Here is a 72,089-nt window from a genome sequence, read left to right as displayed (position 1 = left end):
AAATAAAACTGAATACTAAACGTGCTCACTAACTGATAGGAAAATAATGAAACTACTACTGTAGGCTCAGAATTAAAGAGACTAACTTCTATTGATTCTAAGCATAATACTTGTTTCATTTTCTTATATATTTATACCAGAAATTAATCTTTTAATTTCTCTTTTACTTTCTTCTTCTTTTCTTCTTTCTTTTCTTCTTCTTTGGGCCCAGACTTAGTACCATCTTTGTTTTGCGCGCTCTCTAATAGTGACTGAGGTAGCGAGCCTCTAGTCCTATGAGGTAAAGACCTTGGTCTTACGAGGGCCAAGACCTTGGAATTAGTCACCTGGATTTATTTAACGACAACCTTGGAAGTCGGGTACTAGCCTCTTACTTTAATTTACTAGTTATTTCTTTTTAACTAAACTCTAGTCTTTTCTTTACTCATACTTCTCATACTCCTTGATTAGAGCTTATTAGAATCCTGTAGATATATCTAACAAGTGTAGGATTACAACTAACCAAACATGCTATATAAAAATAACATAAGGGAAGCAGATCTGAACTCTCTAAGCATGTTATAAAACAAAGCAAAGGAAAGCAAATATAAACTTACTAATCATGCTATAAAATAGAGCAAAAGAAAGCAACTTTGAGCTTACTAATCATGCTATAGAATAGAGCAAAAAAAGCAACTTTGAACTTACTAATCATGCTATAAAATAGAGCAAAAGAAAGCAACTTTGAGTTTACTAATCATGCTATAAAATAGAGCAAAAGAAAGTAACTTTGAACTTACTAATCATGCTATAAAATAGAGCAAAAGAAAGCAACTTTGAGCTTACTAATCATGCTATAAAATAGAGCAAAAGAAAGAAACTTTGAACTTACTAATCATGCTATAAAATAGAGCAAAAGAAAGCAACTTTGAGCTTACTAATCATGCTATAAAATAGAGCAAAAGAAAGCAACTTTGAGCTTGCTAATCATGCTATAAAACAGAGCAAAAGAAAACAACTTTGAGCTTGCTAATCATGCTATAAAATAGAGCAAAAGAAAGCAACTTTGCTGGAATTTATGGGCAGCAAGTAGACCTACACGGATACAACATTTAAGAGCTAAACTCCTTCTACACAATTAAACTCGAACCATAACCTAGCATGCTCAATAGTTATGCTACAGAAGGTGAGGAATAAAAGGGAAAAACCCTAACTTATATTCCTGTTCAACAGCAAACCCAAGCAAGAACTCTCGGCACAGCACTTTGCATGGTAAACTTCGGCACAACAGCTTCTACAAGGAAACTCACATAGAATTTTCCACACAACAACCCTAATTGATTGAAAAGGAAGGCCTAGCATAAAAAAAATCTGAAACTCTATTGCCCTAACATGGCAAATTCGGTACAGCAACCTTTAACACAGCAAATTAGCTCAGCAACGCAACCCTAACATGCTCTTCTACTTGGCACAGCAAGATCCAGAAGCAAGGAACGAAATCCAAAGTTCGGAGCAACTCCTACCACAGGTGAGTAGTACTTACCTAGCTTTTAAAACTTACAACCGGAGAAGAAAAGAGGCTTCTAGGGTTCGGGTAGCTCAATCCTCCCGCGACTCCTTGCGTCCCCGTGCTCTCCTCGACGAAGAACTCGTGAGGATGGACAGAACTCCTCGGGTTGGACCTTGGCTGGTCACCGGAAAACAATCCCGAGCTCCCTTTTGCCTTCCGCCCGAGCCCGCCGTCGCACACGCAGAAGAGGAAGAAGAAACGGGATTTTTAGGTCACGGGATAGAACTTAGGTTCTCTTCTTATAACTAGGGTTTCCTATTACTAACTATACCTTAAATATCTATCTCTACTTATTTGGTTAACAAAAACTGCGTAGCTCAGCTGGTTGGCTGCGCCCGGTTAGGTCGGGTTCGACCCGAGGTCATGGGTTCGAGTCTTACTTTCAACGGTTTTTTTGTCAAAACTTCTTTCTTTTTGTAAACATACTAAACGACCTCCAAAAATTACGTAAAAATACTCTAAAAATTTCTAAAAATCTCTAGAATATTTTAAAAGTATTTCCAAATATTTTTATGGACTTTTAGAACTTGAAATAGGAAAAATTGGGTCGTTACAATCCCCCATACCTTATAAAAAGTTCATCCTCGAACTTAGAATAGCTCTGGATACTTCTGTCTCATACTGTCCTCCCGCTCCCAAGTGACTTCTTCGTGCTTCTGGTTCTGTCAGATGACCTTCACTAGTGGTACTGCTTTATTTCTCAGTCTCTTGACTGCTCTGTCCACTATCTGTGTAGGTCTGCTCTCATAACTAAGATCCTCTTGGATCTGCACTGACTGAGGCTGAATCACTTGGCTCGGGTCGTGGAGACACTTCTTTAGCATGGAGACATGAAATACATTGTGTATTGCTGACATGTCTTATGGTAAATCCAGCTTGTAAGCTACTTTCCCAATCCTCTCTATGATCAGGTAAGGTCCTACATAGCGAGGACTTAATTTGCCCTTCTTGCCAAATCTCATCACTCCCTTCATTGGAGCGACCTTGAGGAAGACTGAATCTCCTACTTGGAATTCCAATGGCCTACGACGTGTATCAGCATAACTCTTCTGTCTGCTTTGGGCAGTCTCAATTCTCTGTCTGATTTTCTGGATCGCCTGAGTAGTCTCATCTATCAGCTCTGTCTGAATGCCCAACTCCACTTCCATTACTTTTCTCTCACCTGCTTCTTGCCAGCAAATGGGTGATCTGCATTTCCTGCCATACAGTGCCTCATAAGGTGTCATTTTGATGGTGGCCTGATAGCTATTGTTGTAGGCAAACTCCGCTAAACATAGATACTTGCACCAACTTCCCTTGAAATCCAGCGCACAAGCTCTGAGCATATCTTCTAAAATCTGATTTACTCGCTCTGTCTGTCCATCAGTCTGAGGATGGAAAGCTGTGCTGAACTTGAGTTTGGTGCCTAGTGCATTCTGAACACACTCCCAAAAGTGTGAGGTGAAGTGCCCATTTCTATCAAAAACGATAGATTTAGGGACTCCGTGAAGTCTGACTACCTCTTTAACATATAGCTAGGCCAATTGCTCTATAGAGTGGGACACCTTGATGGCTAGGAAATGCGCAGACTTGGTTAATAAGTCTACTATTACCCATATCGCATCATTTCCATTGGTGGTTCTTGGGAGGCCTGTTATGAAGTCCATGGATATGTCTTCCCATTTCCATTCTAGTATTGGAAGAGACTGAAGAACTCCTCCTGGTCTCTGGTGTTCTGCTTTGACTCTCTGGCATGTCAGACAGGTATTGACATATTTAGCAACGTCTCTTTTGAGTCCTGACCACCAGAACCTCTGTTTCACATCTTGGTACATCTTGGTAGAACCAGGATGCATGAAGTATGGGGTGCTATGAGCTTCTTCTAAAATCTTCTTTCTCAGTTCTTCATCATTGGGCACACAAATGCGACTTCCCTGATAAAGAATCCCGCTATCTGTTACTCGAAACTCTGATTTATCTTCTTTCTATATCCATTGCTTGATCTTCTGAATGTCTGGATCTTCACTTTGCTTTCTCTGTATGTCCTCAAGCAAGGTAGACTCTAAGGTCAATGCGGAGAGCTATCCATAAATAATTTCAAGTCCAAAATCTGATAACTCCTTCTGCAGTGGCAGGGCTAATGATGACAAAGACATCAGGGACGCACTGGATTTTCTGCTGAGTGCATCTGCCACTTTGTTAGCTTTGCCTGGGTGGTAGAGGATTTCACAGTCATAATCTTTGACCAACTCTAGCCATCTACGCTGTCTCATGTTTAAGTCCTTCTGAGTGAAGAAGTACTTAAGACCTGATGGTCTGTGAAAATTCTGTATTGAACACCATACAAATAATGTCGCCAGAGTTTTAGTGCAAACACCACAGCTGCCAACTCAAGATCATGAGTGGGGTAGTTCTTTTCATAATCTTTAAGTTGTCTGGAAGCATAGGCTATGACTTTTCCTTCTTGCATGAGTACAACTCCTAAGCCCATCTTGGAAGTATCACTGTAGATGTCAAAACTCTTGTCACTCTCTGGAACTGTCAGAATGGGAGCACTGGTCAGTCTCTTCTTTAGCTCTTGGAAACTCTGCTCACATTTATCTGACCATTCAAATCTCTTGTTCTTTCTGGTGAGGGCTGTAAGTGGAGAGGCTATCTTGGAAAAATCCTCCACGAACTTCCTGTAGTATCCAGCTAAACCAAGGAAGCTTCTGATCTCCCTGGCATTCTTGGGTCTACTCCAGTTGTTGACTGCTTCTATTTTGGCTGGATCCACTTGGATGCCTTCTTTAGAAATTATGTGACCTAGAAATGCCACCTGATCTAACCAGAACTCGCACTTTGAGAATTTAGCGTAAAACTACTTTTGCTGAAGAGTCTGCAGTACTATCCTCAAGTGTGTGCCATGCTCCTCTGGAGTCCTTGAATAGACCAGAATGTCGTCGATGAATACGATGATAAATTTGTCAAGGTATTCTCTGAACACTCTGTTCATTAAGTCCATGAAGACCGTTGGTACATTAGTCACACCAAAAGGCATGACTACAAACTCGTAGTGTCCGTATCTGGTTCTGAAAGTTGTTCTGGGTATGTCTCTTTCTTTCACCTTCAGCTGATGGTACCCAGAGCATAGGTCTATCTTCGAGAATACTGTTGCCCCTCTTAACTGATCAAATAAGTCGTCGATCCTGGGAAGGGGATACTTGTTCTTGATCGTCACTTGATTCAGAGCTCTGTAATCTATGCACATTCGCATAGATCCGTCCTTCTTCTTGACAAACAACACGGGAGCTCCCCAAGGTGAGTGACTAGGGCGGATGAAGCCTTTGTCAAGCAGCTCCTGAAGTTGCTCTTGTAACTCTTTCAGCTCTGCTGGAGACATGCGATACGGAGATTTTGAAATTGGACCGGTACCAGGAGCCAATTCAATCTCAAACTCCACTTCTCTGTTGGGAGGTAGCCCAGGTAGCTCTTCTGGAAATACTTCTGGGTACTCGCATACTACCCGGACGTCCTCCTGCTTGAGTCCTTTCTATTCTTCTGCATTCACTATGTATGCAAGAAAACCTACACACCCTCTAGCTAACATCTGGTGAGCTGCTAGAGAAGAGAGAAGTTTCTAGGTTTTCTTCCTTGGCACTCCTGTGAACTCAAAAGTTGGTTCACCTTCTGGACTAAAAATCACTTTCCTTCTGCGACAGTCCACTGAGGCACTGTACTTACTGAGGAAATCCATACCAAAAATGATATCGAAATCCTGCATGGCGAGAACTATCAGATTTACATATAGCTCTCGGTCTACAATCCTCACCAATACAGCTCAGAGCCACTGATTGGATTCCATGACTTCCCCAGAAGGTAGGGTCGTCAAGAACTTGGAGTTCATACTCTCTGTAGGCACCTGTAATCTACTGCCAAAAGGTATCGATACAAAAGAATGGGTCGCCCCAGTGTCAAATAGTACAGTAGCTATGTGCTGTAAAACAACTACTTGACCTGTTACAACCGTGGAGGCACTAGCAGCTTCTTCTTTGGTGAGGGAGAACACTCTGGCACTGTCAAAGGCTGGAACTGGTGGAGCTTCCAACCTTCCCTGACTGATATGGGGTCCCTCTAATGTTGCTCCCATGTAGTGCAACTGTGCAGGCTGACCTCCATATTGCACTGGCTGCGGCTGAGGTGCTTTGAGCTTGTTAGGACATTCTTTAGCCATGTGTCCTTCCTGACCGCAGGAATAACACCCAGTCTTGCCCAAAAGATAGGCTCCTGGATGTATTCTCCCACATTTGGTACAGGGAGGAAACTTGGTCTGCTTGTTTGCTGGTCCTCCCTTCTGATTACCTCCTGAGTTCCACTGCTTTCTTTTATTACCCTTGCCTTTCCAGTTCTGTTTACTTGACTGGGATTTCTGGTTCCCCGCTGACTTGTCCTCTATCTTCACTGGCTTATGCTGTGCTCGTTGTGCTTTGATGTTGTTCAGGTAGTGCTCAGCAATTAATGCCCTGCTGATCAACTCTTCACCAGTCTGGGGCCGGTGAGCTCCACTGCTCACATTCAGTGCTATCTGTGGTTTCAACATTCTGAGCATCAGTCTGACTCGCTCCTTCTCTGTACTTACTAGCTTTGGGCAGAGACGAGCTAGTCGATTGAACTTCTTGGCTGCTTCTTCCACTGACAAGTCACCTTGTGTGAACTCTATAAACTCCTCGTAGTGCTTGTTGGTGATCTGCAGGTGGAAAAATTCTTCATAAAACTCCGACTGGAAATCAGCCCAGCTCATCTGATCGGTTGTTCTCTTGGTCTTTATCCTCTCCCACCATATACGAGCATCTCCTGACAGGCAGAAAGAGGCGCACTTGACCTTCTCGACTTCTGGCCAGTCAAGAAGCTCCATTGTGCTCTCCAGTGTTTTAAACCAAGCCTGGGCATTCCAGGGCTCAGTCTGTTGGATCGAGAAGCGCTAGAGGGGGGGGGGGGTGAATAGCGCTCGTGGCTATTTCGTTCGATTATCGAAAAACTATCGGAGTTAAAACGTGCAGCGGAATAAGCGGAAATAAAATAAAGAGACAACACAAAGAGACAGGTCGATTTTACTTCGTTCGGAGCCTAAGTCGACTCCTACTCGAAGGCCCGCGATCCTTGATCGCTTCCGGTGGGCAACAACTATAAGCTCGTTAAAAGATTACAATTATGAGTACAAATAAAAGCTATCAAAAATTATACCGACAACAAGAAATGCTAATTCTGAAGCTTCGGGTTGTCTGGCACTTGTAGTAGCACTTCGGAGCGTCTTTTGGAGCAGCGTGTAGATGAAAGATCACTTAGAATTCGTTGTGTTTGAAGCTGCACCTCAACCCTCCTTTTATATGCGGTTCCGGGCGCCTGGATCCCTTCCGGGCGCCTGGAGTGTGACGTGGCCAACCAACCAGGATGCTCCACGTGGCGAAGTCGCGCAGGGGATAGAATTTGGTCCCGGGCGCCCGGACAGCCTTTTTCCAGCAGGTTCCTCACCTGCAAGCAAAGGTTAGTCCGAGAAAAATACCCTGCAAGACAATGTTAGAATTTGATAAAACACAATAAGTAATAATTGACAGTCTTTGGACTGTCTGAGTCTGACTTTGGATTTCCACCCGGAAGCCCTAGGTCGACCCGACGCCTACTGTTCCCTCTTCGGGGAACGCGTCCTCACCTACTCCACTCAGGAGATTTACCTGTTGCCAGTCGATCCTCCAGATCGACTGGACTTTTGCTCAGCACTCGATGCTTCCGGACTTTCTGCTGGACATCCGCTTCCTCGGCTAGTCCAGTCTTTCACCTGGTTCGCGACACCAGGACTTTTCACCTAGGGTTACCACCCCCTAGGACTTTTGCCTGAAGCCATCGACCTGCCAAGACTTTACGCATAGGGTTACCACCCCCTATGACCTAGGGTTACCGCCCCCTAAGGTTTTCCCTTTGCCTAACCGCAGCTAGGACTTTCCTGAAATCCTCAAGTAGACTTGTTAGACTATAAAACATCTTAACTTTGAATTCTTTGCCGTTATCAAAACACGAGTTCGATCGTCGGATGCTTCCCGCACCAACAATCTCCCCCTTTTTGATTATGGCAACACAAATTCGAAGTTAAGTAAATAAGCGAACAGATAGTCATTTTAAACACAGGCAAAATTTGCTAAGTATCGAATTTTGCCCTATATACTCCCCCTTAACTTTGGCTCCCCCTTAACTTTTGCTCCCTCTTAATTTTTAATTTGAATTTTATGTTTACATTTACATTTTTGCTACTCTCCCCCTTTGCCATAACTCAAAAAATAGGCAATGTATAAAGAGTTTTACATGATTAAAGTTAGCAATATTCAACAGAGTTTGGAAGTTAAGGTCAATTGGAATTTAAGTTTTTAGGACCAGATTATTCATTTAAGTTCAGGTGGTCCTTAAGTCCAAGCACAAGTCATGTTTATATATTAGGTATCAGAGCCATAGAGAACAAAACATTCTTGAAAAAGAAATTGAGTATCTTTTGCCAACTGTCTAACCTTTAGTTACTTGCTGATTGTCTATAGGACAATAGCTTTTACTAGGTTAGTCAAGTTAAGTTATTTAGGTCCAGATAGACTTGACTAGAGCTGGAGAACTTTAACTTGATTAATGTTTATTGCATTTTTAATGCCCAGACTCATATTGATGCACAGATATAAGCATTCTTGAGTCCAGGCTATACCCTATGCATCTCACGCCATTCTATATTTTTCATTCACAATCAAGGTAAACCTAGGTGTTTTGTGAGATGCTCTGGCTTAATTCTAGGGGAACATGATATCTAGGGGGGAAATCCTAGACTAAACCCAACTTTTGAAAGTCTAGTAAAATTGGAGTTTTGAAAACTGTTTTTCCTAGAATTTGAAAACAAGATAATAATAGTAAGATATCTATTCTACCCAACACATTCCTATTTGCCTTCTAAGTCCACTGAACTCAAGTTCAGGTAAGGGTTTTGTAAAAATGTCAGCTAGGTTTGATTTGGACTCAACGTGGTTGAGTGCAATTTCACCTTTAGCTACATGATCCCTTACAAAGTGGTGTTTTACCTCTATGTGTTTGGTCCTAGAGTGGTGTATAGGATTTTTGGTCAGATTAATTGAGCTGATATTATCAATAAAGATTTTAGTATTTTTATAGTCTAGTTGATAGTCTTTTAGTGTATGCATCATCCATAACAATTGAGATGCACATTCTCTATTCAGCTTCTGTAGTGGATAGAGCAACACAATGTTGCTTTCTGCTTGACCAACTTACTAGGCACTGACCTAGAATCTGGCAGCCACTACTTGTACTTTTTCTGTCTAGCTTGCACCCGGCATAGTCTGAATCAGAATAGCCATAAAGGTCAAAAGTGCAAGTTCTTGGATACCAAAGCCCTACATTTAGAGTTCCTTTAATATACCTCAGTATTCTTTTAACATATGTTAGGTGTGACTCTTTTGCACGAGTTGTACAGAAATAAGCACAAATATTGCAGAGAACATGAAAAGTAAACTCCCTATGACACTTCTATAGTATTTTGGGTCTACAGGTTTTCCTTCAGGGTCAGAGTCAATGTTTATGTTGGTTGCCATTGGAGTATTTATAATTTTTGAGTTTTCCATGCTGAATTTTTTGATTAACTCCTTAGCATACTTAGTTTGATAAATGTAGATTCCATCTTTGGTTTGTTTTATTTGTAAGCCTAAGAAAAAGTTGAGTTCCCCAACCATGCTCATTTCAAATTCACTTTCCATTAACTTAATAAATTCTTTTAGAAATTTTGAGTTAGTTGAGCCAAAAATTATGTCATCAACATAGATTTGAGCTATAAAGATGTCTTTTCCTATAGTTTTCACGAACAAAGTAGGATCAATTTGTCCTTGGTTAAATTCTTTGGATATTAAGTAACTAGATAATCTTTCATACCATGCTCTAGGGGCTTGTTTTAGTCCATATAGTGTCTTTTTTAATTTAAAAACGTGATTAGGGTAGTCTATGTCTTCAAACCCTGGAGGTTGGCTTACGTAGACTTCTTCCTTGATAAAACCATTTAAAAAAGCTGACTTAACGTCCATTTGGTATAATTTGAATCCTTTATTGGCTGCATAGGCTAATAACATCCTAATGGATTCGAGTCTAGCTACTGGAGCATAGGTTTCATCATAGTCTAGGCCTTCGACTTGACTAAACCCTTTGGCTACTAATCTTGCCTTGTTTCTTACTATATCACCGTGATCATCTAACTTATTCCTAAAAATCCATTTAGTATCTATTATTGATTTATCTATAGGTTTAGGTACAAGGTCCCAGACTTGGTTTCTCTCAAATTGGGCTAATTCTTCCTGCATTGCAATGATCCAGTCTAGATCAGGCAGGGCTTCTTCTATAGTTTTAGGTTCAATTTTAGAAATTAGAGCAATCTGACTAAGGTTTCTATAGGACGATCTAGTTCTGACTCCTAGGTTTGGGTCACCCAAAATTTGGTCAGGTGGGTGAGAGGTGCTTATTCTAGTTGGTCTTATTTGTGAGTCAGAAACTGGTTCTTCAGACTCATTAAGATTAGTTTGGATTTCATCATCATCTACATCTCTTGGACTAGTGTTAATATTTGCATTTATATTAGGTAAGTTGTTTTCTTCATCAAATATTACATTAGTTGTTTCCTCAACTTTCAATGTATTTTGATTATATACTCTAAAGGCTCTACTGGTAGAGGAGTATCCTAAGAATATTCCTTGGTTAGATTTGGGTGTGAATTTTCCTAAGTAATCTTTAGTATTTAAAATGTGAACTTTACAACCAAATACTTTTAAATAATTTAGATTGAAAATTTTATGATAGTAGAGTTCATACGGTGTTTTGTTGTGATATTTGTTTATTAAAATTCTGTTTTGAATATAATTTGCCGTATTTATTGCTTCAGACCAAAATTGGTGACTTAACTCATATTCGTTTAACATTGTCCTAGCGGCTTCTTGTAGTGTTCTATTTTTACGTTCTACTAGTCCATTTTGTTGGGGGGTTCTAGGACATGAAAATTCATGTTGGTATCCATTTACTTTACAAAATTGGGTGAACTTATGATTTTCAAATTCCCCTCCGTGATCACTTCTTATCCTTTTAATTTTAGTATCTTTTTCATTTTCCGTTAAGTTACAAAAATTACTAAATATTTCATAGGTTTCATCTTTTGTTTTTAGAAATTTTACCCAAGTGTACCTGGAGTAGTCATCAATTATTACTAAGCAATATTGGTTCTTGTTTAGTGATTTGGCTCCATGTGAATCAAATAGATCAAGGTGAAGGAGCTCAAGTATGGTGTTGGATCTTTCTAGGTTAGTTGACTTATGGGTTGACTTGGTTTGTTTTCCTTTTTGACATGCATCACAAATTGAATTTTCAATAAATTTTAATTTGGGCAAACCTCTAACTAGACCATTTTGACTCATTCTTGAAATAAGTCTTGTGTGTGTGTGACCCAGCCTTCTGTGCCACAGTTGGGTTTCCTCTTGTTGTGTCAGGAGACACTTTATAGAGGATATTGATAAATTAATTGTGTAGATGTTATTTTTCCTAAGTCCCTTAAGTTTAATTTCTGGATTTTCAATATTTTTAACTAGACACCCAGTTTTATCGAAATTTACTAGATATCTGCTGTCACACAATTGACTTATACTTAGTAAATTAAAGTTAAAATTGTCAACCAATAAAACATTTCGAATAACGAAATCAGAACTAAGTTCAATATTACCTTTTCCGATTACTTTAAGTTTACCGTTGTTGTCGAATGCAACTGATCCTAGACTCTTGTACTTGAGTTTGGTAAACTTCAACTTGTCTCCAGTCATATGTCTGGAGCATCCACTATCCAACATCCATTGATCCAATTCCTACACATGAAATAGTTGAATTGGATTCTTTTTAATGGATTAAAGATAGCATGATTGAAGCAGACACTATGTTTATTGTCTCCTTAAATTTTCTATTCCATTGTATTCAAGATAGAAATAATTTTGAAATTTAAGTTTAAAATAATTTTGAAATTTAAGTTTGAAATAATTTTGAAATAATTTTGAAATTTAAGTTTAAAATAATTTTGAAATTTAAGTTTAAAAATAATTTTGAAATTTAAGTTTAAAATAATTTTGAATTTTATGTTTAAAAATAATTTTGAAATTCAAGTTTGAAATAATTTTGAAATTTAAGTTTAAAAATAATTTTGAAATTTAAGTTTGAAATAATTTTGAAATTTAAGTTTAAAATAATTTTGAAATTTAAGTTTGAAATAATTTTGAAATTTAAGTTTGATTATTTGAAATTTAAGTTTGAAATAATTTTGAAATTTAAGTTTAAAATAATTTTGAAATTTAAGTTTTTAAAATAATTTTGAACTTTAAGTTTAAAATAATTTTTAAATTTAAGTTAAAAATAATTTTGAAATTTAAGTTTAAAAATAATTTTGAAATTTAAGTTTGAAATAATTTTGAAATTTAAGTTTAAAATAATTTTGAAATTTAAGTTTAAAATAATTTTGAAATTTAAGTTTAAAATAATTTTGGAATTATTTTTCAAAGATTTTGAAATTAATTTTAAAAAGATTTTTAAAATGATTTTGAAAGTTTTGTCAAATAATTTTGAGATGAAGTTTAAAAGATTTTTTTTAAAATGATTTTTGAAAAGAATTTTTTAAAAGATTTTGAAATGATTTTGAAAATGAAGTTTTAAAAGATATATTTTTTTTTAAATATTTTTCAAATTGATTAATTGATTATAGAATTATAGTTATGAGTTTAATTTGAATTTTAAATTCCTTAGTCATCTCACCCGATCTAAGTTTTCAATCAGGTAATCTTATAATTTTTGTGAGATGAATTGAGGTTCAATTTAAGGGTTTGGTTTAACTTTGTGTTAGATTTAGATTTAGTTTTAGGTTCAACAAGTAAACATTCTTTGGATAAACTTCTGGGCTATGGTGAGTCACAAGGAACTCATTAAAGTAACCATGCCTTCGAGGTTTTCCAAATAGTCCTACCCACTAAACTTAATACTAAACCTTGGTCTAACTAGTTAGGATCCATTTAAGGGTAGCTTCGGTCAGTTCCACTTGGCCAAATGCACCAGGTCGAAGCCATATCTTCCTAGACATGCGATGCCCAAGTTTCCCTAATGTACTATCATCCAAAAACTTCACCAGTACTGTGATTCAAGTTAAACTTATCCCGTTTTAATCTAACCTTAACTACCCTGCCGGGTAATCTATTCTTGTTTTACCCATTCCGGGTAAATTAGGTTCAGTTACCCTGTCGGGTAGTTCAGTTGGAGGTGCCAGCTAGTTTGGACCCTCCATCTATTTATAATTTCGATTTGTTTAATTTTGAATTTGTAATTTTGAATTTGATTTTTAAGTTTTAAATTTTATAATTTAATTTCGAATTTTAAATTACGATCGTTTTCATTTTAGCTTTCCCTGGATCACGGCCTCGATATGGTCTGTCGAGGTAGTATATTTAATCCTTCGAAACCCAGTATTGGCCAAGTCCAATTTGATTTATCAATTTGGACTTGGGGACCCATGCTTGGACTGATTTACTACTTTGTTTGTTTATTAAGGATAAATAAGATTTATATTTCTTTTTACTTTTATATCCTAGCCCAGTTCTATTGTAGACGACTCTTTGTGTCCCAAGAATTAGATCCAAATTCTTGGAGCCCAGAGAGAACTTTTCTAAAGTAATTTTTAAATCATTTAACTGATTTTTCAGATTTGAATTTTCTTTCTCAAGTTGTTGTACTTGAGTTGAATTTTCAGTTAAAGATTTTGAGTTAGTTACTCCTTTAAGAATGGTTACTTCTTTTAAAAGTGACTTAATTTTCAAATTTGACTTGGCTAATTTGCGAAGTAAATAATTGACTAAATTATTAAGCCTAGGAATACTTACAGCGGAGTCTGGCCCTTCGGAAACGGATGCGGATCCGTGGCTTTGCTCGGAGTCGGCTTCTGACTCGCTCTCGGATTCGTTGATCTGGTCCCGGGCCATCAATGCGAGTAAACTCGTTTGGTCGAGTTCGTCGTCTTCGTCCTCCGAAGAGGATTCGTCCCAGGTTGCCTTTAGGACTTTCCTTCTTCTTTGCTTCTTGGCTTCCTTTTGATTGGGGCAGTTGACTTTTATATGCCCCTTTTGGTTGCACCCGTAGCAAGTGACTTCGAACTTTGTCTTTGAGTTCTGTTGAGCCTCCTTGGATTGAACTGCCTTCTTCAGATCTTTCTTGTTGAAGCCCTTCTTCTTCTTGTAGAGTTTCTTTACAAGATTCACAAATTCGCTGGCCAGTTCATCTTATGAATGTTCTGAATCGGGTTCGTCTTCTGATTCCGATTCAACTTTTCGCCGTCCTCTTGATTCCCCTGTTCGACTCGTTCCTGCAACCAAAGCAATCCCTTTCTCGGATGGCTATGCATTAGTTTGTTCATGGAGTTCGAATTCACTAAATAATTCGTCTAATTTCAAGGAGGACAAATCCTTAGAGACTTTATAGGCATCTACCATTGATGCCCATAGTGTACTCCTAGGAAATGAGTTAAGGGCATACCTTATTATATCTCTGTTTTCTACCTTCTGCCCGATTCCATGTAAAGAATTCAGGATATCTTGAATTCGGGCGTGCAAAGAGCTTGTCGTCTCGCCTTCCTGCATTTTCAAATTGTATAGTTTATTTAGTAACAAATCATTCTTACTTACCTTGGTTTCCGAGGTGCCCTCGTGTAGTTCGATCAGTTTCTCCCATAGTTCCTTTGCGGAGGAGAATGGACCGACTCTGTTGAGCTCTTCTTTGGTCAGACCGCACTGGATGGTGCAGGTAGCTTTGGCGTCGGCTTCCACCTTTTTGATAAATGCTGGCTCCCAGTTCTCACAGGATGTAGGCTTACCGTCACTACCAGTTGGTAGTTGCAGTCCTGTTTTGACGATCATCCAGGTGTCGAACTGGATCTTTAGATAAATTTCCATTCGCCCCTTCCAATATCCGAAGTCTTCTCCGAAAAATAATGAGGGACGAACGGTGCTAAAATCTTCTTGTTGGGCCATTTAGATCTAAAAAACAGAAACAACAAGATCTATTCCAAGACTAAGTCTTGGATTAGTAGTGCGGGAGGAAGGAAAAAAAAATAGCAGGCTCAAGTGGTATTGACCAGCTTTGAGCAGAAAATCGATTCGTAAAAGGAAATTAGAATATAGCTATGAGGCTAAATTCTAATCGACTCCGAACAAAACCACAAAAAAATTGTCTCGAATAGTGGTTGCACTGATTCAAGACGACCCTGCTCTGATACCAATTGTTGGATCGAGAAGTGCTAGAGGGGGGGGGGGTGAATAGCTGTAACGACCCACCTTTTGGGTACTAGGCTGTAAGGTCGATCGCTACAGTTATGCTATGCTATACTGTGCGGAAAGCTGGGCTAATTAAAATTTTACTCTACTAATGTAACGACCCAATTTTTCCAATTTCAAGTTCTAAAAGTCCATAAAAATATTTGGAAATACTTTTAAAATATTCTAGAGATTTTTAGGAATTTTTAGAGTATTTTTACGTAATTTTTGGAGGTCGTTTAGTAGGGTTATAAAAAGAAAGAAGTTTTTAAAAAAAAATGTTGAAGGTGAGATTCGAACCCACGATCTCGGGTTGGACTGACCCAAGCAAAACCGGCCCCAACCAGCTGAGCTAAACGGTTTTGTTAACCTTATATGGTGAGAACTAAGTTTATAGCATAGTTAATGATTAGGGAATAAATTGGGAAAAAGTGCGCGGCTGAGGGATTGAAGCCGAGACCCTGGACTCGGTTAAAACCCAGCCAACCAACCGAGCTGCGCTCGATTTGTTAATTAAATATGGGAACAAATTGATTTAAGGTATAGTTCGATTTAAACCCTAGTATAAGAAAAGGAATTTAGGTTTCTTTTCGGAAAATCAACATTTTCTCTCAAAATCTTCTCCTCTTCTCTGGTGCGCGACGGCGCCGACTCACGGGCGGAAACAAAGGAGGACCTAGGGCTTGATCTCCGGCGCCGGCGAAGGGTTTTTTTCCGGCCGGTCTTCACACCGTTGAGCTCCTCTCGACGAGGAACACACGAAGGCGCACGAAGAGGAACCGGAAGACTTGAGTTGACCGAAACCCTAGGGCTTTTCTTCTTCCTTTTCGGTTGTAAGTCCAAGAACAGCGAGGTGAGTTGCTTCTCACCTGCAGTAGGAGTAGTTCCGCGAGTCTTGATTTGCGAATGAACTCTGATTTGGTATTTCTGTGCCTTCCTGTTGTTCGGCTGGTTTCCCTTTGGTTCTTGCGATTTTGGTGTTGCTGCTATGGGTTTCAAAGAAGGATCAAGAAAATGGTTTAGTTTAATTGAGCATCTAGATTGGATTAAATAACAAGAAATAGTTACATATATATATGTAGTTATATATATAGTTCTGTATCTTATGGAAATGAATCCGTAAATGTTTAGATGCCATCTTGTAGCTTAAATCTCGGATTGAGATGCGGACACACTTCAAAATAGGTTGTGATTAACTTAAATGAATTTTAAGTTCATGTTTAACTTCGACTTGGGTTTTATAAGCCTATAGCAAGTTAGATCAGTTTTAGATCTTTTATTTATTTAGTAAGCAGTTTTAGATTAGTGCCAAATCCGGATCAGATTTAGATCAGCGTTAATTCTGAGCATGAACAACTTTAATTCAAGTTGCAGTCCAGATTTCTTTTGTATCTCCATAAGCAAGAACCGACCACAAATTGTATACCAGTTTTAGATCTTTTGCAGATTTAATATGAGCAGCCCTTATATTTAGCATACCAGTTTAGATCTTTTTGTGCCATTAATGGGCACGAACAACCCTATGTTTAGCATTTTCTGTTTAGACCTTTTTGTGCTATTTAGAGGGCACGAACAGCCTTTAGTCTAAGTACATAGTATTAGTTTTCTTTGCTATTTAACAAACATGATAAGCCCTGTTTATTAGCATTGCAGTTTTAGTTTCTTCGCTACTTTAACAAGCATGAACAGCTACCCTCTAAGTGTATGCAGTTTTCCTTTTAAAGAATGCAGATCTTTCTTTCTTTGATTTATTTCTGCTGTAGCATGCCTAAAGATTTCAGATTTGTTAAGTATAGTATGCAGACTTTAATAAGCAGATTTTTATAAGTATAGTATGCAGATTTTTAATAAGCAGATTTTCATAAGCATTGCTTGCAGATTTTGATAAGTAATGCATGCAGAACTTCAATGTTAGGACAAATTTTTATTAAGCTTAATATGCAGAATTTTATTAGCATAGTAGGCAGTTTTTGGTTTAAGCATTTCAAAGATAGAATTTGCTTAAACATTTCAGCTTCTCTTTAAAGAAGTATTCTGTTAGAAGTATATACAAGTATAAGAAAGATAAAGAAAAGAAAGAAAAAGGCCAAGGCCTTAAGTAGATCCCAAAGTCAAGACTTTAGGGATTTTTTTGGCACACAAGGTGCTTATTAAAATGCCAAGGCATTTAAAGAAGAAGTAATTAAGATAATAAGTATTTTACTTTTAAAGGGCATGTACCGGACACAAGGTCCAAGGGATGGGCTCCAAGTTGCCCCTAGGCACAAGGCCTAGAAGTATCTTAGTAGTTTCGGGATTAGCTACCTCGATTCTTATTAAGAATGCGCGCTAAGTGGTACAATGCCGGGCCCAAAAGAAGTTTATTATTATTTTGAAGTATTAAAGTATAAGTTTTGAAACCAATGAAACAAGCTTCAAATATGTTTAGAATTAGAATGTTTAGTTCTTGATGTTTGAAGTATTCAGTAGTAGTTTTATTTGTTTCCTGCTATTAGATTATTCAGCATGTTTAGTTTTATATGCTTTCAGCATGCTGTTATAGTTTTATTCTTATGAGCATGTTTAGCTTTACATGTTTAGTAGTTTTACATGTTTAGTAGTTTTACATGTTCAGTAGTTTTACATGTTTAGTATCTTTACATGTTTAGTAGCTTTACATGTTTAGTATGCTTCTTTTATTGGTTTATGAGCATGATGAACTACAAATGTTTAGTATTTCAGTTAGCATGATTCCTTTGCTATATATGAGCATGAGTAGTTTTATATGTTAGCATTTAGTTTTAGCATGTTTTTATTTATATACATGCATATCGAGTTTTTGTGAGTAGATAGCGCTCACTAAGCTTTATGCTTATAGACTGCACTTCCTCCTACTGCAGATAAAGGAAAGGAAAAGATTTAGCAAGGAAGGCGACAAGGTGGTGGTGATGAAGGTGTGTGATGGCTGGACTATGGAGAGATCCAGAATGAGCTGGCAAATTGCCAAGACTTTTCTGTTTAGTTATTTTAGTTCTCTTTTAATGCTATGATGAAGTTGAGATTGTAATTGAGTCTATTCCGCACTTGTAGTTTGGTATGTCTTATCGTTGGAGTTCTATTTGTTTACTATTGCTAGAATAGTTTCCTTTTAGTTATTGTGATATTATTACTGCATGGTTGTGAAGTATTTATACCAGCCGCATGTGGCTGATGGTTTATTATTTGTTTGTATTATGGGAAATGGTCACCGGTACAGGGGAGACTCTGCCGAAATTTTTCGGTAGGGTTTTCCTAGAGATTTTTAATAAACCGGTTAAGTAGAGTTAGTAGATAAGTAACGGTCACTCTTAGAGAGTAGTAGTAGTAGTAAGAAGGGTGGTCGTTACAACTAATGACGGATACAACTGATAAGAAAGGTCTAAAGACCTTCTTTGCTGGTATACATATGCTAAGGAGGGGAAACTGAACATCTTAACTGAGCTAGGGACTAGAAACTGAACTTCCCAACTACCTACTGACCTGCTGATCGATCCGCAGATCGATCGAAGCTGGGGAACATTCTGTTCCCAACTGGATCGGTCGGCAGACCGATCCAGGTATGTCTGGATCGGTCGGCTGACCGATCCAGGCACCCGAAACACCTGGAACTCGCTACTGTATCGTGCTGGATCGGTCGGCTGACCGATCCAGGAGGATACAGTAGCATACTGTATCTGTCTGGATCGGTCGGCTGACCGATCCAGTGGCACTGCCCAGGCCCTGATCGGTCTGGAGACCGATCAGAGTTCTGATTTCAGCCCTGAACTCTGATTTCAGCACTTTGGCGTGCCAAAATCTCACACAACAATTCTAAAATCAATGGAAATACATTCTAACAACTATTAACCAGCATTCTAACATAATTACTAACAAACTAAACCTGGCATACTACATAGTGCATGGTTTACTATTTCATAACACTTAACAACCAAAACTGAATAATGAAACTAAAAACGCAAAGTGCTAATACTGAAGTAAAACTGTTTAGATCTCAAAGATCTTTATTCCAACTCCTGCCCACACACATCTTGATAGCATTGCCCTCCAACCTCCGCTACTGATCCACTTTTCCTTTACCTTTATCTGCAGTATAAGAAAAGTAGTATCTATAAGCTAAAAAGCTTAGTAAGAAACCATCTACCTCACAAAAACATGCAACGATGCAAATATGATTTTAAATCATGCTGTTTGAAAACATATGCTGGATATACTGAATAAACTAAGCATGGCATGACATATAAGCATACAATCATGGCATGTCTAAAGCTAAACATAAAGTCATCATGCATATTCACAAGGAAAAAGTAAGCTGATACTAAGAACTGAGCTACGCTAATACTGATCTACTGCTAGAACTGTACTGAATTCACGAACTAATTTCTAAAAGGTTGAAAACCATATACATATAGTAAGTGAAAATACTAAACATGCTGCTGAGGGCCCGGCAACTGTACGTGCTATGCGCGCATCTCTAACTAGACCCGGGGTTGCAAGTCCCGAATTTAGTAGAGCTACTAGGTTATCTAAACCTAGGAACCGACTATGGGAGCCCAGCCCAATGGATATCTAATCCAGTATAGTGTCAACTGAAAAGTAAAATACTGAGTATAGCTAAACTGTTCTAAATTGCTGTTTCTAGGTTATCTGAACCTAGAGCTAGGTTGTCTGAACCTAGAGGCGACTGTGGGAGCCCATCCATTGGACCGTAGTCCCATATAAGCTAGAATAAACTGATTTACTAATTTAGATGCTTCTAATGCATTCAACTGTGCTAATAAAAATGCCTAAGTTGCATTCTTTTCTAAGCTGGTTCTTTAATCGAACACCTAGTGCGCTTTAACTCCCCTCTCTATCAGGGAGACTACCTTTAGGCACCCAACAGCACCTAAACCTCCAACTGAAGGAGAAAAGATGTGTCTGGCCCATCTAAAGGTACTCACTAAATCCCTAAACCTGCGAGGAGGGTTAAATACACCCTATGTGTCGAAAACATACGCATATAACTAAACTAATGCACAGGAAATCACACGATAGCTATTATACTGCAGGTGAGGGGTTTCTTACCTCCTATTCGTAATTTCTTACGATTCTAATCGCTAGAGTTCCGGTGGAGATGACCTTCTCGACGATCCGCTCACGTCTTCGCGTTCCTCTCGCGGAGAAGAACCTTTTTCGTGTTGGAGTCGTCGCCGGAAAGTGTCCTTGGGGCCCTAGAGAAAGAACCCTAGGTCTTCCTTGGTGTGGCGCCGAAAGAAGGAGGAAGAAAAGGGAGAGGTGGCGTGAGAGGTTTCGGTGGTGAGGGTTGAGAAGGTGCCGAACCCAAAAATAAACCAAAACCTACTTAAGTTTTTAATTTATATTAAGTGGATTATTGAACCCAACTCTAATATAAATATAATTGGTTCCTCTTTCTTTCAGCACGGCCCTGCTGGGTTCACCGGTTACTAAGGCTAACTAAAGGTTTAGCGGACCCGAGAGATCCCGGGTTCGATTCCCGCTTAAACCATTTTGCTTATCTAATTACTTTTGCTACTTCCGCTACTCGAAAAATTCTGGAAAAATATCTAAAAATTCCAGAAAAATCATAGAATAATTCTAATGCAAGTTTGAGAATTTTCGGGCGTTACAATCCCCCATACCTTATAAAAAGTTCGTTCTCGAACTTAGAACAATTCTGGGTACTTCTGTCTCATGCTGGCTTCTGTCTCCCAAGTTGCCTCTTCTGCTGTGTGACTATGCCAAATGAATTTGACTAATGGTACTTCCTTGTTCCGCAATTTCTTAACCGCTCGGTCTATTATCTGAATAGGCCGACTATCATAGCTGAGGTCTTCGCGGATCTGTACCGACTGGGGCTCAATCACCTGGGTGACATCTGGGGTATGCTTCTTCAGCATAGAGACATGAAATACGTTGTGGGCAGCTGACATTTCCTGGGGTAGCTCTAGCTCATATGCTACCTCGCCCACTCTTCTGCTGATAAGGTATGGTCCCACATATCTGGGACTTAGCTTGCCCTTCTTCCCAAAACGCATTACTCCCTTCACGGGAGCTACTCTGAGGAACACTGAATCCCCAACTGAAAACTCTAAGGGTCTGCGCCGTGTATCAGCATAGCTCTTCTGGCGGCTCTGAGCTGTCTCTATCCTCTGGCGGATCTGCTGTATAGCTGCCGTGGTATCTGCTACTAGATCTGTCTGAAGCTCTAGTTCTTTCTGTTCACCACTCTCATACCAGCAGATTGGAGATCTACACCTCCGCCCATAGAGAGCCTCGTAAGGTGCCATGCCGATAGTGGCCTGATAGCTGTTGTTGTATGCAAACTCTGCTAGACTCAGATATTTGCACCAACTTCCTTTGAAGTCTAGGGCACACGCTCGGAGCATATCTTCGAGTACCTGATTTACTCGCTCCGTCTGACCATCTGTCTGAGGATGGAATACTGTGCTGAACTTTAACTTCGTGCCCAATGCTGATTGTACACACTCCCAGAAGTGTGATGTAAATCTGCTGCCTCTGTCTGAAATAATGGTACGTGGGACTCCATGAAGTTTGACGATCTCCTGGAGATACAACTGAGCTAGCTTCTCCATGGAGTAGGATATCTTGATAGCTAAAAAGTGGGCTAATTTAGTCAACCTGTCGACTATTACCCAGATGGCATCAAAACCATTCGTGGTTCTGGGTAGTCCCACTATGAAGTCCATAGAGATATCCTCCCACTTCCATTCTGGAATCTGTATAGGCTGCAGAACTCCTCCTGGTCGCTGATGTTCTGCCTTGACCCTCTGACAGGTGAGGCAGATGCGAACATATCTGGCGATGTCTCGCTTCATCCCGGGCCACCAAAAAACATTTCTTCAGGTCTTGATACATTTTGGTGGAACCTGGATGCATTGCATAGGGAGTCCTGTGAGCCTCATCTAAAATCTGTCTCCGTAGCTCCTCCTGATCTGGAACACAGAGTTTGTCACCAAAATACAACACCCCGCTATCGGACACTCTGAATTCTCTACTTTCTGATTCTATTAGCCCTTGCTTGATTTTCTGTATTTCCTGAGCTGACCGAATATCACCAAGCAAGGTAGACTCTAAGGTCATAGTAGAGAGCTGTCCCACTATAAGCTCGAGACCGAAATCTATAATCTCCTTCGTAGGGGCGGTGACATGGCTGTAAGAGATAATAAGGTTGCTGAGTGCGTCTGCTACCTTATTGGCTTTTCCGGATGGTAGAGGATATCAATATCATAGTCTTTGACCAGCTCTAGCCATCTGTGCTATCGCATATTCAGATGAAGAAGTACTTCAGACTCTGATGATCTGTATATACTCTACACTGGGCTCCATACAAGTAATGTCTCCAAATCTTGAGAGCGAACACTACTACTGCAAGCTCAAGGTCATGAGTAGGGTAATTCTTCTCATAATCCTTGAGTTGTCTGGAGGCATAGGCAATCACCTTTCCGTCTTGCACCAGCACTGCTCCTAATCCCAATTTAGAGGCATCACTGTAAATGTCGAAGCTATCTGTATTTCCTGGTAAGGCTAAGATAGGAGCACTGGTCAATCTCCTTTTGAGCTCGCTGAAGCTGTTCTCACAGTCCTCTGTCCACTGAAATTTTCTTTTCTTTCTGGTGAGAGCTGTCAGTGGGGAGGCTATCCTGGAGAAGTCCTCTACAAACTTTCTGTAATAACCTGCTAATCCCAGAAAGCTTCGGATTTCACTGGCATTCTTCGGTCTTCTCCAGTTACTTACTGCTTCTATTTTGCTGGGGTCTACCATGACACCATCCTTTGAGATGATGTGACCCAGGAAGGACACTTGATCAAGCCAGAATTCACATTTCGTGAACTTGGCATATAGCTGATTCTGTTGGAGTGTCTGTAGTACTGTTTTCAGGTGCTCTGCATGTTCTTCCTGAGTTCCTGAGTAGATAAGGATGTCATCGATGAACACGATAACAAACTTATCTAAGTACTCTCTGAATACTCTGTTCATGAGATCCATGAATGTAGCTAGAGCATTTGTCACGCCAAAAGGCATGACTACGAACTCGTAATGTCCGTATCTGGTCCTGAATGCTGTCTTCGGTATATCACCCTCCTTGACTCTGACTTGGTGATATCCTGATCTGAGGTCAATCTTAGAGAACACTGCTGCTCCCTTTAACTGGTCGAACAGGTCATCTATCCTGGGAAGAGGATACCTGTTCTTGATCGTGACCTGATTCAGTGCTCTGTAGTCTATGCATAGCCGCATGCTTCCATCCTTCTTCTTCACGAACAGTACAGGCGCTCCCCATGGTGAGTGACTAGGGCGTATGAAGCCCTTGTCCAGTAGCTCCTGTAGTTGCTCATGAAGTTCCTTCACTTCTGGAGCCATAAGGCGCTTTGGAAATAGGATTGGTGCCGGGAAGAGCTCTATCTCAAATTCAATCTCACAGGTGGTGCTAGGCACGGTAACTCTTCAGGACTACTGGTAGTCACATACAACTCGGACCTCTACTAGCTGTTCCCGTCATGGGTGGTATTGACTACATGTGCTAGGTACCCCATACATCCCGAATCCATCAACTTCTGAGCTGAGAGAAATTTTCGCTTTTCTCTTTGGTTCTCCATGTACTGTGCTTCTGCTTTGGGTTGGAACACGACTTTCTCATTTATGACACTCTATGGAAGCACCGTATCGGACAGGAAATCCATTCCAAGGATGACGTCGTAGTCATTCATTTCTAGCAGGATCGGATCACAAAAGAGTTCCCGGTCTGCTATACAGTGCGTGGACGCCATAACTTCTCCCGAAGGTAGTGTCGTCCTGACCACCGAGTACCTCTGGAGCTATTGCTGACTTTACGGCGAACGCCCTAGCTATATAAGAATGGGTTGCCCAGATCAAATAATCTGATTTCTACTTGAAAAATGCTAAGTGACTGTAACAACCGCCGAGGCATTGGCTCGTCCTCTCCGGTGAGTGAGTAGATCCTCGCATTCGCCATAGTTGGAGGGGCTATCTGCCCTGGCTGATAAGTGGACCTTCTAGAGCGACTGCATCTAATATAACCGAGTTGCTGCATCTGAATCTCTGTGGGTGAGGAAGACCGGTCTTGTTCGGGCACCTGCTTGGCCATGTGCCCTTCTTGTCCACATTCAAAGCATCCTCGTGTGCCCTGCGACAAACCCCTGGGTGGAATTTTCCACAAGTAGCACACTTTGGATAACTAGGTCGCTTGCTAGATGGTCCTCCTTTTGGGTCACTCCCGACTTGCGCTTCTTGTTGGAGTTCCCTTTCCAGTTAGAGTTGTGGCCTTGCTGTCTTTGAGTGTGAGAGTTTCCTTGGCCCTTGGACTCTGAGGAAACTTGCTTCTGCTGCTTTATGCTGTTCTGGTAATGCTCTGTGGTCAAGGCACTGCTCACTAACTCCTCTGGTTTGTGTATGCCACCAGCCACGTTCACTGCTATCTCTGGCCTCGGCATCTTGAGCATCAACCGGATTCGTTCCTTCTCTGTGCTGACTAGCTCTGGGCATAGACGAGCCAACTGTTGAATTTCTTCACGGCTTCCTCAACTGAAAGGTTGCCCTGACGAAACTCGGTGAACTCGTCGTAGTGGCGGTTTGTAACCCGTATGTGAAAGAACTCCTCGAAGAATTCTTTCTCGAAGTCAGCCCATGACATCCGGTTCACTGGGTGCTTCGTTCTGATTCTTTCCCACCACATGCGTGCGTCTCCTGTCAGTGAAGGAGGCACACTTCACTGGCCAGTCCAGAAGCTCCATCGTGCTCTCCAGTGTTTTGAACCAGGCTTGTACATCCCATGGTTCACTAGTGCCTGAGAAGTTCTCGGGCTTGACTCGCTGCCACTGGATCAGATAGGCTTCCTTTCTTGGCTCAGCTGCTGGGATTGCTGGTGCTGGTACTGGTGCTGGCGTTGGCGCTGTAGGCTGGGCTGGTGGAACCTCTAAGACTTCTGGAGTCGTATTTCCTGTTGCTGTTCAGCTAGCTGCTGCTGTAACTGAGCCACTAATGCTGTAAGGTCTGGAGGAGGCACTGAACTGCCTGCCTCTTGCTGGGGCTCAGTAGCTAGTGCCCTTCTAGCTGGGCGTCCCCGTGCCATTTCTAAAGACATAGAGAACGTAACATAACTAATGTAATCCCAGTTATATAACTACTGATGTCATGTTTAAAAGCTATCACATACTAACAAGCAGTAGGCATACAAACATGAACTGTAATAACAAAACAAGGAGCATAAATAAAGTAGAGGTATTCTTACTTGGAAGCTGCAGGTTCAATGCTGATATGTGTGTAGGAAGTATGGAATTCTGCTCTGATACCACTCTGTAACGACCCACCTTCTGGGTACTAGGCTGTAAGGCCGATCGCTACAGTTATGCTATGCTATACTGCACGGAAAGCTGGGCTAATTAAAATTTTACTCTACTAATGACGGATACAACTGATAAGAAAGGTCTAAAGACCTTCTTTGCTGGTATACATATGCTAAGGAGGGGAAACTGAACATCCCAACTGAGCTAGGGACTAGAAACTGAACTTCCTAACTACCTACTGACCTGCCGATCGATCCGCAGATCGATCAAAGCTGGGGAACATTCTATTCCCAACTGGATCGGTCGGCAGACCGATCCAGGTGTGGCTGGATCGGTCGGCAGACCGATCCAGGCACCCGAAACACCTGGAACTCGCTACTGTATCATGCTGGATCGGTCGGCTGACCGATCCAGGAGGATACAGTAGCATACTGTATCTGTCTGGATCGGTCGGCTGACCGATCCAACGGCACAATCTACACTCTGATCGGTCTGGAGACCGATCAGAGTTCTGATTTCAGCCCTGAACTCTGATTTCAGTACTTTGGCGTGCCAAAATCTCACACAATAATTCTAAAATCAATGGAAATACATTCTAACAACTATTAACCAGCATTCTAATATAATTACTAACAAACTAAACCTGGCATACTACATAGTGCATGGTTTACTATTTCATAACACTTAACAACCAAAACTGAATAATGAAACTAAAAACGCAAAGTGCTAATACTGAAGTAAAACTGTTTAGATCCCAAAGATCTTTATTCCAACTCCTGCCCACACACATCTTGATAGCATTGCCCTCCAGCCTCCGCTACTGATCCACTTTTCCTTTACCTTTATCTGCAGTATAAGAAAAGTAGTATCTATAAGCTAAAAAGCTTAGTAAGAAACTATCTACCTCACAAAAACATGCAACGATACAAATATGATTTTAAATCATGCTGTTTGAAAACATATGCTGGATATACTGAATAAACTAAGCATGGCATGTCATATAAGCATACAATCATGGCATGTCTAAAGCTAAACATAAAGTCATCATGCATATTCACAAGGAAAAAGTAAGCTGATACTAAGAACTGAGCTACGCTAATACTGATCTACTGCTAGAACTGTACTGAATTCACGAACTAATTTCTGAAAGGTTGAAAACCATATACATATAGTAAGTGAAAATACTAAACATGCTGCTGAGGGCCCGGCAACTGTACGTGCTATGCGCGCATCTCTAACTAGACCCGGGGTTGCAAGTCCCGAATTTAGTAGAGCTACTAGGTTATCTAAACCTAGGGACCGACTATGGGAGCCCAGCCCAATGGATATCTAATCCAGTACAGTGCCAACTGAAAAGTAAAATACTGAGTATAGCTAAACTGTTCTAAATTGCTGTTTCTAGGTTATCTGAACCTAGAGCTAGGTTGTCTGAACCTAGAGGCGACTGTGGGAGCCCACCCATTGGACCGTAGTCCCATATAAGCTAGAATAAACTGATTTACTAATTTAGATGCTTCTAATGCATTCAACTGTGCTAATAAAAATGCCTAAGTTGCATTCTTTTCTAAGCTGGTTCTTTAATCGAACACCTAGTGCGCTTTAACTCCCCTCTCTATCAGGGAGACTACCTTTAGGCACCCAACAACACCTAAACCTCCAACTGAAGGAGAAAAGATGTGTCCGGCCCATCTAAAGGTACTCACTAAATCCCTAAACCTGCGAGGAGGGTTAAATACACCCTATGTGTCGAAAACATACGCATATAACTAAACTAATGCACAGGAAATCACACGGTAGCTATTATACTGCAGGTGAGGGGTTTCTTACCTCCTATTCGTAATTTCTTATGATTCTAATCGCTAGAGTTCCGGTGGAGATGACCTTCTCGACGATCCGCTCACGTCTTCGCGTTCCTCTCGCGGAGAAGAACCTTTTTCGTGTTGGAGTCGTCGCCGGAAAGTGTCCTTGGGGCCCTAGAGAAAGAACCCTAGGTCTTCCTTGGTGTGGCGCCGAAAGAAGGAGGAAGAAAAGGGAGAGGTGGCGTGAGAGGTTTCGGTGGTGAGGGTTGAGAAGGTGCCGAACCCAAAAATAAACCAAAACCTACTTAAGTTTTTAATTTATATTAAGTGGATTATTGAACCCAACTCTAATATAAATATAATTGGTTCCTCTTTCTTTCAGCACGGCCCTGCTGGGTTCACCGGTTACTAAGGCTAACTAAAGGTTTAGCGGACCCGAGAGGTCCCGGGTTCGATTCCCGCTTAAACCATTTTGCTTATCTAATTACTTTTGCTACTTCCGCTACTCGGAAAATTCCGGAAAAATATCTAAAAATTCCAGAAAAATCATAGAATAATTCTAATGCAAGTTTGAGAATTTTCGGGCATTACAATAGCGCTCGTGGCTATTTCGTTCGATTATCAGAAAACTATCGGAGTTAAAACGTGCAGCGGAATAAGCGGAAATAAAATAAAGAGACAACACAAAGAGACAGGTCGATTTTACTTCGTTCGGAGCCTAAGTCGACTCCTACTCGAAGGCCCGCGATCCTTGATCGCTTCCGGTGGGCAACAACTATAAGCTCGTTAAAAGATTACAATTATGAGTACAAATAAAAGCTATCAAAAATTATACCGACAACAAGAAATGCTAATTCTGAAGCTTCGGGTCGTCGGGCACTTGTAGTAGCACTTCGGAGCGTCTTTTGGAGCAGCGTGTAGATGAAAGATCACTTAGAATTCGTTGTGTTTGAAGCTGCACCTCAACTCTCCTTTTATATGCGGTTCCGGGCGCCTGGATCCCTTCCGGGCGCCTGGAGTGTGACGTGGCCAACCAACCAGGATGCTCCACGTGGCGAAGTCGCGCAGGGGATAGAATTTGGTCCCGGGCGCCCGGATCCATCCCGGGCGCCCGGACAGCCTTTTTCCAGCAGGTTCCTCACCTGCAAGCAAAGGTTAGTCCGAGAAAAATACCCTACAAGACAATGTTAGAATCTGATAAAACACAATAAGTAATAATTGATAGTCTTTGGACTGTCCGAGTCTGACTTTGGATTTCCACCCGGAAGCCCTAGGTCGACCCGACGCCTACTGTTCCCTCTTCGGGGAACGTGTCCTCACCTACTCCACTCAGGAGATTTACCTGTTGCCAGTCGATCCTCCAGATCGACTGGACTTTTGCTCAGCACTCGATGCTTCCGGACTTTCTGCTGGACATCCGCTTCCTCGGCTAGTCCAGTCTTTCACCTGGTTCGCGACACCAGGACTTTTCACCTAGGGTTACCACCCCCTAGGACTTTTGCCTGAAGCCATCGACCTGCCAAGACTTTACGCATAGGGTTACCACCCCCTATGACCTAGGGTTACCGCCCCCTAGGGTTTTCCCTTTGCCTAACCGCAGCTAGGACTTTCCTGAAATCCTCAAGTAGACTTGTTAGACTAAAAAACATCTTAACTTTGAATTCTTTGCCGTTATCAAAACACGAGTTCGATCGTCGGATGCTTTCCGCACCAACACAGTCGTGCCTGAGAAGCTCTCTGGTTTCAGCTTTAGCCACTGTATAAGGTAAGCTTCTGGTCTCTGAGGTGCTGTGACGGCTCCCAGGGCAACTGGTGGAGTCTCAGTTACCATTGGATTCTCTGCAGTGACAGCTGGAGGAGGGGGAGGAACTACTTGCTGGTTTGCCATCAGATTGGCAATCACTTGCTGCTGCTCTACTACTTGTCTCCGAAGCTGAGCAACCACTTCAGAAAGGTTGGGATCAGTTGCTCTAGGCACTTCGTTCTCTCGAGTTGGTTCCTCAGTATGAGCAGTACGAGGACGTCCTCTTCTTGCCATCTAATTATGCAAGGGTAAAGGCTTGATATCTTACTTTAACCCTTCTAATCATACATAAATATGGATAAAGAAAAGGGAACTAAATCTTCTATCTTAGTTAAGCACCAAAAAAAATAAGTATTTTATATTGCAGTTAATAATAAGAAAAGCAGAATAAAGAAAGGATTTAAATACTTTCTTACTTGGAGACGACAAGGATGATGCTGATGTGTGTGTGATGCTGGAGAATGGAACACTGCTCTGATACCAACTGTAACGACCACCCTTCTTACTACTACTCTCTAAGGGCGACCGTTACCTAACTACTACTCTACTTACTAGTGTCACTTATGCTAATATTAGCAACACTTAGATTTATCACCACCCCAGAGGAATTCCTACCAAAAAATTTCGGCAGAGTCTCCCCTGTACCGGTGACCAAATCCATAATACAAACAATATATACGCAGCCACAGGCGGCTGGAACACACTTTTCACAACCACGCAGTAATAAAATCACACTATAATCAACGAAAACTAGTCTAGCAATAAGAACTAAACATAACTCCAAGAGTAGGACATGATAAGCTACAAATACGAATCAAACTCAATCACAATCTCACAAAACTTTATAATAGTATTTAAGAAGAGAACTAAAACATAAACTCTAAACAGATAGGTCCTGAAGGTTTGCTAGCAAACTCTGGATCTCCCATAGTCCAGTCATCACACACCTTCATCACCACCACCACCCTGTCGCCTCCCTTTCATATCTTAGCTTTTCCTTTATCTGCAGTAGGAGGAAAAATAAAACTATAAGCGAAACGCTTAGTAAGTACTAATCTATCTCACAAAAACTCGAAGTGCATAAAAAGAATGCAACAATTGTAACGACCACCCTTCTTACTACTACTACACTCTAAGGATGACCGTTACTTGTTCTACTAACTCTACTTAACCGGTATGATAAAAAAATCTTTAGGAAAACCCTACCGAAAATTTCGACAGAGTCTCTCCTGTACCGGTGACCATATCCGTAAATACATACAGAGTATACTCAGCCACAGGCGGCTGGAACACATAATTTCACAACCACGCAGTATAATAGCACAATAAAAATATGAAACTACTCTAGCAATGACAAACAACCATATCACTCCAACAATAGGAGGTATCAAACTACAAATGCAGAAATAAACTCAATTTCAATATAACATTAAAAGAGAACTAAAGGAAAAGTCTTGACAATTTTGCCAGCTAATTCTGGATCTCTCCATAGTCCTGGCATCACATACACTGTCACAACATCTCCTTGTCGCCTTCCTTCTTATACTTTTCCTTTTCCTTTATCTGCAGTAGGAGGAAAATAGTATCTATAAGCTAAAAGCTTAGTGAGCGCTATCCTACTCACAAAACTCGATATGCATGTATATAAATAAAAACATGCTAAAACTGAATGCTAACATGTAGAGCTACTCATGCTCATAAATAGCAAAGAAATCAACTAACAGAAAAGCTAACATGTAAAGATAATCATGCTCATAAATAGCAAGGGAATCTAACTAACTGAAATACTAAACATGTATAGCTAATCATGCTCATAAACCAATAAGGAATCATACTAACTGAAATACTAAACACGTATAGCTAATCATGCTCATAAATAGCGAAGAAACTAACTGAAAAACTAACATGTAAAGCCAATCATAGAACTATCATGTGTATCAATAAGAAACTGAATTGATACCTAAGCTAAACTAATTAATGTTAAACTGAGTCTAACTTGTATTCACATAACTAATTTGTGAAGTTTTGAAAACTATTTACATAATAGATTAAAATAATAATCATGCTGCTGATGGGCCCGGCAATTGTACTTGCTGTGCGCGCATCCCTAACTAAACCCGAGATTGCAAGTTCCGAGTCTAGTAGGGTTTACTAGGTTATCTAAACCTAGGGGCGACTGTGGGAGCCCAACCCAATGGATATCTAATCCAGTACAGTGCCACTGCTGAAAATAAAATACTGATTTCATAGCTAATTTTCTTATCTTGCTTTTACTAGGTTATCTGAACCTAGAACTAAGTTATCTGAACCTAGAGGCGACTGTGGGAGCCCACCCATTGGATCGTAGTCCCATATAAGCTGAAGCAAGACTAAATAAGTTATTTTAAATGCTTCTACTGCATTATATTGAGCTAAGCATTTTATTGAGCACTTGGGGTGCACTAGAACACACTCTACGTACTGAAAATCTGTATACAAAGCTTAACATAAATCTGCATGCAAAGCCTAACAAAAATCTGCATATTAAGCCTATCAAAATCTGCATACTTTACTTATAAAAATCTGCATGCTATAAAGATAGAGCAAAGAAAGCAACTTGGGCTTTCTAAACATGCTGTAAAATAGAGCAAAAGAAACTAATTCTGAACTGTTATAACAAGGTTATTCTTGCCCTTAAACCAGTAACAAATAATCTATCCAAACTTACTAGTATACTAAGTTGTGCATGCTCATTTAGTGGCAAGGGAAACTGAATCAGCATACTACTACATGCTATAATCCTTAACATAATTGGAAATAAGCACCTTTCATGGAAGCCGAGATATAAGAAGGGATATTGCTGTTATCAAACATCTACGCATGATATACTAAAGCATGTATCACTAAAATCTACTCATGTTGAATTATTTCCAATTAAGCAAAGTATAAGGAAAGGTTGCTTCTAATGGACGGTAAGGATGTATTCTACACTTACTAACATAACAATAAAACTGCTCGAGTTTATAAAATAAACAAGCAACCAAATTTGCACTGCTATTAGAAGCAACACTACAATATAAACGATTCCACACCTGTTTAAAGAAGCTAGACTAAGTTTGCACTTGCTAATAGGTAAAGTATAATCCGGTTCTGCACTTGCTAATAGGAAAACATAATCCTAGTTTCTTAATTCTTTTACACATCATGTGCATTACATGTGCAGTTGATGTAGGGCTTCCAAAAATAGATATTTACTGGTTGTTTTGCTAATGTTCCTATAATGTGCTGTCGAGGTCAAGTAGGATGCACTAAAATCTGTTAAACTTGAAACCTATACAAAACCTATTCGAGAAATCTAAACATGCTCTTCTTTGTGCTCACTTCTGCCCACAGAAACACATGGACAGCAATAACCTAACCATCAATTCACGGTAGGAAACAAAAATGGCAGCGATCATCTAAAACAAAGAAAACCACTTATCTAAGGGTTTCATCTTTATTCATGTGAATAAAATCTACACCACAGCAATCATCCAATCAAGGAAAACTCACGGCAGACTCAACACAAGGAAACTTCAAACAAATCCGGAAGCAAAGAAAACAAATCGAAGCTCGAAACTACTCCTACTGCAGGTGAGAAGCAACTCACCTTTGTTTCCTTGATTCACAGCCGAAGGAGGAACCTTCTAGTGCTTCTAGGGCTCGGGTGAACTTGAAATCAGGGCCTCTTCCTGGCTCACGGCTTCCTTCTTGACGAGCGACCTCGGATCGATGAAGAACTCCCGGAGTTCGCCCCTCGCCGGCCGCCGGAGGGATGCCCTAGCTGCGGCTTGTTTCCGCCCGGGCTGCCCTTGTCGCGGGAGAGAGGGAAAGGATTCGGGAAAAAAAGAAAACTTAATTCTTTTCTTATAACTAGGGTTTCAATCATAACATATATATATAGATCTCGCACCCTACCTTTTCACGAAATACTCGCGGAAGAGTTGGTTGGCTGCGGTTTTGACCAAGTCAAAAGCCCCGGGTTCAATTCTCGGCTGCTACCTCTTTTTCTTCCTTTTTATTTCTATTATCTAACTACGGCTTAAGAATATTTCACACCATATATATTTAACAAAACTTGCTTAGACCAGATGGTTGGCTGCATCCGATTAGAACCTGGTTCGGGCCCAAGGTCTTGGGTTCAAAACCCGGCTTCAACACTTTCTTTTTAAAACTTCTTTCTCTTGGTAAAAATACCAAACGAACTCCAAAAATTTCATAAAAATACTCTAAAAATTTCTAAAAATCTCTAGAATTTTTCTATAGCATTTCTAGATTTTTATAAGGACTTTTAGAACTCGAAATAGGGAAAATTGGGTCGTTACAATTCTTCCTCCCTTATAAAAACTGAAATGCTAAAAGCAAAGCTGCATGTACTCATGGTATACAGAAATAAAACTGAATACTAAACATGCTCACTAACTGATAGGAAAATAATGAAACTACTACTGTAGGCTCAGAATTAAAGAGACTAACTTCTATTGATTCTAAGCATAATACTTGTTTCATTTTCTTATATCTTTATACCAGAAATTAATCTTTTAATTTCTCTTTTACTTTCTTCTTCTTTTCTTCTTTCTTTTCTTCTTCTTTGGGCCCAGGCTTAGTACCATCTTTGTTTTGCGCACTCTCTATAGTGACTGAGGTAGCGAGTCTCTAGTCCTATGAGGTAAAGACCTTGGTCTTACCAGGGCCAAGACCTTGGAATTGGTCACCTGGATTTATTTAACGACAACCTTGGAAGTCGGGTACTAACCTCTTACTTTAATTTACTAGTTATTTCTTTTTAACTAAACTCTAGTCTTTTCTTTACTCATACTTCTCATACTCCTTGATTAGAGCTTATTAGAATCCTGTAGATATATCTAACAAGTGTAGGATTACAACTAACCAAACATGCTATATAAAAATAACATAAAGGAAGCAGATCTGAACTCTCTAAGCATGTTATAAAACAAAGCAAAGGAAAGCAAATCTGAACTTACTAATCATGCTATAAAATAGAGCAAAAGAAAGCAACTTTGAGCTTACTAATCATGCTATAAAATAGAACAAAAGAAAGTAACTTTGAACTTACTAATCATGCTATAAAATAGAGCAAAAGAAAGCAACTTTGAGCTTACTAATCATGCTATAAAATAGAGCAAAAGAAAACAACTTTGAACTTACTAATCATGCTATAAAATAGAGCAAAAGAAAGCAACATTGAGCTTACTAATCATGCTATAAAATGGAGCAAAAGAAAGCAACTTTGAACTTACTAATTATGCTATAAAATAGAGCAAAAGAAAGCAACTTTGAGCTTACTAATCATGCTATAAAATAGAGCAAAAGAAAACAACTTTGCTGGAATTTATGGGCAGCAAGTAGACCTACATGGATACAACATTTAAGAGCTAAACTCCTTCTACACAATTAAACTCGAACCATAACCTAGCATGCTCAACAGTACGCATGATTACTGCTAGTTGTTATTTTCTTACTGTGCATGTCAATATTACCCGCTGAGTTGACTCACCCCGTGGTTATTATTACATTTCAGGTTGAGGCTGTCCGGAGAGTTCCAATCGCTAGTCCCCTGCAGGTCGCGAGGATGTGTTGTTTCGGACTTTTAGTTCTTATTTTCTTATTGCACTATCTGGACTTGTATTAGTTTACTTTATGGATGTTGTCGATGAGTTTTATTTGGATTTACTTTACTACATGCCTGCCTGGACGGCAGAAGAGGTGAGTGAATTTTGTTTCGTCGTGTTTTGAGCTTTATGAATGTAGTTGAGTAGGCTTGTTTTTGAGTTTTTTTATCACTGCTTTAGTTTGTTTACTATTAAACTACGTGGATGCTTGGTTATTGCATTTTTATTATTGTTATTATTCCGGCCGTGTTGGCCGAGGTATATGTGGCCCTGAGGGCAATGTATAAAGTTTCAGATTGTCACTCGTATAGGGGAGATGCTGTCAAAATTTCTTCTGACAGGGACTCTCCCAGGGCGTGACAGTCCAAATATGAGTTGAGCAATAGATCCGCATCCAGTTCGGAAGAACCAATTGGGGTAACTTATAATTATACCATAATTTTTTTTAAAATTATTTCTTACTGAAATAAAAAAATTAACAAAAACTAAGAAATACGCTAAACTCCTCCTTATAGAAAATAACATCTTTAAGGAACAACTGATCTTGATCTCCTTAATTGACCAAGTTCAAGATAAAAATTCAACACAAGCTACAGATCTTGAGGAAGAAAATTCTGTCTTGAAAAGTGAAGTTGAATAGTTAAAAGAACAGTTGGAAAAGTTTATTTCAGGATCCAAGTATCTGAATATGATGCTTGGATCCCAAATAATTGTATATAATAAATCAAAACTTAGAAACAAGTTCAACTCTACATTTAAATTATTTTTAATACTAACTTAAAATAAAAAAAGTAACTAAAGCTTGGGTTCTAAAAGCGTGCCTAGCCACACAAGTAGGACTCAATCAATACTGTGTACTAAAAAATAAAATTCACTATATAAATCAAAATAAACCAAATAACTCTCTCTTAATTTTAAAAATTAAACTTTCACAAATAAATTCAAACCAAACGAATAAAATCAAATCGAATAAATCTAAATTAAATCAAAACAAAATTAATTTAAACTCAAACTATAACCAAGTCTATTATAACTATAAAGCAAATTGACACAAACCTAAAACCTAAATCAAAAGTTTAATAATTGAGGGAGACTTCAAACTAGTTGACACATCTAAAATAATAATTTACCTGGTTGCGTAATTAGAACTAGGATAAATAGGACAAAAGTTTAACTTGATAAATGGTACTAAAGAAGTTTTGGATGATAGTAAGTTAGGGAAGCTCTGTCTATGCATGTCTAGGAAGATATAGCTTCGACCTGGTGCATTTGGCTTAGTAGAACTAAATGAAGCTACCCCTTACTAATCCTAACTGTTAGATCAAAGTTTTGTATTAATTTCACTGGATAGGACTATTTGAAAATTTTCGAAGGCGTGATTACTCTAATGATGTCCAGATGACTCACCACAACTTAGACGTTTATCTAAAAAATACTTATTTGTTGAACCTAAAGCTAAACTTGAATATAATATAAGTTAAGTCAAACCCTAAAATTTAACTTAATTCATTTCACAAAATTATAGGATTCTCTGATTGAAAATATAAATAGGGTGAGATGAAAAAAAGATTCAAATTAAATTAAAATTAAAATTAAATTAAAATTCAAATTAAATTCAAATTCAAATAAAATTTAAAATAAAATTAAAATTAAAAATCAAATCAAATTAAAATTAAAATTAAAATTAAATTAAATTAAATTAAAATTAAAATCAAATTAAAATTAATTATTTAAATTAAAATTAAATTAAATCAAGTTAAAACTAAGTTCACAATTAAGATAAATTTTTTATCCTACTCTCTGTAGAAATCTAAATGGATATTGGACAGTGGTTGCTCCCGACATATGATTGGGGATCAAGTAATGTTCACAAAATTAACCTTCAAAAGACTAAAAATAGTCGTCTTTGAAAATAATTGCAAACTGAAGGTAACTGGAATAGGTAATATTGAACTAAAATCTAGTTTCATTATTCATAAAATACTACTTATTGAAAAATTTTAAATTTAACTTACTCAATATTAGTCAATTATGTGATTCAGAGTATAAGGTTAGGTTTGCATCCACTGAATGTTTAATTAAACATATGAAAGACTCTACAATAAAATTAAAAGGACTCAGGAATTATAATATTTATACAATTAACCTAGCCAGCTCCTCACTTAAGTGCCACTTGACACAAAGAGGAAACTTGACTATGACATAGGAGATGTCCTACATTAACTTTAGAAACCTCACCATACTTAATTAGAGGACTACCAAACTATCTAACTTAGATTCAACAATTTGTAATATCTGTTAACAAAGAAAATAGACTAAATCAACCTACAAACCAACTAATTCAACATTTAAATTATTACACTTAGATTTATTTGACTCACATGAGATTAAATCTATAAATGAAAATTTATACTATTTAGTAATAATTGATGATTACTCAAGATTCACTTGGATAAACTTTTTAAAAAATAAAAATGAAACATTCAAAATATTTAGTAATTTTTGTAAACAAACTGAAAATGAAATAAAATTCAAAAATCAAAAGAATTAGGAGTGATAATGGCGAGGAATTTAAGAATCATAGGTTTACTAAATTATACTTAGAAAATGGGTACCATCAAGAATTCTCGTATTCTAATACACCTTAACAAAATGGAATAGTTGAAAGAAAAATTAGAACTCTACAGGAATCCACTAGGATAATGCTTAATGAATACCAACTACCAAAATATTTCTGGGTAGAAATTGTTTGTACAACCTGCTATGTCTAAAATAGAACAACAATAAATAAAAATCATAATAAAACCCCATTTGAAATTTACTACAATAAATTATCAAATATTAAATACTTTAAGATATTTGGATGTCCTGTTTATATATTAAACATAAGAGAATACTTAGGAAAATTTACCTTAAAAGTAGAAAATATAATCTTTATAGGATATTCCCTAAACAGTAGATGATATAGAATTTATAATAAAACTACTCTAAGAATTGAAGAAACAACCAATATACAATTTGATGAAATTACTAAATAATCTAACTCAACTCAAACTAAATATTAACCAATTGATTTTGTTAGAGGAAGCACTGGTCTAGGGGGAGCAAGTGAAAACCCAATAAACAAATATGAAGATAAACAAAATCAATCACAAGAAAATGAACAAATGCAAATTGAGCCTAGAATAATAAGAGTCAACTCAAACCATCCAATTGACCAAATAACATGTGACCCAGAACTAAGGGTTTAAACTAAATCATCATTCAGAAACTTAAGCCAAATATCTTTAATTTCTAAAGTTGAACCCAAAATAGTAGAAGAATCCTTGCTTGATTCAGACTGGATTATTTACATGGAGGAAGAACTAACCCAATTTGAAAGAAACCAAGTTTGGGACTTAGTTCCTCTACCTAAGAATAAAAAATTCATTGAGACTAAGTGGATATTTAGGGATAAGTTAAATGAAAAGGGGGAGATTATCAGAAATAAAGTTAGATTAATAGCTAGGGTTTAGTCAAGTAAAGAGACTTGATTATGATGAACCTATGCCCCAGTAGCCAGACTTAAGTCTATTAGAATGTTGCTAAGCTATGCATCTCATAAAGGGTTTAAGCTCTATTAAATGGACGTCAAATCAACCTTCTTAAATGTACTAATAAAAGAAAAAGTATATGTAGGTCAACCAATTAGATTTAAAAACCTAGAACATCTTGATTATGTTTTTAAATTAAAAAATGCCCTATATGGTCTAAAACAAGCACTTAGGGTTTGGTATAAATGATTATCCACTCATCTGATTTCAAAAGAATTCAAATAAGGTTGAATTGATCCAACCTTATTTGTAAAATCCTATAAATCTGATATTTTTGTTGTCCAAGTTTATGTCGACGACATAATTTTTGGATCAACAAACTTAGACTTTCTACAAGAATTTTTAAACCTAATGGAATAAGAATTTAAAATGAGTCTAGTAGGTAAGTTAACTTTCTTTTTAGGCTTACAAATTAAATAAACTAATAAAGTTAATTATGTTTATCAAGAAAAATATATAAAGGAATTACTTAAAAAATTTGGAATGAGTAATGCTAAAGAAATAAAAGCACTCATGGCAGTGAATGAAACTATATATAGTGATCCTAATGGAATACCAGTAGACCTAAAGTATTATAGAAGTGTCATAGGTAGTATATTATACCTAACTGCAAGACGACCTGACATACTATTTACAGTTAGTATGTGTGCTAGATATCAAGCCTGTACTAAGGAGTCTCATCTAAAACTTGTTAAAAGAATTTTCAGATATCTAAGAGGTACACAAAATATAGGAATGTGGTAACCTAGGACAACTAATTTTAACCTTTTAGGATATTCTGACTCAGAATATGCTGACTCTAAATTAGATATAAAAAAATATAAGTGGTAGATATCAATTACTTGGACCATCACTTATCAGCTGGTTTAGTAGAAAGTAATACTGTGTCGCTTTATCTATAATGAGACAGAATATATAGCTATGGGTGAGTGTGTATCACAATTAATATGAATGATGCACATATTAATACTGTGTCGCTTTTCAAAATAATTTTAAAATGATTTGCAAATTTTAGGAAAATTCTTTACTTATATTTTCTAAAAAATTCTCATTTTCTTAGTAGTTCAAAATATATTTTGGCCTTAGACTAGATCAAATCTATAGAAAACATGTTCCTATAGATCTAGGTATCGAGAATCTCACAAACACACTAAATCTACCTTGATTGTGTATCAAAAACTTAAAACGGTATGAGATGCATAGACTTATTACTTGGGCTTTAGATGCTTATACCAGTGCATCAACACAAGTCTAGCTAAAAAAATACCCAAATTACAGTGACCAAGTTAAGTAATCTATTTTAGTCAAATACTAATTGGATATGTTTACTTAACTTGACTAACCAAGTGAACACTTGCTATCTTCTGATAGTTAGTTAGTAACTAACGATAAAACATTTAAGGCCAAATTTTTAGATAAAGATTTTTTAAAATCTATCAGGTTCAAGGGAGGATAATTTAAAAATGATTTTCAAAATAATTTATTTCCTTTCCTACTACTTGCAAAAATCTCTTTCAAAATTGCTTTCAATTTTTTTTTTTGCAAAATACTTTCAAAAATACTTTTCAGATACTTGCTTTGTAACAAGTCTTAGTCTTTTTAAACATGTGTTTTTCTATTTTGAAAATTTTATTTTTGAAAATACTTCTAAAACTATTTTGCTTAAGCAAATTCTTTACAAAACTTTTCAAAAAAAGTTTTGAGCAATTGAAATTTTAAAATATTCTTTTCAAACAAACTATCCTTTTAACAAATATTTTGAAATATATTTTGTATAAATCTTACAAAATTTATTGGAACAAAATATTTTATTTTTTAAAGTCAATTTTCAAAATGTTAAAAACTTTTTGAAAAATCAGAAAATTTAAATGGGTTATAATATTTTCAAACTTATTTTACTTAGCAATTTTTTTTTAAAAAAAACACTTTAAATTGTTTTACAGTATTTGTGCAATATTATTTTTTTAAAAAAAAGTGTTTTAAAAACTATCTTGCAAAACGATTTCTAAACTTCTTTCATAGCTTAAGCTTTGGAAAATGAATTGTCTTAGAAATTTTTCAATGTTTTGAAACCCTTTTGAAAAGTTTAAAACTTTCTTTAAGGGTTAACTCCTTCCTCCCATTAAACCTGTAGATTTTCTTTGAACGTTTTATACTCACTAGAGTTTTGTTACAATTTTTATAATTTGCTATGTTTATCTGTATTATTTTTGATGAATGTCAAAGGGAGAAGGTAAGGATTAAGTAAGAAAAAGATAAACTAAATCTTGAAAATCTTAATTCTAATATGATCAAGAGAATAAAATAGAAATTTAAATTACTCAATCTTAAGTTCTCTTGAATCATGTCATTCCTATTTCATTATTGCATATCTTTTCCTAACTCTAACCCAGGTTATTATTCTATCAAAAATGGAGAGATTGTTGATGTAATTTATACTAAAGGTCTAACTTAGATTTTGATGAATGACAAGTGAGTCAAGTTAGATGTTATCGTGATTTAACCTTATTACTGAGTGTGCAGAATTGACTAACTTGACGGGTCAAAAGGACCTAACACCAGACAGGCGGGATGTGTGATTCCTAAGTGGCAAAGTTCAGATGTGGGATTTTGGCAGGAGGGAAGTCTGGATGTGTGATTTGGGCAGAAGATCGGGATATTCGATTCCTGACGGGAGTAAGTCCGGATGTGCGATTTTGGTAGGAAGACTTGGTGGGTCAGATTGACGTCAAGGAGGTAATTTGACATACAATAAGTGAAGCTAAGTCATTGGAGGAGAGTGATTAAGTGAGAACGCGTTTGGGTTGAGGGGACAATAGGTGTTGGTCCATTTCGGTCCATTTAGAAATCTAATTGAGACCCTAACTAGATTCTAATCTAGAGGACAGGGTCTAAGTCATAAATTAATCATATTATTATTATGCTAACTTTGTTTTCCAAGTTAAATATTGTAGTGTTGGACTAACCTAATTTGCAAGGTAAAAGGAAAAAAAAGGCCTTGGGTAAATAGTATCCAAGGTGACTTTAAACATTGGAAGGTGTTTTCGGTATTATGGAAGACGTCTTCCAATGGATAAAATTCAGACCTTGTCGGTGATAAGGAGCAGCAAATTTGGGATGAAGTTTTGCCTATAAAAGGCATCTTCAAGGTTATGGAAGACGCCTTCTATACTATTTATAAGGGTGTCTCAATCAAGTATTCTTCAACAATTGATATACAAGTTTCTAGGCATTCGATTGACATTTCGACTGTTCCAGCTTCTTACTGCTGCCCTACTACGACTCTACTATGCCCGACTGCCATTGAGAAGTTGTCCAAACACCTAGCTCAAGCCGACTGTCTATAAAAGTATTTGGTAGCAAAGCTTAAAGTTCTGTACTTAATTTATGCAAACAGAAAGTGTAGTTTGTTACACTCTTCCGATTCTTTTTTGTACTCAATCCCTTCTTTCGGTGGTTCCGAAAGAGGTTATTAGTGGATTTCTACTTTATAGATCTGTGGGACATGTGTCTTAGAGTATGAGTCACCGAAGGCTTCAAACCAAGTAAAACCGAACTTATTCTTTTATTTGCTTTTCATTTTCGTATTTTTCCTTTGCGTACCTAAGTTTAAAAATCAAAAAGAAAAAGCTTTTCAAAACTATGTGATTCACCCCCTTTCACGTACGTCTCAATCCAATATATTCATCTCCTTTACGCTCACTTATGTGATGCTCTAGTTTTCTAGAGTTGAGCTGACCCGAACTCAACTCCGATCTTCTCCTTAAACAGATTTCCTCCCCCGTTTATCATCCCTCGAATGCACCATATGTATCATCTTTGCTCCACTGGTATATTCTTCCGCGGCTCCTCGTCCCTCAGATGCATGGTTCGTTGACTTCATTCTTGTACTATCCTTTTTACTCGTTGTATTTTTCGCTCGACTTTTTGTGCTTCTAAATTCTTACATACTTAGACATAAGACATCAAACACACATATGACATAACTTAACTCGATTAATCATATCAAACTATTTGGGGTACTTACAACTATAACATTATTAAATAATCATAAGGAATGAAAGACTTTTAAAAATGATACACCATGCCTAACAGAGTCATAAGATGATATTTCCTAGAACAGATTAGTAAAGCTTCTACATAAAAGGTAGGCCTAAAAGTGCTATTATACTAGTTTCAAACAAAACTACCACAGCAACATAGGACGGAAATCTTAGATACAGTGGGATGCATGGACTTCAACGCTGAGCTTGAATTGGCTCAGGAAGATGGGCAAGAAAGGGTGTAAGGTAAGTATTACATCTAGAAGATATTTGAGCTCATTTACATATAAAAATGATATAGGTTCACATGGGAGATGATGAGGAAAAAAAAGGTATCTACAGCCATTCAACTCTTTGAACCGAATAGCTGAATTAAAAAAAAATCTTTAAGTTAAATTAAATATCTATCCGTAAGTTATTTTTTTTATATTTTTTTAAGATTTAAAATTTAGAATTTAGATTATAATATTTATGTTAAAGGAAGTGAAAAATAAAAAAACAAAATGTTCACGGATAGAGTATATCATCCTTCCAAATTAAAAAATCTCATACCCGACAAATTTAAATAATACTAATTTAATATTATTTTATTAAATACTATTGAAGGGGCATTAAATATTATGATAATGATTAATGAAATATTTTTGTGAAATGTGTCAATTCTCAAATTTTACTTCAACATTTTACTAAGTGTCATTAGAAAAAGATAGAACTCCTATTTTAGCGGTCCCCTATACATACTAAGCGCCATTAGAGTAATTACCTCTTGTGTAATTCAATTCGGCTAAACAAGGTGCGGACGATTCCAACCAATCCAATCAGCTTATCAAGTTGTTAATTGGCGGTTCGCAGGCAGGCAACATTCTCTTTCTCTCGGAAAGGAATGTCAAAATCTGTTCGAGCCATGCCTTATCCATCCGCCTCCTGCAACCTGACGTCATCCGCTCTCCCAACTGACGGCCGCGATTCGGCGGCTACAGGCCCTCGCACTTCCCCATCTCTTATTTCAAGACTCACCCACTAGGCCAACACTCCATGCCGCCCACAAGGGGCAATGACGGCAATGGGTTGTCGGGTAAAAGTAATAAACGAGTTGCAAAATTATCGTTGAATTATTCGACCAGTTACAATCTCTAGACTCTACCTGGGTGCTGTTCTTTTCTTTATCGCCAGGAGTCCCCGCTGGATTTCGTTAGTTTTGGTAGCAGTAGTTTTAGCGGTTCTTCCCAAACCCTAATTCCCACACGAAGCTGGCGAATTCGCAAGAGAAATGGACGATGACCGGAATGCGAATCCCACTCTGCCTTCCGAATCCAATCCCGTCAAGGCCCCGCTTCTTTCGGTTCTCGGCGACGCCAGCTTGATCGACAGGACCGAATTTATCAGGGTCATCGTGCAATCCCTCTACTCCCTCGGCTACCACAGGGCAGCCGCGATGCTGGAGTCTGAGTCCGGTATCTCGCTCGAGTCGCATGAGTACACCGAGTTGCTCTTCAGCGTGTTGGCGGGGCGGTGGGACGACTGCATTGCCACCATTGAGTCCATTCGCGATTTGGAGAGCAGCGCCAAAAATACGGCAGCGTTTCTTGTGTGGAAAGAACATTTTTTGGAGCTGCTGGGGTTGAATGATGGGTTTTTGATGGCTAAGGACGTGCTATGGCAGCGAATTGCCCGGCTGGATATGGACCGACAGAGAGTTCATGGGCTCGCCAGGGAGCTCATTTCGTCGGAGGGAATTATTGAGGTAAAGGATCGAATCCGCAGGAGATTGGCGTTGCTTCTTGATTTGTTTGAGGTGCTGCCCCCTTGGGTGCGAGTGCCGAGCGGTCGGTTGGAACGCCTTGTGGAAATGGCAGTTCTCAGGCAGATCGCGTCGTGCATTTACCACAACTCACCTGGCGAGGTCACGCTCTATGAAGATCACGAATGCAGCCAAGAACAGATCCCTTCCAAGTGCAGCCAGGTATTACTTCTCCACTTTTTTTTTTTTAATATTTTTTTTTGTTACTTTTGTTTTTCTTTTCGTTAGAAGTAAACTAAAGACGACGAAAGCTGGGGTTGCCTTCAACCTGCAGGATCGTGTTCAGATGCTTTTTTCATGGCCTATACATCTTGTATCTCAACTCATTGACCATTATTTTTTTTATTATTTATTAAAAAATTATAATCAATAAAACTTCTGTTTATTAATCTATTTCAATTCTACAATTCACTTAGAGCCTACTTCTGCATGTGACTCAAAATTGGCTGCATGAAATAAAAATCTTATTTACACTTTAATTTATTCTATCTGGTTGAAATATAGTACTGGCTGGATCTAATATTTTCTTCTTTAAAGTATTTGCTCCTTTTCCCTAAATTGGGAATTCTATGATTCCAATAGACATGAAACTTCTTTGATTGGTTGTAAATTGGGATCCTTTTAAAGCGTTTGGACGTTTTTTGGCCCCAAACTAGTAGTTCTAGAAGGTCAAATGACATCGCACTTGCATAAACAAGAAACTTGTTTGATCTGCTGTGAATGGGTAAGTAATCTGGTTAATTGTTTTTATAAAAGGATATATGTCATTGTATGGAACATGTTATTGTCTGGGATTACAGTATTCATCTTCATCAAGTTAATGTGGAAAATCTCTGATACTGTGTTTTTACTAAAGCTACAACTAATTCCATTTGGTATCCATGCCAAATTCTCAATACTGTGTTTTTACTAAAGCTACAACTAACCAACGTTGATTATAAAATCCATAGTTTGTCCGAATTAAATGTCTTTGGTTGACCAAGACAAATCACATTATAAGAATGATAATATATTTTTTAAAATCAGAGCATATTTCGTATGGAATTATTATAGGAAGTGTGACTGATATGCTTCTGCAGGAATGTTCAACATCATATATTCTATATTTGTTGCCGTTGTAAAATGTTTATTTATGGAACTAATATGAAGTTGTATAGACTACATAGCATATATATGGTTGTAAGCGGACACAGAGTAGATGCTCACATATCCTTTAAATTTCCATTTAAATACCTACACTAGCACTTTACTAAATAAAAACAAACTTAATATATCAAAGAAGTATACACTGTGAACATGCTAAAGTATCTAGTTTATATTCTATTTATTGTACATTTGACATGTCAACACAATGACAGGGGTTTTTGGATTAAGTCGTGACAAATGTAAGAAAATGATTAATTGATAATTTACAAAAAAAAGGGTCACATGAAATTTAGTTGTATGGCCAATCCCAAGTCCGGATAAAGGAGGAGGGTTGCGTTAGGTTGCCAGCTAGCGTTAAACTATGACAAATGTTCAATGAATGCCTAGAGGAGCTAATAAACTATGAATTTAAGAGATTAAACTAAACTAATAAAACACAACTTCATTTGTACAAAGAGCATATAAAGGATCCCGATTACCATGAAGAAGAAATGATGATTATGATAGTGGAGTCATTTGTTTCCTGAAAAAACGTACTATAAACTTTGGCTGATATGATGTGTCTTTTGTTGTTATCTGATTCCTTATTTATTATTTCTTGGTTACTTGTGATTTTAAACTTGTTTTGATTAATTCATACACTGTTAGATATATTCATGTTCATAATATTTAATGTTAATATGTCTTTTTTATTTTAATATTTTTTTACCACCTAGGTGCTTGCCTACAGCCTAGGCAGTAGGTTTAATTCATACATTGATTGTACTGCCTAAAATTGTCTTTTAAAACGTACTACATTTTTTCCCCTTATAAGTAGATACCATACACTTATTTTGATTTTATGGATCATTATGATTTTAAAAAAGTGTGCACAATGTATATGGAGTCTCTGCAAAGTATATTTAAGTTACGTGAACATATGCTTTCAATACTCAAATATTAAAGTTATTTTAAAATAACCAAAATATATGCGATAAAGTAGTAATCAACATATACAACTCATACTTTCACATTAACAATATTTGTTAATCATACAATTCTAAAAAGACTAAATATCACAACCAATATTAGACTAATTTAGACTTTTTCCCCAATTGCTTATGTGATTATCGTGTTTCCCTTCCAATTCTGCATATGCATTTGCTTTTTAAATCATTTAATTCATCAAGTAGAGATGAGAGACAAACCCCTTTAAGGAGTCCACATGAATTTTCCTGAAGTGTTTCGGTTGGAGTTGAAATTGCCTTTGATGAATTGTCTATATTTATTCAGTTTTTAATTATTTAGATGATAGTTGTTTGAGTACAATGGATTGAACCATTACTTTTTTTTTATCACAGATTCCATATAAATACCACATTTATGCTATTCAATGTTTTGACCACCAATTAGTTGGATAAGATTTTCAAAATTTTAACATGGTTATTCAAATTTACGTCATCATCATCATCATGATTAAATTGTGTTTATCGGAATTGATGGGGGTTGGCTACATAAATCTGATCGTATCCCCACATTGTACTCTTACCTTATTGCAAAAGAGCTATCATCATCTCCGATTGATGTTTAATTTTCAAATTGTTTTCTCTATGTTTCTCAACATGCTGTTTTTCATATTGTGATACAAACCAAATAATTTAGCAGTATTGCCTTTTTTTTGTATGGGGTCTTTTTTTTTTTGTTGTCCAAAATTCATGTTAAAGGGAAACCTTGACTATTTACAAATTGTTTCCAAGAAAATTCTGTTTTGTAATGTTAAATTTGTTAGAAAGAGTCGAATAACTTTTTATTGTGTTTTTTAAAAGTTATATAAAAGTCATTGTTTGAAAGGTGGGACAGCTAAAAAAACTGAAAAGAAAAAGGAGATGAGAGAACTGGTTGACATCTGATGAATTGTTACAAAGAAAAGTTCACATGTTTCTGTTAGGATGTTGTTTTTTAGGCTAGCCCATTATATTGCTGATTAACGATGCTGGTAGTCGGATTATTGAGTATTACAAAGAAGCTTTGATCAGTATGTTTATTTCACATTCCTTAAATTTAATGGATTCCGTATATCCACCCTTTTAATGCAACTAATTTACTATTATTAGATGATTTGCTCATTTGCAATATAATCTCGGAACATGCTTCTTCTGTCAGTGAATAAATTATCTGACACATCTGCAAACATGAGGGACTTAACTAATAATCTATTCTAGATTTTTTTTTCTGTGAATGCTTCTGACTGAATATAGTCTAATTTATTTCAGCATAGTCTAAGAACATGTTCTAGAGAAATGTGAGATAGATTGTTTTGGCAGTAGATGAGCAATCATACTTCTACATGGTAACAGAGGAGTATTTTGTAGTTTGAGTTTGTATTGTTATTAACTTCCATAGCTCCAACTTAAACTAATCCTCCAGTTGTCCAATTATCAGGGAACTCCATCATGCCATGTAGATTTTGTCCCATCAGTGTGGCCCTATTGATGAGATGCCTACTCAAATTAAATGAATTGATAATAATGAAATTTATCTTTACATTTGGCTTTGTGTACTCATGTAAGATTTATTGCATATACAATGCTCCTTTTTCTGCATAGATGTAGACCACTGGAAGTACTGTCATGGAATCTTAGTGCTTCTGATTTGTGTGTAGAATTCTCTCTCTAGGTCGTCCTGAAAAGCAGCTTAGGATTGGTAGGACACACATGTTGAACCATAAGTTCTGGAGATGTAAGAAGATGGTACATGAGGATTTGATGTACAAACTAATACCTTCTATTACTCTTATAAAACTAAGAAATCAAAACAGCAAAGCGTTATTTATGCTCATCTGATAGTTTCTTTCTTTCCTTGGAATATTTTATCTATGAGCATCATGCATTCTGCCATTGTTGTACCAGATCAATATCTAGCTGATAAATTTGCATTTAGTCTGTTATATAATTACATTCTCATCTTTTGTGCAGATACTATATGATCACAAAAATGAAGTTTGGTTTGTTCAGTTCTCAAATAACGGGGATTACCTGGCTTCATCTTCAAGTGATTGCACTGCCATCATATGGACGGTAGGATTTTGCAATTACTGTAAAGCATGTTCCATAGCGTTCATTGATTACAACACATTGTATGTGTTTTTGTTAAGTTCTCTCGTTCTTTACTTGTATTTGGCATGAGACAATTTTTGTAGAATTTTCAATTCATAACTTCTGTCATCCATGTTTTGGGGAGCTGGAACTGAAAGTGATCCCGAATAGCAGACTCAATGTAAATTTACACTTTTGGTAACATTTTCTTTGCCATTGCTTTGATAGCCTTTAGCTGACAAAGCAGAATTACAAATGTCCTTAAGATTCTTGACATTTAAATGTCAGTGGTATTCTTTATCTTTATCAGAGTTTATGCTTAAAAGACAATGAGTCATTTCGTTCCACCACATTCTTTACCTTGTCTAATTGCAGGACTCCCCTTTTTCCTTTTTGTCATTTAGGAAATCAGCACGTGTAGATAGTTGACTCTAACTGGCAAGAAATATCTTAGGTGTTATCCTTTCTTTACATCTTTCTCTTACATCTACAAAATGATTGCTGTGGAAAATGGTAAAAGTTTGCCCCTGATAACATTTTCCATTTTTCGTAAATTTTGATATTGGTTTAAATTAAACTAAATGTTTATAAACTTGTCATTTTTTCTAGATTTCACTAAAAACCTTCAAGATGTTAATCATATGTTCATTTTTTGCAAACATGATTAACTTTAATTGCCTTAAAGTTAATGATCATCTTAAATTGAGGTGTTTTATAAATAGAATTATCGTTATAAAGATTTTAGCAATCAGTAGAGTTATTTGCAAATAGGGGTGAGACAGGTGACCAAGAGGAACTTTTTCATCTTATCAATTTTCATCTAATTATAGGTGAACATGGACTACAGTTTGTCTTTAAGGCGCATTCTGGAGGGTCACATGAAAGCTATATCTTATTTAACATGGAGCCCAGATGATAAAATGCTTCTTACTTGTGGTAATGCAGAAGTCCTTAAGTTATGGGATGTATGTAATGGCTTATGTAAATTCACAATTACTGGTGGAGTAAATCGAATTATCAGCTCATGCGCATGGTTTCCAGACTCTCAGAAGATAGTCTGTGGCAGCTGGGATCCTGATAACCGAATCTTTACATGTGATCTAGAGGGAAATATACTGGATGTTTGGGAAGGAGAGAGGATGCCTAAAGTTACTGATCTTTCTGTGACACCTGATGGACAATGTATAATCAGTATATGCTCAAGTAAAGAAATTCTTGTACGTGATTTCCATAGAGGAAGTGAATGGGTCATACATGAGGAGCATTCTATTACTTCACTCTCACTTTCAAGGGATGGCCAATTTATAATTGTCAACTTGAAAAATGAAGAGATCCACTTGTGGAATCTTAATGCGACCTCAAGTTCGCCACATAAGTTTAGGGGTCACAAAGAAGGAGAGTATGTAATTCGTTCATGTTTTGGTGGGTCAGATTCTTTATTTATTGCCAGTGGTAGTGAGGATTCTCAGGTGAGGTTTCTTCAATTGTAATGTTTTTTTTTTTTTAATTGAAAATGCATGCATCATTCATTCTTGTTCATTAAGATATATTTTTCTCATGTATTCTGTTACCATATTTTTCTCTAATCCCTTTAAATTTTGTAATGAAGGGTGTCTAGTATTAAGAATATTGCATGTACTAAAGATTTAACGTATCTGCACATAGATTTGAGATTATGTAAAGAAGATTAAGTGCACAGTTTGTGTAGGCAATAATTATAGTCTACTATAATCTAGCTGTTTAAGGAGGTTAGCAAAATTATTAAATTCTTAACCTGTTTACTCTTCGTCAATGGGAGTTAGCTATCCTCCTCAGTCCTTGGATCTAGTTAATAGAAGCATGGTGCTGCTTTTACCATGTATTTTTATTTCCTTCTGTGCATTACTTTAATTAATTATCATATTAACATTTTGTCTTACCATTTATCGGAGCCTCAGTTACTTCATTCTTAACCCTATCTTTTAAAATCTAAGAGCAACTTCTGATCCTGTTTAAATCCGACGAGATGAAGCGCTGGTGTTCTGGTGGATGAAGCCACTGTCCTAGAAAACCACAGCATCGGAGGTTCTTCTTCACTGGATCTACTTCGCCGGACTTCATCCTCTTTGAATCTACTTCATCGGAGGTTTCATTCTTCAGATCCACAACTTCGGGATCTTCTTCATCAGCCTTCCTAATCACCTCTCGGAGTTTCGCTGGAGATCCACTGCACTGGAGCTTCTTTAGATCCTCGGGACTCATCTTCTTCACCATCTTCATCCACCAGAACACTAGCGCTTCATCTTGTCGGATTTAAACAGGATCAACTTCTATGTGGAATCAGTTCTAATCATAGATTAAAATCTCGAGCCAATTTGCTCGATACGGGTGAAACATCTCGTCGTGTCCACGGATCGGCACCTGCACAATGCCAGCACACTGCGACATGTTCAGACGCATCGTGAGCCCGGCGACATGTCTGAATACATCACGCGAGCCCTGCGATGCTTTCGGATGCGTCGCCTGGGCCCGACAACGCGTTCGGACATGTCGCCCGGGCTCGATGACGTGTCCAGATGAGTTGTCCCGATGACTCGCCCGAACGAGTTTTGCAAGCTGCATGTACCCGTGGTCATCATGGAATAATAGGAAAGCAGAGGTTTTAACTTAGACTTCAATAATAAACTTAGGTTAATAATTTTAATCAACTCCTAGTTATGATTGGGTTAATTTAAATATACTTAATGAAAGTATAATAAAGTTTTTCCATTATATATATATATATATATATAGTTAATATATTTTATATTTAAAAATATCGAAATTATGTCGGCATGATACGGTACTATAACCATATCGTTTCGGTCCTAGTCCGAGACCGAAACCAGTATGGTTTGAGATTTGAAACAATAGTTCTAATGCAGGTGCTTCCTAGGAATTTATTACCATTGAGGATTAAAGTTAAAGAGTAGGAGGTTTTTGTCACAATTAACTTTGGTGGTAGCTGTTATAGCTATATCATTTTAATTTTTCTTCCATATGAAAGGGATAAAGTTGCATTGTATTTAATAGAATGATGAACCATTACACTCACAAGTTTGCAAGACTTATGATCCCCTAATGACATAACACCCCATCTGAAACTAAACCTATATGCAATAATGTCCTTATAAATTATAACTATTAATTCTAAATACTTCTCAAGTTTGAACATAGAAATTAACCCATGTTTAGCTTGTTTCACAAGCTCAAAAGGGCCCTGCAAATAGTTTGATAAAATTGTTAAAATCGGTAACAATGATGATCAAAATGCAATGTTGGTGGGTTGCTAGAGAGCTTTGACGATACCATACTCTTGGCATGCTATTGGTGAGAATCTGTGTAGAAATAATCTTCTTAACCTCCTCTCAAATTGTAGATATGACCAAGGTTTAAAATCTCGACCCGTGCCGAAGTTTCAGTTCACTGGAATGATATGATTTCGGTATCGTATCGTGCCGTGCTGATACAATTTCAGTATTTTTTATTTAAATCTGAAATAATATTCTAATAATAATAATTCAACTATCTCAATTTAGAATGATCAGAGGTGCACAAGATTATAAATGTTTTATTAAGAATCATAAACTTGATACACATTTATCAAAATTTTTTAAATAAAGGGTATATAATATTTCCTAGGCAGATAGATATTTTAAGATAAAAATATATCTTTTATATGTTCAGGAAGTAAGAATTCTAAAAGTAAAAAAAATTAAATATCTTAATATTCATAGATCTAAATTTTAAATTGATTCTAAGATAAAAAATATTATCTGTAATAAATATATAAATTAATTAAAAAATGCTACTTTATGTATAATAATTATATAGATTAATTAATTATTTAAATTAATTATTATTTTAAATAATATATATTTAAAATGATAACAAAATATCAGAATATTAATTAAATAGTAAAATAGAAAAAAATATCGGAATATTAATATGATTTATTAATTTTTTTTAAAAAATATTTTTTTAATTTTTTAGATTTTTTAAATAAAATTTAAATCAGTAAAATTAATTAATAATTTTTTTTATTTTAAATATATTTATATTTTATTAGGATAATTTAATTAGGCTTTATAAAAGCCTCTTCGAGATATCACATTTAAGTTAGAAAATGCTTTAATTAATTAAATCGAAATATTTAATTTTTAACAGTAATATCTTCGGATATCAAGATCTTCATGCGTGCTGGCGGCGCTGGAGAGTCTGGCGGTGTCGGAGAGTCACGCCACGCCTCCGACGCCGTAGGAGGTGCCTCGTGACTCCTCCGACTCCTCGGGCGGCGCTGGATTAGCCCTGCGATTCCTTCAGCATCGTTGGAGAAGCCCAACCCTGTGATTCCTTCGGTGCCTTGGAGAAGCCCTACACTCCTCCGATGTCGTTGGAGGAGCCCTATGACTCCTCCGACGCCGTTGGAGGAGATCTGCGACTCCTCCGGCGTTGCCGGAGGTGCCCTGTGAGTCTGTGACTCCTTCGACGACGCTGTAGGAGTCCTGCTACTCCTTTGGCAGTGTCGGTTGTGATGGAATCGTGATATGCCTTTTGTCGTGTGATTCCTCTTGTCGCGTGCACGATTTGCCGGAGGCGTCCTACGACTCCTCTGACGCCACTAGAGCGGTCCTGCGACTCCTCCGACGACTTTGTAGGAGCCCTGCGACTCCTTTGACGCTACCGGGGGCGTCTCGTGACTCCTCCGGCAGCGCTGGAGGAGTCTTGCGACTCCTTCTGTAGTGCCGGTCGCGATGGAATCGTGACACGCCTTTTGTCGCACGATTCCTCATGTCGCGTGCATGCGATGACGCGACAAAATCATTCCTAGTCTGGTGCTAGTTTCGGTGCGAAGACGGAATAGTAAGTTTCGACCGTTCCGCCTGACACAGAACGAAATTTTGAACGATTTATATGACATGATATTGATAATTAATTAAGAAGAAACAGATTAGCATTCCAATAGCTGCCTGTGAATTGGATAAAATATCAAGGTAGATAAGCATGTCAATGTGTGCTTGAGCACAGTAGGGGTTGAGTTGTGCTAATTATGACCTAGGTCAGTTTTCCCTAGGTCCAACATGATTTTGTGCATGGTTGGTTCATGCTGGTTCTTGGTTATGCAACTCAATAAAAAAACAAGATTAGAAAATAAAAAGTATTTAAATATTTATAGAGGCGAGGCTAGATACATCTTGACCATTTTAAATGAAAATATTACATGTAACATAATTAAAAAATTTGGAAAGGGGAGTGTTTGAGAACTGCACTTGAACTTTTGGCTTCCTATGAGCTGCTCACATCAGCTCACATTTCACTTAATTTTATTTCTTACATATTTACCTAATTTATTAGACGTAATGAGTTGTTAAGATAGGAGGTGACGAATTATTTGGAACTGAGAATTTTAAGTATTTAGGATCATTTTTATAAAAGGAAGATTAAGATATATCTTATATAGAATACAAGTAGGATGATTGAAATGGAGGAGAGCGTCAGGTGTTCTATATGATTGTAAAGTTTTTTTAAAATTTAAAGGGAAATTCTACAAAACGACGGTTAGATCTGCTATATTATATGAAACTGAATGTTGGGCCATGACTCGAGCATATGAGCAAAATATAAGAGTTGCAGAGATGAGTATGTTAAGGTGGATGTATGGATACGAGGATGGACAAGATAAAAAATGAGAATATTAGAAAAAAAGTGGAGTTACATCTATTGAGAGAAAACTCCGAGAGACACGTTTAAGTAGATATGTACTTAGACAATCAATAAATTCTCTAATTAGAAGATGTGAGACTATGACAAATATTCACATCAAACGAGGAAGAGGAAGATAAAAAAGACTTGGTTAGCAATAATAAAACAAGATAAGATTTATTTAAATATATATGATGATATAGTTCGGGATAAAGTCGAATTTTGTATAAGGATCTATATAGCCGACCCTACCTAGTAGGATAAGGCTTGGTTGTTGTTGTACATATTCACATAATTTAATCATTACATGGTTCTGCATCTCAGCTCGTCACAAGTGTTGTAGAATGTTTTCACTTATCCTATAAACGCTCTCCAACATCTAGCCAATGGTGAAGATATATGCACACATTAATACACTACTAGTTTAGTCTACTCTTCTAGACCAGTACCTAATTTCATATCTTGAATCATGATTCCAACACTATCAAAACAAAATCAATTAGTTGATCTTGTCCCATAGTAATAGGGATGATAAAAACATATTGCCTCCGAGGCTATGGTGTGATGGTAAGAGGTGGGATGAGCTCTCTAGGCAACAAGAGTTCAAATCTCATCCAAGGCCCATTGCACTAGGAGAGTTTAAAAAACTTATGACATTGGGCCATCCGTCGGGATCTATCTGCGCTTCCTGATTTACCCTGATAGTTGGGGGAAAATTTTCGTGGGGCCAGACCGGTATTAGTCGGATCGTAAGAGCTGGATTCTTGGATTAGTTGAATCGTAAGAGCTAAATACATATTGAATTGCCCTTTCTGTCATTCTAAAATATTACAACCATCATAAGTACTTTCATCAATAAGTATTTATGAAGATAGCTAAATATCAATCTTTTAACATCATAATTAGTTAATCAATTTCTATTGTGTTATTGCTATTTTAATCCAACTTGAACTATTTGTTATGTATGTTAATAAGTGAATATGAAGCATTTCTAGATCCTCCAGTTAGTGGACTTCTATTGCATTTCTTATGAAACAACATATTCATTTCGCTCCATAATTTTATTTTGTAATATTTTTTTAACATTGAAAATCTTGCATACAGTTTTAGTAGTGCTAGAGACAACCTTGTCAGAACCCTAACAGAGGAATAAGATTACTCTGTGATGAAGGAGGCTACAACCTATTAATTTTATTGTTGGTCTTGAAATTGCACCAAACAAAATAAATCACACAAATTATTTCTTCAATATATATATATATTTTAAATTTTATTTTTGTAGTTATAGTTATTTCAAATAATTCGATATTGGTTGTATTCACTAAATAAAGCACTATGATATAAATTATCTTATAATAAATTAGAAGTAAATGAATAAATAGGAAGAAGTTTTATTAGTAGCAGAATAAAATTATTCTAAAAGATTGTAGACTTTATGACAAAATTTCAATATATTTCATTAATAACATTTGTAGGAAGCCTAATATTCAGAAGATTTTTTCATTCTTTTTCATATAATAAAGAGTTGTACTTCGAAAAAAAATCTTCCATACTGATTCAGGTACATAGCAATATGTTCCAGTGAATGAGATCTTGCATTAGTTGTTGACAAAACCCTATCCATTAGTATTACATAGAAGAAATCAAGTTTAGAAAGTTAGAAACTAATACAATTAGACCAACTCTATCCATTAGTGTTACAAAAAGAAATCAAGTGTAGAAAGTGAGAAATTAATACAAGCAGACCAACTCCTCATAAATAGAATGGGGCTTAATTGTAGATAGACAAATGTTCGAGATATCAATGTGAAATGATATAAATATCAAGGTAAAGGGAACATGCTTGTGTAAGAACCCTAATAATTTCCCAATTGAAGGTAGTATTAGAGTCGACGCTTATACCCTTCATCCTCTCACAACCAGGAGCAAGAGTATTTGCTCCTTTCGTCTTGTGTAGTCCATGGGACTCATTCCCAATATACTTGCGAGTGTAAAATAGTGTCACTACCAAGGTTTAAAATCTTGTGGCATTAAGGAGTTTTTGTCTTTGATTAGAATAGTGTGGTTTTGGTGCTATACCAATTGACACTCAATATATTGACACGTTTCTAAGATACCAAGACATTCAAATAAGCTTTTATCCTATAAACCCTGTTGATATGATTTATTTGTTAGTGCATGATCATAGGTTTTGATGTGTGGGCAAAAAGTTTAAGTTAAGACTGCTTTTGGTTTTGATGTGTGAATTTAAGTCTTGTAGGAGTTGAAGAAATATACATGGAGATGACTTAGCATGGCTAAGGTCAATGGTTATCTTATGACTCGAGGTACTTAGAGATCGATGAAGAATGGTGTGGAGTATTCGAGGGACTGCAGGATAAGGAGCATAAGAGAAGAGTTGAGGGAAATGGACTTTGCAGGCAAAGGTGTGAAGGATGGCATGGGGAGGAGTTAAGGGCTTGAGTGCACCTAAAAGACATGTGGTATGACAAAAAATGACTTCAAGGCAGGTATACCTCTTGGTGAGTTGAGTATTGAGCGGAAATGTACCTAAGCGAGAGTAGATCTCAACATAAGCCTTAGAAGTGATCAGAAAGTGTGTGGAACACCAATTGAATGATGGATGAATTGTGGGCTCAGGGACTGTCAAACAGAAGGGATTTCTGTTCTATTTATTTGGTCCAGTCTACTTATGAAATCTCAAACCACAAATGAGGAGTTTTGGGGTATGAACCAACTTGGGGTTTGATCTAGTTGTTAGAAGATAGATATCTGTCAATTGGTAAGGCTGAGTTGATTGGTCAATCAACTTGAGCCAATCAACCAATGAACATAATGTTTTTGTTCGTGGTTGAGTTGAGTGAGAGTTGAGAGTCGACTGTTCAAGGAATCGGAATCAGGATTCTAATGGCAAATATCAGCCAGCTGCTGCTACAAGAGCTACTGCAGTAACTATTATTAAGAATAAAGCAATAGAGGGAGGGAGAGAGGGTTCTTCGTAATAACTATTATTAAGGAATAATTTGTTTTATCAAGTTATGTATCTGAATTTTCTATAGGGCTTGATAAAATCAGGGGATAGATTCAGGATCGAATCAATACTTAATTGACAATGTAAGTAGGATTTGAACATTGAACCTTTTGTCATTTGGATTTAATTTGATCATTACTTATTGAAAAAGCTTGAGCTGTTAGTAAGAAACCACGTTAATTTTATACTGGTTATAGTAATTTTTAGTGTGATCTTTATTGTTTTTTCCCCTCTTTACTAGCTCAATACTGTCTTGTCATATTTGACTGGATAATTTGAAGCTAATAAGGAATATTGATGTGGGACGAGAGAGCAAACTTGCAAAGCCTATAATTTACGACTCGGGATGAACCATAGGACGGTCTACTAGCCAAATCGAAGCTCGTTTTGGCTCCGAACATTTTTATCCTTGTTTTGTTATTATTTTTTGGGTCTAGGATTTAGGGGTATTTTTGTCTTTCGTATGGTTAGAGTTTAAGTTTATTTAAACATCTGTTTAGTTGTTTTTGAGTAGTTTTTATTGAATAAGTATATTTCCGCCGTCTCCTTTGGGAACGACGAGTTAGCTTTTCTGTTTTCTAGTATTCTTCTTTTGAATTAATAGATTCTCGAAAATTACTCCCGGTATTCGTGCGTTAATCAACGGATATAATAACTTTCGCTACATTAGTTAGTAGCAGAGCAAGGTTGATCTTGTGGAATCATGTCACTGAGAAGACAACATGTCAACAACGCTTTTGATCATGATATGGAGCAATGGTTATAAGAGATGGTTGATAGACGGGTTGACCTGGTTGTGGGGAGGATGACAGTGATGTTGGGAACCTTGAATAGAGGAAGCCTTGTTCAATGCAATAACAATCACTGAACAAACTCAGAGGAGGAAGAAAACATTTTTGACGAGGAGGCTTCATGTAGGCATCACAGAGCATCTGATAAATTTGCTCGCGACTTGGAACTCCGACTGCAAGATAAGTTCGTCCCCATGTCCGCCTCCAAAATGAGGTGATAGGACTACGAGGAGGATCCTACTCTGCGGGATCCGCCCGGAGCACGACAAGGTCTGGACGGAATCCAACCTTGGCAAACGACCCCTTTGTCAGCGACAATGAAGCTCCGATGATTGTCTTCGTTGATGTCTTGGGATCGTTGAATTCATCTTGTCGTGGTCGCTTTGCTACTTCATCGCTGACATCCTTGGACGCTATATTTGATGGTCTCGCGGATTCCACAACAAAGACAACGTTGGCTGTTCCTGTGTATGATAAGTCGATATATGATGACAATATATCTGATGGGGCTTCAGGCCTGAAGCACTCATCATTGGCGAAGTATGAGGATGTTTTTTTTTTTGCCATTCTGTCAGGATCTGGTCATGTTTCGACACCTTCATTTGTGGATCTTCTTCAAAAACTTTTAGAAACAAATGCCAGAGTCCAAGGGCAGGAGTGATGGGAGATCTTTGGAGGAGGAACAAAATATCTCATAGTTTGATGAGCTGATTTCAGGATTCGATAGGAAAACTACAGCCACAGACAATGACCTTGCCTGGAGGGGGCTGCTAAGGAAGCAGTCATCAAGGCTTATAGCAAGGAAGAGATAATTGCAGGAGATTTATTAAACATGATCAACAACCCCTCAGGCTCTGAGCTGCATATGACCTAAAGGTTAATGGAAGGGGGAAAACAGTTGTTAGTGGAGCAGGTTGGCCCTATCATCCTATCAGAAGAGACCACAAGAGAGATCGTTCTAACATGGGCTAGAGCAACAAAGAAGACACTCATTGCATTTACTCTCAAAGCATTCTCATCAGCATTGTTAGCCAATCCTGGGATGAATGCTGCAGACCTCGAATATGTGTTATTGGGATGGAATCTGAGAGGAGATCACATCATGGAGGTCAAGAATGTCATGGATGCTCACCAGGAGCTTCTGAACACAGTGTTGGTATCACAGCGTGCGTGACTTCAAAAGCACAGCAATAGGACTCCTCAATGGTTTTCAAGATGCTATTAACAAGATTGTTATCTCTGCTGACAAAATGATCCAACAGAGACCTCCACCAACTACCACTATCGTTCAACCCCCTGCCAGGATTCAACAACAGGTATTGAATATTTATGATGACAAAGGCAAAGCTCCTGCTGTTGTGAATTCAACTGGAGGTGTGGTAGCCAAAGATTTGGACACACTCCTCAAGTTGCTAAAAAGGACAAGGGGTGATTTTGAACAGTTTAATGACTTGCAGAGTGCTATTGGTAGACGTGGCCCTAAAACAGACACGCATGAAAGAAATACTATAAGAGTTCTTACTAATGCATGCTTGTACACTCCTTTGTCCGATCTTGAAGTTCCTTGGTTAGACGTCAGCTCTAGTTATGATGGATTTGGTGGAACCAGTAACTTCCATTGCATTAATTGGTATTCTTCTCGAAGAGTTACTAGATAAATTGCCTCCCTTACGTAATATCCAACATCATATTGATTTGGAGCCGGGAGTGACATTGACGAACAGATCGCATTAAAGAATGAGCACGTGTGAGCACGAGGAATTGTTGATACAATTGATTCTTTTCCATGGTGATTCTTCTGATGATGATGCAACCAACAATTCAAGGGCGAATTTTCTCTTCTCTGAGAAGATGATGCGGGATGATAAGCAAACTTGCAGAACCCATAATTTATGACTTGGGATGAACCACGGGGCGGTTTACCAGCCAAATCGAAGTTCGTTCCGGATCTGAACATTTTTATCCTTTTGTTATTATTTGTGTTATATTTTGGGTCTAGGGTTTAGGGGTATTTTCGTCTATCGCAGGGTTAGGGTTTGAGTTTATTTAAACATTTGTTTAGTTGTTTTTGAATAGTTTTTGTTGATTAAGAATATTTCTGCCGTCTCCTTTGGGAATGACGAGTTTGCTTTCCTATATCCTTTTGGCGAATCAACTAGTTTTGGAAAATTGCTTCCAGTATTCATGCGTGAATCAACAGATTCAATAGCTTATGCTACATCAAATATGCTACTAATTGCATGATTGATACTATTGGATTTCATAATATGTTGTCAACTGATGCTTTGTGAAGCATTTTTAAGGCTAAAAAATGGGAATGTTTCCATCAGAAGAAAGTCAACCTGTTTGTTGATGAAAAGTTTAGAAGAAAAAACTATGCAGTTTAATGCTCAAGAGATAGGAATATCATCTACTAAACCAAAATATAGTAAAACTATGTGGAGTGGTACTAGTGTAACCTTGTCTATATGATGGAGCATATTTTGTTGCCACCAAGGCACAACGCCAGAGATCCATAAATATACTTAGCTGTATTAGGGCATTCTCAAGATGCAGTCTTCCTGTTTGGAGAATATACAGATTTGTAGGATTGTGTTGTGAGAGTAGATGAGTAGATCTTGGAAGATTATCTTTTACAAAATTAATGTCTTCTCTGGCAGTAAAACTGCCACTTTTTTACTCCATTTCTACCATTGGTGGAATGTGCTTCAATCTCGTTCATCCTTGTAAAATTATTTGTTAGATTTATATATGTTCCCACAACATGAAACAGACATGGTTCCATTGGAAAAACTTAGGTATTGTTTTTAAATATCCAAAAAATCTCTTCTAGTAATTGTCCAATCTACCCAAAGATTCATTTTTCATAGTTATTGGGCTTCATTATTGTGGTAGAACGACTGATTTCCTGTCCAGATGGAAAATATGGTGCAAGTGACCAGCCATCCAATAATTGTTTGATTTGCGGTTTTTAAGAAAGTGGAAATGCAACTTGGAAATTTTCTTTGAATATTTCTTCAGGTCAAAATTGAAGGGGAAGAAAACTACTAGTGTAAATGCTCAGATATAATTCGAACTAATGCAACTTTTGAAGTTTTGATTAAGAACACGTTAATTTGTAGGAGTTTTTCGTTTTACTGTCAAATGCAAGCAGTTACATGTTTTCCTTTTTTTTTTTTGACCTTCGATTATTGTATGCAGATCTATATTTGGCAGAGGCACAAAGAAATGCCAATAAAAATCCTAAGTGGCCACTCGATGACAGTAAATTGCGTGAGCTGGAACCCCACCAGACCTAATTTGCTAGCATCAGCAAGCGATGACCGAACAGTTCGCATATGGTTAGCTAACCAAACAACAAAGGTCTCTCATACCGAGTGACCTAGAATTTTTGTTTGTTATTTTTCTAGAATCTGTATATTCTTGTAAATGATAAGGGTAAGTTTGAGTCTTCATTTTGACATTGCTGTGGCCTGCCTTCACAATAATCGGAGTTTCCATCAAAGAAATGTTCGTTTGTATAATGTAATCATTGTCGTCTGCCTGCGTACATCTTTTCTTGTCACAGGGTGAACACCATCTTAGTTCTGTTATTGCTTGGACTTGGTTCATAATTGGCTTTAGGAATTGTTATTGTTTGTACTTATGATTTGAAGATTGCTGAAATCATATGGTCCACCGCACGGTTTTGACCATTGTGAAACGGTTTAAGTCTTTGGACCTTTTTTAGTCTTATAACCACTTGCTTTGGGTTTTATGTTAAAACCTTTCAGAAATTTATAAAAGCATGCCTTCTTTATTTTTTTTTTTGGGTAAACTTTCGATTTTTGGGTTAACAACATGCATTCTTTATTAGGCAAAAGGCTATTATGTTCGCCCTAGTGTTTCAGTCAATCTGTCTTAGGATCATCACGAGTGAGATAAATTACGGTGATTGATAGATAAGATAGATGGGAGGGTGACTTATGCTAGGGTGTAGAGATTTATGTTCCGCTAGCCTAAAGATTTGATCCTTGTTCATTGGGTAAATCTATCATTCACTTATCATCTCAACTAAGCTTATTGGGTCGACATTTATTTTTTTTTACTTGGCAGGTGATGTAGATTATACTTGATTTTAAGCATTGTTTAACTTATATCTTCTTGTATTTTATGAGCATGATTTGTATTTGCACATTTTATTTCTATATGATTTTGTTACATTTACTCTTTTAGTTTGGAGAACTGCTCTTTACTTTTTTCATTGACATGACACATTTTGGAGAAAAACAAAGCATATTGGATGTTGGAGCAAGTTTGGAGAGACTTTAGCAAAGCCAAGGTCTTGCCTTAATTTACCAGGGTTACACTTTACTTCACGAGGGCCATGCTTAATTCACTAGGGTAATGCCTTACTTTACCAGGGTTATGCCTTACTTTACTATAGTTATGCTTACTTTACCAGTGTCGTGGCTCATTGCACCAGGGGCAAAATGTACTAGGGTATGACCATGTCTTTTGACACGGACATGCTTCTCGCTCGGAAGGCTCCATGGCAGGATTGTGCATCTCAGACACGGCCATGTCAATTTTGAAGCGACTATAATATCTTTCATGGTAGGGTTGTGCCTCCTAGGCACGACCCCAATTTTGGAGAAGGACCGTGAAGGCAACTTAGGCATGACCGTATCTTTTGACATGACCGTATCTTTGAAAAGGGGGGAAATGAAATTGACCACAAATTGTTTCACGGCATGGCTATGTCTGTTGACACGGTTGTGCCTCGTGTTAGGAAGAATCACACACTGATTGTGTCTCGTGACATGATTGCATTCCTCAGATGAAATCGGGGCCAAAACAGTGTTAAAACAGAGTCAAAAGCCTTCCATACGACCAAGTCGTGCTAAAAAACATGGCCATGTGAAATTCAAGCCATGCCCGGAATGTTTTATGGCATGACCATATCGAATTCTGGATAGCATTGCAGACTAAAAGTAAAACAACCATAACTTTCTACTTGGTTAGAGGCATGGGTCGAGCGACCTATCAAAAGTTAGATAATTTTAAGATCTACAACTTTAGTTTAGAGGATAAACTGAGAACTAGATCTAAATGTTGAAAAATTTGTCTTGGTGGAGTCCTATAAAGGGGGTAGATTTGGAAAGTTTGGGGGAAGGTATAAAAGAGTTAAGCAAACTCTTGCTTGAATCATCTTGGACCGGGGGCTCCATCCCCTTCTTGGGGAGAGGGTTTCCCCTCCTGAGGAAACCCTAGAGCAACCATTTTCATCATTGTTGACAATCCTTACACCTTCAAAACAAGGATTTCATTCAAGAAGACCGACAACACATTAATAAACATTCTCTTCTCTCTATCTTATGTATTGAGTTGTAGATTGCTATTTTCTTTATCTCTTGGTTGTAATTCTTTTGCTATGGATTAGATCCTCCGAATTATAGGATGCAGGAAGTAATTGTGATGTGATATTGATGTGTGAACTATGTATTTGATTATATCCTTATTTTATGATGTCTTTATGACTTAGTCTATTGTATTGTGCCTTGTTTGTGTTTGATTAAATGTGTGTGCGGTGAATGCATTTGGATGTAAAGGATTAGTCAGCATGTAGAGAAAGTGCTTTGGATTGTATGACTGGGTCCCTTAGTGACAGAGGATATCCCTTTAATCAAATTTTCTAGAGTCACCACCTTAAAATGGGAACTAATTCTCTACAAGGTATTAGTTAATTTAGTTTAATGAGTTTTTTCCCCAATTTAATGTTAGAAAGTGACTTGTATAATCTTAGACTGTATGACCAGGAGCCCTCATTTGATAGGGGTATCACTTTAACTGAACTTTCTATGTTACCTCTTTACTTAATAGCATTGAAATTCAATGGAATAAATGTTAGGACCTTCGGATGGCTAGAGAGGGAGGGTGTGAATAGCCTCCACTAAAAACTCAATCAATTTCCTCACAAAACTTTGTTAGCACAGCGGAAGTAAACAAAACAAAAACTGATGCAAGGAAAGAAAACCAACCCACAGCTTACACAAGTATATACGAGGTTCGGGGATAACTTGCCCCTACTCCTCGGCGTGTCCGTAAGGTGGACGATCCCTTGATCTTTTGGTAGATCACACCCCGGACAATATTCCGGCTAAGTATTGCTCCTTCTCGGTGGAGTAACCTCTCCACAAAAGTCACAGAATAGATTTGAAAATAAAGCACAATGACTTATAGAGTTCAGTGGCTAAAGGATTGAGCAAATGAACTTACAACCACGAAGTGAAAGATGCAAAGACAGAAGGAAGCTTCAGCCAAGAGCTCAACGACACAGCCTCTTGCTTAAGCGACAGAGAGTTTTTCCAGTACTTTTTTTTAAGCCTCTCTTCTTCCTCCTTCTTATTCTGCTTGCTCACTGTCTCCAGCCAGAGCCGAATCGCTGTCACCTGTATTGAATCACTACGTCGCCAGTCACTCTTCCTCCTCATCTGGTTCTCTGAACTCACACCAATACCATCCATGGTCTTCACTGGTGTCTCTGAGCTCGAACCAATGAGCAAGAGTCAAGATGTAGCCACTGATCGCCGCCAGTGAATGTTGATGCTCCAAATGCACCATTTGCAGCGGAACACAACAGAAAGATCACTTGATCTTATTCTTCTGATGGAGCTTAATTTGAAATCAACCATTGTCACGACACCTGCAACCTGTAACTTAAAAATCTCATAGCAGATGATTTGATCAGGTGAATCAGAAGTGAATCAGAAATATCAGAGAAGCAGCAGAAACAAACGACATTGTTATGGATCGGTCAACAGACCGATCCATAGCCTTCTGGACCGATCAGGACACACCCTGATCGGTCTAGGATTATGCTGATCGGTCTGTGGACCGATCAGCCTATTGGTGGATCGGTCCATAGACCGATCCCCTATGGTCCTGAGTCTTCGTTGCTCGTTACTGATCGGTCCAGGTTCCGATCTGATAGCCCACAGATTACTTCTGTGTGGTTACTGATCGGTCACGAGACCGATCAGATAATCCACAGATTGTTTCTGTGTGGTTACTGATCGGTCACGAGACCGATCAGTTCACTTGAGGTATCACTGGATCGGTCTGTCGACCGATCCAGTTAACCTGTGTTAGTTTTAGAGCCTCCCAGCCCTAAACCCTAACGTCTTCCTGGTCCAGAGAACGAGCTACCAAGCCCTCTCTGACCTAGTCCGGAGAACGAGCTGCCAACCCTCTCCGACTTCGTCCGGTTCAGAGAACGAGCTACCGAGCCCTCTCTGACCTAGTCCGGAGAACGAGCTGCCGAGCCCTCTCCGACTTCGTCCGGTTCAGAGAACGAGCTACCGAGCCCTCTCTGACCTAGTCCGGAGAATGAGCTACCGAGCCCTCTCCGACTTCGTCCGGTTCAGAGAACGAGCTACCGAGCCCTCTCTAACCTAGTCCGGAGAACGAGCTGCCGAGCCCTCTCCGACTTCGTCCGGTTCAGAGAACGAGCTACCGAGCCTTCTCTGACCTAGTCCGGAGAATGAGCTACCGAGCCCTCTCCGACTTTGTCCGGTTCAGAGAACGAGCTACCGAGCCCTCTCTGACCTAGTCCGAAGAACGAGCTGCCGAGCCCTCTCCGACTTCGTCTGGTTCAGAGAACGAGCTATCGAGCCCTCTCTGACCTAGTCCGGAGAATGAGCTACCGAGCCCTCTCCTACTTCGTCCGGTCCAGAGAACGAGCTACCGAGCCCTCTCTGACCTAGTCCGGAGAATGAGCTACCGAGCCCTCTCTGACTTCGTCCGGTCCAGAGAACGAGCTACCGAGCCCTCTCTGACCTAGTCCGGAGAACGAGCTGCCGAGCCCTCTCCGACTTCACGTGCCAAGTATCCGTACTTGGACTTTTCCTCTCCACATGATCAACCTTGATCATTAATCAGTCTGAGTCTAATTAATATTTGATCCAAACTTAAATCCGTGTCAACATCAAAACAACAGCCAGGTCAGACTGTAGCAACAATCTCCCCTTTTTTGTTGTTTGACAACACGATTTAAGTTTAGATCGGAAATGTTCATATTTCCCTAATTTTAGGGGAATCAAGATCCTCCCTTTAAGACAGATACAACACCATGTAAGGATAGGGGAATCAAGATCCTCCCCCTAAGATAAACTTTCATTTATCTCTAAACTTAGTTACCTTCTCCCCCTTTGTCAAACACCGAAAAGGTGTGAATTAGGAAAGAAAACGTTAAAGGACTTCCCCTTAACCCATACTGTCTTTTTCTCAATACCCTCTATGTGTATTATAAGACAGGGATAAAGAGATAAGAGACATATAAGACATGACATAACATATTAAAAACTAATAAGAGGTGAAACATAAAGAAAGACAAGAAAATGAACAACATAAATAGATGAAAGCAGCAAGTATCCAGGTCAGACATAAAAAAACCAACAAACAACATCCAAAACATAGATAATCAGAATGACAACATAGAACAATGTGTATCAATCAGCCTCCTCATCATGAGGAGCATCAACATCATCAACGGGAGGAGTGGGTCCCTGAGGTGGCATGCCGCCGCTCGAGGATGGATAGCCCGGAAAATCCTGCGGAGGTGGGTATCTGGCCATCCATCCCATAATCGCCTGATGTGTCGCCGACTGCTGACTGCGTAACTCATCATAGCGCTGGTCAATCCGGACGCGCAGCCCGTGGAGCTCAGCAACCAGCAGCTCATCGTGCCGATCAAAATGACTCTCCAGCTCGGCGATCTGCTAGCGCAGATCAGGATCTGCCTCTCCATCGTCAACAGCAGCAGTAGCAGGAGCAGCAACAGGAGCAGCCGCAACCTGTCGTGGAGGTCCCCGTGGTAACCCACCTAGAGCCCTCCCATCCTTCCACCAAACATCCCCATTTTGTCCTATGATGCCAGACTTGGAAAATGTCCGTTTCCCAAGTCTGCAGTCCTGCCTGACCATCTTGATTATTCTACCCTTAGAGACATCAATCTGAAGGGTCTCGAGCCAATCTGTAATTATATGCCCATAAGGCATATAAACAGTGAAGCTGTTTGGCTCACTATAGGAGATGATCGAAGAGTAGATGTTGGACATGATGTCAAAGTCGAGACGTCGACGCAATCCATAAAGCATCAGGCAATGATATGGTCGGATTTCAGACAAGGGTTTAGATGTGATTGACAAAAGGCAGTTTGTGACAATTTTAAAAAGAATGTAATCTTGAGGAGACAATCTCAAGGCTGCAAAAGTAGGAAAATCAACATCTAATTCATCTAGCCCACCCCGGTCTAGGATGTCTGAAGAAATACTCATAAATAGAGTCAGATGTGACATCAAAAGGTGAAGGTAAGGGGTCTGGTAAGTCAGGATATATCGAAAAGATATTTCCGGAACACCTCCGGCAACCTAGATAGTCAAAGAAGGCTGAGAAACTGAAATCAAGAGTCCGCTTAGCAACTCTTGTTTTATAACTTACATCATTAGTTTGATGAAGATTGTTATAAAACTCAGATACTAAGTCATAATTGATATCTCGTTCTAAATAGACAAGTGTATCAAGTTTGTAGTAGGCAATGATTTCTGACACAGTTGGACAAAATTCGTCCATGAATTTTCGATCCACAGACCTACAAGGGAGTAATTTAAAGGTTCTTTGTCTAAAAGCTTCCTCAAACTGGTGGTTTGGAAATCTCCCGGAGACAGATGGTTGAGGTCGAGAGGGAGCCTTAGACTTAGACTTCTCAGGTGATTTAGAGGTCCCCTCACCCACTAGTTTCTTCCTAAGGGTTAACAAAGTGATATAATGGGGCAAGTAAGTGAGCATCGGAGCCACCCGAAACAAAAACCATAGATATGGTGAGAAATGAGACCGAAATGCCAAGTTCTAGAGAAGTAGGGAGTTACCTTGGTGCCATTTTGGCTAGAGCTTTGGCTAGGGTTCTGGCGTGCAAAGAGTGGAGAAGAAGTGAGGTGTAGGGAAGAGTCGGCTAGGGCTTCCGCGTGAAAAGGGAAAAGAAAGGATCAGGAAGTTTTAAGGGAGATGATGGGTGTACAGATGATGAAATGATCGGACGGCTGTCCGATCAGGAGGTATCAGAAGCCTCCTGATCGGTCCATGGACCGGTCCAGGAACACCCTGATCGGTTCGTAGACCGATCAGGAGACGATCAGTAGTCGCTGATCGGTCCCTGGACCGATCAGGGAACCTTCTGATCGGTCTGTAGACCGATCAGAAGGCGATCAGTAGCCCTCAGCGTACCAGATTGACCTGATCGATCCCAGGACCGATCAGGGAACTTCCTGATCGGTCTATAGACCGATCAGAAAATGATCAGTAGCGGGTTCTGCGTGCCAGGCTGACCTAATCGGTCTCCGGACCGATCAGATTACACACGGAAGGGTGGAGAGATCGGTCCGTAGACCGATCTGTGTCTGATACTTAAATTTTTCAGTAATTTCAGTAACTGAAATTCGTAGAGATGTTCGATAATTCGTAGAAGTGTCTCCAGGAAAACTTTCAAGTTCAGTACCTAGAACCTGGAGGATCTACAAGCATAACTATTTCCTAAAGATTATGGTATGAAATTGTTTATAGCCCAAAAGTTTCAGACATTTAGAAAACAGACAACTTAAGGCCTGAAAACTGAAATTTTTGACTTGTTATGTTCAGTTTCAAGTTTGTCAAAATATAACCAACTTGCTATCATTCTTTCAAAGACTTGTCCTAGTATCAATCAAAATCATGAAAAGTATCGTTCAAATGTATCAAACAGTCCATCAACCAAAATTACATTATTTCTAGATAAAGATCCAACCAAGTTTCCTTGGTTGAAATATATGAGTAAGATCTAGGAACCAAATACACATGAATTATGTAATGGTCTTTCCCATACTCAATTTATGTCTCTTCAACCTAATTATTCAAGGGATGCATGATACATTTTGAATAATTCGGCTGATCCTAGCATCTCACCCCATTTCTAGCAAACAAAAATCATTTGTTAATCCTATAGTTAGTGTGAGATGTCCCCAAGTTGCCCAAATTGATTTCCCAATTTCTCTTGGTGTTTTAATTGTCCTTATTGATCATAATGGGGTCTTAATTGCTTATTGAGTCAAACACATTCCCAATTCTCTCCTCAAATGACTAAATTCATCTTCCGGAAGAGGTTTGGTGAAGATATCGGCTAGGTTTGACTTTGACTCAACATATGTGAGTGCAACGTCTCCCCTAGCTACGTGATCTCTAATGAAGTGATGACGCACTTCAATATGTTTGGTCCTTGAATGATGGACTGAATTTTTTGTTAGGTTTATTGTGCTGATGTTGTCACACAACACTTGCACTCCCTTATATGAAAGCCCATAATCTTCTAGAGTGTGGATCATCCACAACAATTGTGATACACTCTCTCCCATGGCAATGTATTCAGCCTCGGTCGTGGAGAGAGCAACACAATGTTGCTTCCGACTTGACCAACTAACCAATGATGATCCTAAAAATTGGCAACCCCCACTAGTACTTTTTCGATCCAATTTGCACCCAGCATAATCGGAGTCGATATAACCTACCAAGTCAAAAGACTCCGTACGAGGGTACCATAGACCTACTCTAATTGTGCCCTTAAGGTATCTCAGAATTCTCTTAACTGCAATTAAATGAGATTCCTTGGCACAGACTTGAAATCTAGCGCACATGCCCACAGCAAAAAGTATGTCTGGTCGACTAGCTGTGAGATATAGAAGACTACCAATCATGCTTCTATATTACGTTAGATCAACTGGTTTTCCATTCTCATCATTGTCAAGGCGAGTGTTTGTTGCCATTGGAGTGGATACTTCCTTAGAGTCACTCATTTTGAATTTCTTGAGCATCTCTTGAGTGTATTTTGTTTGATGGACATAAATGCCATCTCGAGTTTGTTTGATTTCAAGTCCATGGAAGAATGCCAATTCTCCCACTAGACTCATCTCAAACTCACTTTCCATGTGAGTGATAAATTTATTCAAATAGCCCTTGTTATTTGAGCCACAAATTATGTCATCGACATACACCTGGGCTACAAATATGTCTTCACCATTTCTACGTAGAAATAGTGTTGGGTCTATTTGACCTCTTACAAAGCCCTTTTCTAGTAAGTAAGTTGACAACCTTTCGTACCATGCTTGAGGTGCTTGTTTAAGCCCATAAAGAGCTTTCTTGAGCTTGTACACGTGGTTTGGAACTTCGGTATTCACAAATCCCGGTGGTTGTTCAACATAGACCTCTTTTTTAATGAAACCATTTAAGAAGGCCGATTTAACGTCTATTTGATAGAGCTTGAAGCCTCTATGTGCAGCAAAAGCTAGCATTAAACGAATGGACTCTAATCGAGCCACGGGAGAATAAGTCTCATCATAATCGAGGCCTTCGACTTGACTATAGCCCTTGGCTACAAGTCTTGCCTTGTTTCTTACTACTTCTCCCTTTTGGTTTAACTTATTTTTGAAGACCCATTTGGTTCCAATAATGGTGGTCTTCTTAGGTCTAGGAACTAAGTCCCACACTTGGCTCCTTTCAAATTGACCTAACTCATCTTGCATAGTTATGATCCAATCAGGATCGTGCAATGCCTCATCAACTAATTTTGGTTCGATTTTTGAGATCAGGGCGACCTCATTAGACTCATTTCTAAAGAATGATCTAGTCCTAACCCCTTGTTGAATGTCTCCCACAATATGGTCTTGGGGATGACTAGAGGCTATCCTAGATTGCCTTGGTGTCGATGCCTCATGAGTTATCTCACTAGACACAGGTAGGGGCTCAGTATCAGGTAAAGGATCAGACTGAGCTCTCTCTTGCCTTTGCGCATCATCATCGGAGTCAACTTCGACTCTCTCTATGTTTTGATCATTTAGACTTAGATTTCTAAGTTCAAATTGAATTTCTCCTACATCCCTTAATTGATCATTTGATTTAGGGATTTCTTCAAATGCTACATCCGAGAACTCTTCAATCAACTTAGTCCTATTGTTGTAGACTCGATAGGCTTTGCTGGTGAGAGAATACCCAACTAGTATCCCTTCGTCAGCCTTAGCCGTGAACTTTCCAAGATGATCCTTGGTGTTCAGGATAAACACCTTACAACCAAACACCCTAAGATGTTTAATCGTAAGGGGTTTCCCAAACCAAAGTTCATGGGGAGTCTTTCCTAAAAACCTATGTATCAAGACTCGATTTTGCACATAGCAAGCGGTATTTACCGCTTCAGCCCATAAGTAGCTTGGTAGTGAGTACTCATTGAGCATGCTTCGTGCAGCCTCTTGCAAGACTCGGTTCTTTCTCTCCACAACCCCATTTTGTTGTGGGGTCCTTGGAGTAGAGAACTCATGCCTATATCCTTTTTCTTGACAAAATTCTAAAAATCTATGGTTTTGAAATTCTCCACCATGATCACTTCTAATTGTTTTAATTGTTGTTGATTTTTCATTTTCAGTTCTTTTACAAAAAGAAACAAAAACATCTATGGTTTGATCCTTATTTTTCAAAAAGAAAGTCCATGTATATCTAGTAAAATCATCAATGATCACTAAGCAGTATCTACTACCATTCAATGAAATAACATTACTGCAATCAAACAAATCCATATGCAATAAATCTAAAGTAGTAGATGTACTTACAGCGCTTTTACCTTTATGAGCCGCTTTTGTTTGCTTACCCTTTTGACATGCATCACATAATTTTGTCTTTTGGTACTTGATGCTTGGTAAGTCTCGCACTAATCCTTTGTTGGCCAGTTTTCGAATGTTCTTCATGTTTACGTGGGGCAACCTTCTATGCCACAACCATGATTCTTCTTCTTTTGACATGAAACACTTAGCAGAGGCATCAATAGCACTTTTAAAAGATACTTGATAAATGTTATCTACCCTTGTGCCTACTAGTACCGTGTCAAGTGTGTCAATGTGTTTGACCAGACATTGACTTGAATGAAACTCAATTGTGTAACCCGTATCACACAATTGGCTGACACTTAGGAGATTAAAAGTCATCCCCTTGACTAGAAGGACATTTTTGATTTGGAGACATTCGGATATTTGAATATCTCCAACTCCTATAACCTTAAGGCTACCATTATTACCAAAGGACACATTACCTCTATTTTTGTTTTGAAGGGTAGTAAAGAGTGACTTGTCCCTGGTCATGTGCTTGGAGCATCCACTATCAACAAACCAAGTTGATAGATGCTCCCCCTTGACAAATGCCTACAAGACACGAAAGATAGATGTTTTAGGTACCCAAATCTTGGGACCTAATGCATCTACAATGAAAGACCTAGGAACCCATGCCTTGGTCACACCCTTCCTAGTCTCATGAACCCTAGAAGCATG

The 72,089-nt window shown here is 38.2% G+C and overlaps 1 protein-coding gene across 3 annotated transcripts; it reads left to right on the top strand.

The window, feature by feature from the left end:
• Nucleotides 1-43,306: 43,306 nt before the first annotated feature.
• Nucleotides 43,307-61,279, top strand: LOC121998250 (WD repeat-containing protein WDS homolog). Of its 3 annotated transcripts, none has more exons than XR_006116458.1 (5): nucleotides 43,307-44,113; nucleotides 48,052-48,153; nucleotides 49,002-49,640; nucleotides 57,594-59,650; nucleotides 60,916-61,054. XR_006116458.1 is itself a non-coding variant. In XM_042553068.1 (4 exons), exons 1-4 carry the CDS (start codon nucleotides 43,421-43,423, stop codon nucleotides 61,093-61,095), a joined length of 1,614 nt encoding a protein of 537 aa, XP_042409002.1. In that variant the 5' UTR covers nucleotides 43,307-43,420; the 3' UTR covers nucleotides 61,096-61,279. The 3 variants fall into 3 exon arrangements, 1 of the variants encoding a protein (XP_042409002.1); XR_006116457.1 differs by having other exon boundaries at nucleotides 57,528-59,650; XM_042553068.1 differs by lacking the exon at nucleotides 57,594-59,650 and having other exon boundaries at nucleotides 60,916-61,279.
• The last annotated feature ends 10,810 nt before the right edge of the window (nucleotides 61,280-72,089 follow it).

Source organism: Zingiber officinale, chromosome 6A, assembly GCF_018446385.1.
Source record: "Zingiber officinale cultivar Zhangliang chromosome 6A, Zo_v1.1, whole genome shotgun sequence".
Classification (NCBI taxonomy): Eukaryota; Viridiplantae; Streptophyta; class Magnoliopsida; order Zingiberales; family Zingiberaceae; genus Zingiber; species Zingiber officinale.
The sequence above is the reverse complement of the archived record's forward strand: the minus strand, read 5'-3'. Positions and strand labels throughout refer to the sequence as shown.

Bases quoted from the DNA above. Each gene is read 5' to 3' on its own strand.
- LOC121998250 (XM_042553068.1), top strand. From the start codon at position 43,421: ATGGACGATGACCGGAATGCGAATCCCACTCTGCCTTCCGAATCCAAT. The intron at 44,114-48,051 runs GTATTACTTCTC...TCTTTTGTGCAG, and splicing joins TCCCTTCCAAGTGCAGCCAG to ATACTATATGATCACAAAAA. The intron at 48,154-49,001 runs GTAGGATTTTGC...ATCTAATTATAG, and splicing joins GCACTGCCATCATATGGACG to GTGAACATGGACTACAGTTT.